General features: G+C 36.8%; 1 long non-coding RNA gene across 1 annotated transcript; it reads left to right on the top strand.

The window, feature by feature from the left end:
* The first annotated feature begins 1,225 nt into the window (after positions 1 to 1,225).
* On the top strand, positions 1,226 to 44,337 carry LOC136028634 (uncharacterized). The gene is made up of 3 exons (XR_010617853.1): positions 1,226 to 1,327; positions 3,239 to 3,312; positions 44,242 to 44,337. It is a non-coding gene; the product is annotated as an uncharacterized LOC136028634 (long non-coding RNA).
* The last annotated feature ends 22,062 nt before the right edge of the window (positions 44,338 to 66,399 follow it).

Raw genomic sequence — 66,399 nt, forward strand, 5'->3', positions numbered from 1 at the left:
TTCTTTTCCATTCGGGTGGTCCCCCTCTGGAATAGCCTATCCGAGTCTACCATCCAAGCTGAGACACCCCACTCCTTCAAGGCTGGAGTCAACAGGGACTGGGAGAGGGCCAAGTGGAGGCTGGACTGGGAAGCTAAGCCAACATAATTACATCACTCACCACCAGCAAGAACTACAGGAGGATCTACCACCTTATCTTGCTGGCAAATGCAATTTAAGGTAAATCTCAATATTTGGTCTACACCCTTAAAAATGATTGTGTTATAAAAGTGAAACCCTTGCAAAATAAATTTTCTACTTAAATGACAAGAAAAAAAGCATTTTTAGTGTCATAACTTTGTTCAATTCCAAATTATGAAGTTTCCAAGATTTGGAAACTTCCAGGAAATACATTTCCTAAATTCAAATATGAAACACTGATAGCCTATGGCTTAAGATTCTACTCAAGTAACAAGAATTGCATTTTCAGAGCTAAAACCAGAGAAATAGAAACTGCTAGCTGAAAATTAAGGTAAGATGTTGTTTTGCCAAAATTTTAATAGTTACAGACCAGTCAAGTATGCAAAATTCTAAGACTTAAAAATCAGAAGAGGGTTATCACATAAGCTTAGTAATAGCTTCTCAGAGCATATTTTTAGCTATGGATTAATCACTGAAAGTTTCATTCTCCTAACACAACTCCTTTCAAAGATAGCAAAAAGTAGCTAAACTGGAATTTCACTGGAAATTTAATCTATAGCCTGGTATTAGAATTCCAAATTCAAAACAAAAAAAAAGTCAAACTAGAATTTTACCCTCTGTATAGGGTAGCTCAACAAAGCCAAAATCTTATCATTTAGGACTTTTTATAGATGATTTTGCTTTTAAAGTATGAATAAAACATTTTCCAAGATATATTTCTTCAAATATACCAGAGAGTATGATAGACTCAACTCACTCTGACCTCAAATTAATGTGAAATATGTAAAATCCGGAGGAAATTGAGCCAGCGCCAAATCATTTAATTATGATAGAATGCCACTCTTAACAAAAAAAGTTACGACATTGAATAACTATGCTTATAAGTATTAACTTAAACCTTTCAACGTTATCTTAAATTTGAATAGTCTGCTTAGTCTGTCGCTTCTTCACGTTTTTCTTAGCACTGCCAACTGATGTACGCTATGATACTCTCCGCTGCAAGAAAAACGACTTTTTGGAGATCCGCAATAGGTCAGTCATCCGTGCGGACTTCAAGAGAAACAGCTCAAGTGTAACTTACCAACAAAGAAAATAAACTACAACAGATAGAAATTTACAAGTGGAAAGTTGTTTTTCTGCAGAAGAGGTTGTATCCAAAGAGGTTTCACAGCAAAGTCAATGAATTTAGTGTTTCTGGGACAATGTTGTTAGTTAGTTGGTTTACAGAATTGTTTGTGGGGCAACAGCTTTTTCCAGCTAGTTGGAAAAGGAAATGTTTTCTGGGGCGAAGTTTTTCATCAGCTAGCTGGTTAATAAACATTTTTCTGGGGAAAAGTTACTTGGAAGTGTTTCTGGGGTAATGTTTGTTTCTAGCTAGTTGGAAATAAAGTATTGCCTGGAAGAAATTACTTGCCAACTAGTTGGAAAGAAAAAGTGTTGCCTGGGAGAAATTACTCACCAACTAGTTGGAAAGTGAATAGTTTTCTGGGGCAAATTTTTTTTGTCAACTAGTTGAAAAATTTGATTATTGTTACAGGGATTATAGGCCTATAGCAAAGCTAATTATTAAGGCTATAACTTTAAACTAGGCTTGTTAAAATTTTAAATGATGGTCTTTTCTCCCTCTTGAAAAGCAGTTGAGCTTACTAAATTACTTTTTTAGGGATGGATCTAGGGTTCAACAGTGGCATCAATTGAGAGGGAATTCCCCTAGAATTTGAAAAATACTTTAGGGTTTTTTCATTGGAATATATCTATTTTGGGACATGCATCAAAGAAACAAAAACAACCCCCTAGATTTTAAAACTGCACTAAGCAATGGGTAAAATATATTGTGGTCACTAAAACTTTAACAATTTTACATATTCTACCACTATTAATTTGAAAAAAAAAAGGTGATCTAGACATTTAACATTCAATTCACCACAAAAAAAAATTTCATTTAGACCCACTAAAGGTTAGATAGTAATGAAAAAGCTTCAATTACAATTTAAAAAAAGTAAGCCTCATAGCTTCTAGAAATTTAACCCTACCTTTGGAACCAGGGATCCTGAAGCAGGGCAAAATCTTGAAAATGACCTTCTAGTATAGGTCATTTGTAAAAAAAAAAAAAGAGTATCAAAACTGAGACAAAAACATTCTTACATATAGAAAAGAAACAAGACAGATGAATAAAGGAACATATAGTATTTATGCTAATAAAATGCAAGATAAAAAAGATCAAAACTTCAATTATGCACCTGTTTTCTTTAAACAGATGGGAGGAATAAACCTCCAAGCTTTAAAAAATTCAATCTCACTCTTGGGAACAGGTAAGTAACTTGCAAACCAGATGGTTAACAGAAGAGTTTCTGTGGCATTGTTGTTTGCAAACTAGATGGTTAACATAATTATTTCTGAGGCAACAACTTTTTCCAGCTAGTTGGAAAAGAAAATATTTTTTGGGGCAAAGTTTTTCATCAGCTAGGTGGTTAATAAAAATTATCTGAGGAAAAGTTACTTGCCAACTAGATGGTTAATAAAAGTGTTTCTGTGGCAATGTTTGTCTCTAGCTAGTTGGAAAGAAAGTGTTGCTGGGGAGAAATTACTTGTCAACTAGTTGGAAAAGAAATAGTTTTCTGGGGTGAATTTTCTTGTGAACAAGTTGACAAATTTGAGTATTGCTATAGAGATTGCCAAATTATGCAACTAGATGGCAAAAATATTTGCAAAGAATAGTAGGAATGTGGAAAAACATTTTAGTGCTTTAGTTGAGCCTGTGCATGTGCAGACACAGTTATTGGGTATTGATGTTCCTGATATTGTTGATAGGCTGGATAGTAGCATTCAAGCTGATATTTTTGCGATCTGTGATCAGTGAAGGAAAAACAAAGATAAAAAACAACTGAATATTTTACTATTATCTTGAAGTCGTTTAAAAGAAAAATCTCAATTTTTGAAAAATCAACAGACACTTAGCACTAATCATCCCGTTGATAATTTCCACCCTAGGGTTACCCCGTGCACTGACATTTTCTGTGTGAGAATAACTTCTCATTTAGTATAGCTTTTATTTCAGGTCGAAGTTGTGGAACCATCTCTGAGTCCTACAGCCTCTACCAAGTTGATGTGATGTGAAATGACATTTGTGAAGTAAGTGCCCTCGCTTAATCTAGGCGGGTTTGTATTGTGACGATTCTCAGTCTTGAAGACGGGAATGTTTTCTCCTTTCCTTTTTTTTTCTGTGCATTGTTGTTTATGTAGAAAGGATTGTTTCGTTCTTTCCAGTGTCTTTTTGTTTTTGTTTCTATTGCAGTGTTAGTACCATGGCTTTCAGCATGAAAGTGCCCTGTTTTGCTAAGCCCAGATCAAGTCTGGACGTACCAAAAGAATTGTTGATCGACTCCGTTCCACCTTCAGAAATAGTAATTGGGGGTGGGAGGGCTTGTGAGGTTTCTGTGGGTCATTTTGGCGGACAAAAAGTAGCCTTAAAAAAATATATAGGAATCCGCGGTAATGCCAAATACGAGTCAGTTATTTTAAAGGAAGCTGCTGCCATTTATAAAACACGCCATGAAAACGTTGTTGGGATTAGGTTTGTCTGTTTGAAGGAGATGACCCTCGGCCTCGAATACTGCGAGAAAGTTTTGACGGATGAAGATGGGAATCCACATTCTTTTAACAATGCCAGGCAAATTCTTGGTTTCCTGTCCGTCTTGAGTAGTGAAGTAAGCAGGGAAATCGCTCCTGTCTTATTTAGTTCAATGGCTTGTCAGGTTTCAGAGGGCTTAAGGTATCTTCACTCAATAAAGATCATCGATGCTGACCTCAAATCGGCTAACGTTTTGGCCACTGAAAAAAGGGGACACGACGATTCTTGACTCTTTAAATTAGCAGATTTTGGAGAAAGCCGATTATCACTTGTGGCATCAGTCGTTACTTCAACTACTCAAGATCAGTCTCAGCAAAATCGGGGTGGGACAATATGTTTTATGAGCCCAGAAAGATGCGAGAGCAAACGTCCTACCTTTGCTTGTGACCTGTTTTCTTTTGGAATGTTTCTATATGAGCTACATGATTTTACGATCAAGTTTCCCTTCGAAAAGGATGGTTTTCATGTTGACGTGATAGTCAATAAAATTATGACTGGGGTGTTGCCCTGTCATGAAGATATGTCAAGTCCCCTAAAAGAAGTTTTTCTGAAATGTTGCGCGTTTGAGCCGAAAGCTCGTCCCACTGTCTTCGAACTTTGCAAAATGTTGACTGAACTTGCCCCTGAAGCTTTCATGCAGCCAGATCGTGCTCTCAATTCCACAATTCAATTTCCAATACTCAATTCCAATAATGATTCCTATCAAGAGAATTTTTCTGTGTCAGATCTACCATTGACTGACCTTAGTCAACCTGTTTCTCACACCGAATTTTCCAGTTCCTGTCTACCTGACTCTCATCTATTGGTTTCAGAAGTTATGGTGCCTGCTACGGAACCGTCTCAAATGATCTTGGATGCTGTCGCTGGCTGTGCACTTCGAAATTTTGGCATCACGCAGCTGAAAGATTTTCAGATTCGTAGTATTACTAACATTCTAAAAAAAGAAGATGCTTTAGTTGTTTCAGGCACTGGAAGTGGAAAGTCGATTTGCTATCAAATTCCATCTGTTATGGAATCAGGTATTACTCTTTTGGTTGTTCGAACCATAGCACTGCGCAAGGATCAAAATGATTTTTTACTTTCACGTGGTATTGATTCCTTTGTTGTTGGTGAAAAAATTGCTCCTGTCGAATACGACCAACAAGTGACCGCCATTTCAGATTTGTCTGAAAATAAACCTGTGATTTTAGTAGGTACTCCAGAAAGTTTTATGGGCCGGGAAGGATCGTTAGGGTTCGTTCGGAGGCAAAGATCTCTTTTAGACAGACGGTTGAAATTTGTAGTCTTTGACGAGTGCCATCTACTCTACGACTGGTGTGGCTTTAGAAGTTCCTTTTTGGAACTGAAGAGCTTGAGAAGTTTTTTCCCTCGCACAACTTTCCTTGCATTGACAGCAACTCTGCTGCCCAAAGACGAAAAACTGATTATAGAGGAGTTTCTTCACAACCCTTGTGTAGTTCGAATGTCTGTTGATAGGCCAAATGTAAGGCTGGAGATTTCGCATTACAGCCCACCTTCAGGTTTGGAAGGTAGTGTGGATTGGGTTGAAAGTTGGTCTGAAGCTGCCAAGAGGATCATTGGAACAGTTAATGGACAGCTAGCCATAGTATATTTCTCGTATGCGCGGGAGGCCAATGCTGCATGTTCGGCCATTTCCAGTTTAGGAGTCAAGGCTGCGGCGTTCACTGGAGAGTGCTCATCACTGGATAAAAATCACATTCATGCTGCAATGAGAAATGGGGAGATTGAGATACTCTGCGCCACTACTGCGTATGGCTGTCACTTGAATCTTCCAGACGTTCGTTGTGTTGTTCGTTTTGGCTTGCCAAAAAACATGTCGTCTTGGATGCAGGAGCAAGGTAGAGCAGGACGCGACTGAAAACCTGCTAGGGCCGTAAAAAAGTATGATATTAATCGCTGCGTATTCTGGCTTGACGGATCATCTGATGGAGACAAAAAATCAATGTTAACCAACTTTGTGGATGTTCTGAAATACACCTATTCTGGCTTCTCTGGCCTTTGTCTCCGTAAATTTCAGGTCGAATATTTCGGCGAAAGCTTGCCCCAGGGCGACGCTCAAAACTGCTGCCAGAGTTGTGATGACCAGAGTTTTCAGGATGCTTCCGGTGAAATTCGTAAAGTTGTAGACTGTTTGAAGCTGTTTTATGATAGGGGAATTTCATCCGTTTCGGAAACGCATATAACATCTTTTCTCATGGGCAGATCGGAGAAGTGGCTGCGGTAACATCTGGTTGATGCAGATTACACAGCCTATCCTTTCCATAGTTTCGTTGGTGTTAAAGGCCAGCATGTACTCTCAGGTCTGATTCGTCAAGCGTCGTCGCTAGGTATCGTAACGATTCACTTGCGTGAAATGTTTTTTGGTGGTAGGAGGGAGGTCAGGAAATTTTTTTCGCTTGGAATGTCTTTGCCAGAAGTGGTCAAGCTCCCACCAGTACTGTATTCAAAGAGCGCTTTTTCTGTCTGCACCTCACTCACGCCTTCTAGAAAGCCGAGACCAGGCGTCGTTGACAAAGTTTTGGCAGCACTACTCTCTGGATCTTGGAAAAATGCAACGCTTGGCATGCTCAAATATCCAGGGTATACTGAAAACTCGGGTGTTTCCGAGGTTCTCTTTATTGACGACGTGAAAATAATTTATGACGGAGATGACGACTATGTTTACCTGATGGGTAATATACAACTGACTAGGAAGGGAGGCATGCCAAAATTTGAGAAAGTGGTCATGCTTCCGAATGACGAGTCTCAGATTAGCGTTTTAGTCCGTGTCAATGAATGCGCTGGGGTCAAACAGTGCACAGCAGCAGGCTGTGAGTTTTCTCTTCAGAACTGTTTCAGCAGAAACATTTACCTCGAACATCCAGATGAGCCGCTCAAAAACAAGTGTTGTGGTTGTCGAATAGCTTTCGTTTGTCCTGTCAAAAAGAAAGATCGTCGACGGTGGGTCATTTCCTTTAGCAATGATGATGGACGACTCCACTCTCACGCCCAGCCACCGGAAAACCGTCTAGTCTCTAGGGTTCGTTCTGACATTGTAGGGGCTGTAGCACGTGACCCAACATTGGCAGTTTCTGAGATTCATAAAGGGGTTGGTGTTGGTTATATTTTGGGCGAAAGGAATTTAGCTGCGGTTAATTTGGACCGCGTCAGAAAGTTTGTTGATGCAGTGTGGAAGGGGCCTGATTCTCTTCCTCGATTCCTTGAAACCTTTAACGAGGCTATGCTTAAGGAAATACCATTGTTTCAAAACGATGACGAACAGATCAACCTCGAAATGCAGCAGGCCACCCTAAAGTACCTATGTTTTTTCTCTTTGGATCAAGGCAATTCTCTTTGTCTTTTAATGTTCGACATTCACATCGATGTCCTGGCAACAGCTGATTTTTACAGCTAACTTTTACAGTTAGGCCCTCTATATACTGAATATTTACGTGCTTGACATTTCGATGCTGTTTCCCCCTTTGTCAAAAATAAGTCGAATTTTCTCAGGCCCGTAGCTTTTGATGAATAAATTTGTTTTTTTTTAATTTCCATTACTCTTGGGCTGAGTCCCTCTTTACACACAGACCACTACCATGAAATGCGTGATATTTTCCTTATGGATTACACAAATTTTGGAGATGAATATTCAACTGAACCACTAATGCATCCTGAAATTTAAATGTTCTATAAGTTTTCGATAGTTTTAAATTTATTGTATATTTAAAAATACCCTCGATAACAGTTTGGACCTAAATTTTATCCAAAATTTATATTTTTTGCAGAAGTAAATAGGGCAAAAAATGACAAATTTGTTAAGACACTTTGTTATTTAAAAATGACTATATCTTAAGATTCTGCTGAAATAAGCTCCATCTTGATATCTTAAAACAAATACTACTGTTATGATCACAAGAAGAAACAGCTAAAAAACGGTTGCATATCCCTAAGCATCCTTTTTGGGAAGAATCTACAATTTGTATCTTAAATGTGTATTATATTTAAGACCTTTTTGAAAAATAGATTGTTTATCAACATAAAATACGATTTGAAATAGTAAAACATTTACTGGTCCTTTTTTTCAAAGTTATCACAATCAAAATTTTTAGATAGCCATTATAATTACCGTGGGGAGTAAAACTATCCCTCATAGGCTATTGGGGGAGGCCTGTAAGCTATGAATTTTTTCTAATCTGTACGTATAGTATTTGTTATTGGGAAGTATACAGACACTTTCAGGGGTAGGGGATTTTGTGCTTGGGTGTGGTTTCTTTGGTAGAATTTTTCATGGAGAGGGAAATTTCTGGGGGGGGGGGGGTTCCATGGGAACTTGTACCTAGGGCGATTTGAAAGAATTACTGTCCGAGATTCTTTTTAATTGTCATACTTTCCATTTGCCATGTCAGTTTTGAAGTGAAGATGATTCCGAAAGAATTATACTGGGGCTATTTTCAGTATATTTGGATTTCTAGGATATACATTTTACGGAAAGAGACGATTTCCGAAGTGATTGAGGAAATAATTGAAACTTAGTCTTTTTTAAATGAAAGCAAACCAAGGAGAATTTTCACGCTAAATCGACGGCAAAAATATTTATGGGGGTGGGGTTTTTACTGTCTTGAGGGGGGTTTACTGGAATTAGTAAGCGTAGGAAAAATTTCCATGCATGATTTTCCCGCGAGAGGAGAAAAGGGAATATATAATGGAGGGTTAGCCAAATTTACGGACGTTATTTGAAAAATGATCAGATTAAGAGAATATGATTTTTTAACTGAAAATAAAGATCATTAAAACTCAAATGAACAGAATTTATTATGTATATAAAGGGACTGCCCCCTCCTCAAAACTTTGCTATTTACGCTTAAGTCTGACTTCTAAAAATGTCTAAATCTTAAGGTTCTGCTGGAATGAGCTCCATCTTGATATCCTAAAATAAATATTACCATTACGATCAATCAAAGAAACAGTAAAAAAAACGTTTGCATATCCCTAAGCATCTTTGTTGGGAAAAATACACATTTTGTATCTTAAATACGGATTATATTTAAGGCTTCTAAGATGACTGTAAGCTATGAAATTTGTCCAATCTGTACGTATAGTATTTATTATTAGGAATTATATAGACGCTTTAGAAGGGGAGAATTTGGTACTTGGGGTGTTTTTTTTTGGTATAATTTATCATGGAGAGTGAAATTTCTGGGGGGGGGGGGATTTTGCATGGGAAATTCTATCTGGGGTGATTTGAAAGAATTAGTGTACCAAATTCTTTTTAATTGTCATACTTTCTCTTTGCCAAGTCAGTTTTGTAGTGAAGATGGTCCCAGAAGAATTATTCTGGGGCTATTTTCAGCATATATGGATTCAAGGAAAAAATTTTACTGAAAGAGAGGATTTCCGAAGTGATTGAGGAAAGGATTGGAAATTAGTCTTTTTCAAATGAAAGCATTCTAAGCAGAATTGTTCAGGCCGACCGCAAGAAAATTTACGGTGGATGGCTTTTTTACTCTCTGGAGGGGGCTTTACGGGAAGTAGTTTACGTGGGATAAATTTATATGCAAGAGTTTCCTGTGAGAGGGGAGAAGGGAATATTTAATTGAGGGTGAGTCAAATTTATGGTTGTTATTTGAAAAATGATCAGAATGAAAGAATGAACAGATTTTGATCAGAATAAACATATTTTATTACTAAATAACATCTTAACGAAACATCTAAACTGCACGAAACATGCAGTCTACAATTGCTGCTCCTATGATGATTCCGCCTAAAAAAAAAATAACTGTAATAATTTTTTTTCCAATTCACGAAAAAATTGCACCATCTATAACAACAAATGAGTCCCAAGGTCAAGCAGATTACTCTTTTTAACTTCCAGATAACACTTCCAGATAAGCTAGACACTTCTAGCTTAAAGATAAGCTCCAGACACTTCCTAGATAACTTCCTAGATAAGCTCCAGACACTTCCAGATAAGCTAGGAAGATGAAAGTTGGCAGGCGTATCAGGGACCAGATGAGATTAAATTAGAAATAGTCCCTTCCTCGATTCAACCATCTAGGGGGGGGGGTTGAACAATCAAGATAGTTGAGAACAATTTTATTTGCCGATAAAGCTAATGATTGTTCTTCTTTAACCTGGCTTGTGATCTAGGAATATGGTTCTTGCTTAGGGTGCGAGAGGTCTCAGGTTTGAATCCAAGATCACCCCAAGTTTCACATGGAGAAGAACCGAAACTAGATACGTGATCTGTGGGAGGTGAATATGCCCAATATCCCTAAAGATTCTGGATCCTTCTACTATGCTGAACAAAATAGCTGTATCAAAGTAGTAGTTGAAGCAATGGTAATAGTAGTGGCATAGCTAGTAAATGTTGCTGCAGTAGTAGTAATAGTAGTAGTGCGTACATATTCCCTTTTGTTCAATTGATCTTCCCCCTTAAGTATTCTACGAGAGTTCCAACTTAATACCCAAATCAATTCTTGAGATAAGTACTTTTGACGATTCATGTTTAAATCGTCAAATTAAAATAGTAAATTAAAATAGTAAAATAGTAAATTTCAATCAGATGCGTTTGGTGAGAAGAGTAGCGGTTGGGGGCTGGGGCTAGTTGACCTCCATCACTTTTGACTCTTAACAGGGAACTAGAACTTCTAATTTCAACCAAACGAGCCACCTCTAAAGTTTATACAACCATTCCTTCCATAGGAACCTTAAATGCCCCATGAGCATAACTTAAAACCGTCACCCTTAGGTTCTGGTTGTTTGTATTAACCCTGAAAGCATTTTTATATGATAAAAATTTATATTGGATACATCTCGGGATAACACGACGTGTTTGTGGAGGGGGGGGGGTAGCTGCACTTTAATCACTTTGACTTTTTAAAAAGGCACCAGAACTTTTTATTACCAATCCAATGAGTCCCTTCAAAAGCATATATGACATCACTTTCAATAGGTACCTTATATGCCCCCAGGACATAACTTACAACCCCCGCCCTGAAAGCTGTACAACCCCTTCCCTCAAATGCATAATTTTTTTCAAATTTCGATATAAGACGTTAAAGGAAATGATGAGCCTGGAGGGGGGGGGGGGCTAGTTGCTCTCAAATTACTTTTGATTCTTAAAATGGGCAGAATAACTTCTAATTTCAAAGTAAATGAGCCCCATTTGAAGTCTATACGGCCGCCCATTCGATCAATATTTTATAAGCCTTAATGGCAATTTATAGCCCTATCTCTAAGCCGCAGGGGGATGTGTAAAACCTAGAGGAATTATCATATGTTCTTTGGACTATTTTGAACAACATTGCTATCTCATAATTTCAATTAGATGGTGTTGGTGAAAAAACATTGGTTGTTGGAGAGGGGGTGGGGCTAAATGCTCTCTGTTACTTTTAACTCTTAAAAAGGAACTAGAATTTCCAATTTTCAACCAAATGAGTCTCTTCTAAATTTAATTAACCATCCCTTCCATAAAAACCTTAAGGCCGTGATTAAGTGAACTTGAAAACATCGAGCATCAAAATTGAAGTTAGGTTAGTCTTCTGTCTTTTAATTCTCTAGAGACCGTCGAATGTCAAAACTTCAAATAGTACCAATTATCAAGTCTTGTGAGAGGTTTTGATAGACAGCTTCCTTTGGTGAGATGCTTCAGCCGAGGAATAGTAATATATTTGGCTGGGTCTTGCAAAGCTTGGTTACTGACCAAGGGAGAAGAGAAAATGAGCAAAAGAGCACTATCATTCTCAAATACAAAATGCCCATGTATATAAAACTGGGACGGCAAGCACAGAGTGCTTTTGAAAATTTATTGTTTTTTCCACTTTTTTTCCTAGGAATAGGCTAATTAAAATACTTTAGTTGATTAATTCGAAACTAAACACCAAACTTAGTTGAAAGCTTTCTTCGAGGATTCTCTGAAAACCAAAGTTTTCTTACGAATTGAATTGAAAAAAAAACAAACTGAAAGTAAGGAGTGACATTAAAACTTAAAACGAACAGAAATTACTTCGTATATGAAAGGGACTGCTTCCTCGTGAACGCCCCACTCTTTACGCTAAATTTTTTACTGTTTTAAAAATAGAGTTAAGAGAAAGAGTCGGACTTTAGCGTGAAGAGCGGGGCGCTGATGAGGACGCAGCCCCTTTCATTTTGAAGTAATTTCTGTTCGTTTTATGTTTTAATGTTACTCCTTACTTTAAGTTAAAAAACACTTGTTTTTATTTAATTTAATTTCTGAACGTTTTCGAATCAATGCATGTTTTGATTTATGCTCTCCGCAGATGAATAATTAAAACGAAATTTGTGTATTTATTTTTTTTTGGCTAAATGGTTTTCTCATAGTTTTGATCGAATGATCTTGAGGAAAAAAAAGAAGCGCGGATGGAGGTCTAGTTGCCCTCCGATTTTTTGGTTACTTAAAAAGGCAACTAGAACTTTTATTTTTTTATGAATGTTTTTATTAGTAAAATTATTAGTAAAAATAAATTTTATTAGTTAAAGATATACGCAACTTAAAAATTAGCTTACGTAAAGAAACTTCTGTATTCTCATATTTTTATTACATATATGAGGGGGTTCACCCCCTCGTCAGTACCTCACTCTTCACGCTAAAGCTTAAATTTTGTCCCAGTTTCTTAAGAATGACCCCTGAATAACAAAAGCCGTAGAATAAATAGTTGAAATTTCTAAAAATACTTTAGCGTAAAGAGCGAGGTATTAGGAGGAAGAGAGCCCCTCATATGCGTAATAATTTCTGTTCCTTTTAACAGAAATTATTCTGGAATATTTACAGGAATTAATATTTACAGGAAAATAATAACAGGAATATTCTGTTCCTTTCAGTTGAAAAACTTTGTCATATTTATTTTTTCATTGTTTTTTTAAATAATGCTAGAAAATCCTGCGCTCCCTTCATGGAAATTTTCTTCCCCCATGACAAATTCATCCATGAAAAGTTCCACCGACATATCCCCCTCTTCTCAACCCCTGCCCCCAACCAAATGAAAACGCCCCAGAAAACGTCTGTACACTTCCCAATAACCATTACTATATGTAAGCACTGGTCAGTGTTAGTAACTTGTAGGCCCTCCCACGGGGACTGTGGGGGGGTAGGTCATCCCAAAAGGCATAGTTGTAAAGATTTTCAACTACGCTGAATAAAATGGCTATCTCACAATTTTGATCCGGTGACTTTGGGAAAATAATTAGCGTGCGACGGGGGCCAAGGTGCCCTCCGATTTTTTGGTCAATTAAAAAGGGCACTAGAACTTTTCATTTCCGTTAGAATGAACCCTCTCGCAATATTCTAGGACCTCTGGGTCGATACGATCACCCCTGAAAAAAAACAAACAAATAAACACGCATCCGTGATCTGCCTTCTGACAAAAAACACAAAATTCCACATTTTTAAACAGTTCGTGGTAACAAGCTGTAGTAAGGAGCGACCAGGCTCAATAGTAACCAAAACTAAAAAAAAAATGGAATTTTGATACCAATAGTTATATCAAAAGAATGGCATTTTAATGCTGATTTTAAATATATAAGTTTCATCAAGATTAGTCTTACCCATCAAAAGTTACGAGCCTGAAAAAATTTGCCTCATTTTAGAAAATAGGGGGAAACACCCCCTAAAAGTCATACGATCTTAACAAAAATCACACATCAGATTCAGCGTATCAGAGAACCTTGTTGTGGAAGTTTCAAGCCCAATCTATAAAAACGTGGAATTTCGCATTTTTTGCCAGAAGACAAATCACGGATGCGTGTTTATTTGTTTTTTTTCCCAGGGGTGATCGTATCGATTCAGTGGTCCCATAATGTCGCGAAAGGGCTCATTCTAACGGAAATGATAATTTCTAATACCCTGTTCAAGTGACCAAATTGGAGGGCACCTAGGCCCCCTCCCACGGTCATTTTCCCCCAAATTCACCGGATCAAAATTCTGAGATAGCCATTTTATTCACCACAGTCGAAAAACCCAATAACTATGTCTTTGGGGACGACTTATTCCCCCGCAGTCCCCGTGGGAGGGGCTGCAAGTTACAGTCTTTGACCTGTGTGTACATATAGTAATGGATACTAAGAAGTGTACAGACGTTTTCAGGGGGATTTTTTTTTGGTTTGGGGGGATATTTGAGGGGGAGGGCTACCGGGGAGGATTTTTCCATGGACGAACTTCTCATGGGGGAAGAGACTTTCAATGGAGGGGGCGAAGGATTTTCTAGCATTGTTTAAAAAAAAAACAATGAAAAAAGAAACATGAAAAGTTTTTTTTTCTACTGAAAGTAAGAAGCAGCATTAAAACTTAAAACGAACAGAAATTATTACGCATCTGAGGGGTCTACCTCCTCGTAATACCTCGCTCTTTACGCTAAAGCATTTTTAGTAATTTCAACTATTTATTCTACGGCCTTTGTGATTCAGGGGTCATTCTTAAGGAATTGGGACAAAATTTAAGCTTTAATATCAAGGGCGAGGTATCGACGATGGGTGAGCCCCCTCATATACGCAATAAAAACATACGAATATTGAAGTTCGCTACGTAATTTAATTCGTAAGTTACGTATATTTTTTACTTATGAAAACGTTCGTATAAAGTTAAAAGTTATAGTTGCCTTTTTAAGTAATCAAAAAATAGGAGGGCAACTAGGTCTCCTCCCTCGCTCCTTTTTTCTCAAAATCTTCCGATTAAAACTGTGAAAAAGCCATTTAGCCCCAAAAAATTAATATGCAAGTTTCGTTTTAATTATTTATGTATTAATTATTTATGCAAACCATGCATTAATTCAAAGACGTCCAGAAATTAAACAAAAAAACGAGTTTTTTTAAATGAAAGTAAGGAGCGACATTAAAACTTAAAACAAACAGAAATTATTCCGTATATGAAAGGGGCTTTTCCTCCACAACGCCCCGCTCTTTACGCTAAAGTTTGACTCTTTCTCTTAACTCTACATTTTAAAACAGTAAAAACCCCTAGCGTAAAGAGCGGGGCGTTGAGGAGAAAAAGCCCCTTTCATATACGGAGTAATTTCTGATCGTTTTAAGTTTTAATGTCGCTCCTTACTTTCACTTAAAAAAACTTTTTTTTTGTTTAATTGTAGATAGGAGCTTGAAACTACAGTAGGATTCTCTGATACGCTGAATCTGGTGGTGTAAATTTCGTTAAGGTTCTATGATTTTTACGGGTTGTTTCCTCCTCACCTGTGCTTCCAAACTTAAGTCTCTAGCCGGCAATCCTTCAATTCGTCACAATCCAAGTTTCTACCACCAGTCACGACCCAGTAGGGCAACGGAGAGGAAGCTACGGGGTTCTGCTCCGCCTCAAGGTTTGTCGCTTGACCTAAATCTCTTGACTTGTCTAGTTCTTCACCGTACCGCATTATTAGGTATTTTGGATATTTACATCTACCAAGCTCCACATACTTTTTACAAAGGCGCTGTCTATGTGTGGTAACACTTTTAAGATGTATACCTCGCTTTGATTTAATTTTCCCCATGATTTCGGCTTTGTGTGCACAACTTTACTCCAGGGTTCCTGACTATTTCTCATTTCTAGGTTTCTTCATTGCATTGAAATAATTTATGAAAATTTCACACTCTATTAACAAGCAGCTGATTATACCAGCTTGTCATTTTGGTCTCTGGGGGGTATTATCGGCGATCTGAAAAGATTCTTTCTGGCAACCGACTTGTAAAAATTTCAGGTAGCTGAAAATATTCTAGGGGACTGTTAGAAAACAGGAAAATAAATCGAAAAATGGTTCCAATCATCTTACAGGTTATTGTCTTCCGCTCATGATAGTACCAATTTTGTTCTAAAAGCAATATCCTTTATCGAGTACACTTGTGAAAAAGACCTAGACATTTTCTAAGATATCTGAGCAATTAGAGGAAATAGAGCAAAATCCTTTCAAACATTTTGTAGCATCTTCAAGAAGCTATGGCCTGATATTAAAAGCGGCATTTTCCGCCAATGAATACTCGAGTACTTTTTAAACATAAATTTTCAATTTAACATGGGATTTTCGAGTTCCATCAGTTCACTTAATCACGGCCTTAAAGGCTCCCGCTGCGTAACTAATATCCCTCGCCTCCAGGCTCTGTTGGTTTGTATCAACCCCAAAAGTCTTGTTATATTTGGACTATTTTGAATAAAAAGACTCTCAAAATTTATATGAGATGCATTTTAAGACAATACAACTTGTGCGTGTGGATGAGGGGGTAACTACCTTACGATCACTTTGACTCTTAAAAAGCGCACTAGAGCTTTGATTAGCAGTCCAATGAGCCCCCTTTGAAGTTTATATGACCATGCTTTCTATAAAAAACCTTATATGCCCCCAGAGTGTAACTTACAACCCTTGCCTTGGTACTGTGGGGGGTTGTCATCCTCAAAGACACAATTTCCCGGGCCTTTCAGATACGTTGAACAAAAGACTATATCAAAATTTCTATCCGCAGTGTTTGGAAAATATATAGATGTAGGGGGGGGGGGTATTTACCCTCCTCTCTCTCTCTCTCTCTCTTTCTATTTACCTGCAAACGTTGGAAGATGAAGACCAAGGAAGTTGGAAGATGAAGATGGCACGGTGTGGGCAGTGGGAGGATCTTCTTCTCCTCCCTCTTTTTCTTCTCGTTCTTCTGCTCCTACATCTTCTTCTTCTCCAGTTCCTAAATCCTGAAAAAGTGATCCTTTTAGAAAGCTTAAGTCACAGCTTCACATACAAATTTTAGGACGGTTCTGGTTTTAGCTAATACCGGTATCATGTTCAGGGAATTTAGAAGTAGAGTTTTCGAATAAGGAGCCATGTCTTTTCTCCAGAAGGAGGCATGAGAGTCTCCAATGGCTTGAGTGCAGCTTTTGCCTAAATTTGGACGAGTATGTCGAAAAAAAAATCAAGCAGTAGAATGAACGGAAGCGCTATTACGAAAATGACAAGCAGCTTTTCGCCACCTTTGAACGCTTTAAGAACGTTATTATGTAACGTTATAAGTTTGACCCTTTCTCTTAACTCTACTTTTTAAAACAGTAAAAAACTTTAGCGTAAAGAGCGGGGCGTTGATGAGGAAGCAGCCCCTTTCATATATGAAGTAATTTCTGTTCGTTTTAAGTTTTAATGTCGCTCCCTACTTTCAGTTAAAAAAACTTGTTTTTTTAATTTAATTTTCGAACGTTTTAGAATCAATGCGTGTTTTGATTTTTGCTTTCCACCGAGGAATAATTAAAACGACATTTGCATTTTTTTTTGCTAAATGGCTTTTTCATAATTTTGATCGAATGATTTTGAGAAAAAAAAGAGCGGAGGAGGAAGCCTAGTTGCCCTCCGATTTTTTGGTTAATTAAAAAGGCAACTAGAACTTATAATTTTTTACGAATCTTTTTATTAGCAAAAGATATATGTAACTTATAAATTAGCTTACGAAAAGAACTTTTGTATTCTCATGTTTTTAATACATATGTGAGGGGGTTCGTCCCCTCGTCAGTACCTGGCTCTTTACACTAAAGCTTAAATTTTGTCCCAATTCATTAAGAATGACCACTGAATCACAAAAACCGTAGAATAAATAGTTGAAATTATTAAAAATACTTTAGCGTAAAGAGCGAGGTATTAGGAGGAGGTGAGCCCCTCATATGGGTAATAATTTCTGTTTGTTTTAAGTTTTAATACTGCTCCTTACTTCCAGCTGAAAAAAACTTTTTCATATTTATTTTTTCATTGTTTTTTTTTTTTAATAATGCTAGTAAATCCTGCGCTCCCTTCATGGAAATTTTCTTCCCCGATGGTAAATTCCTCGATGGTAAGTTCCCCCAGCATATCCCCCTCTTCTCAACCCCTCCCCCAAACCAAACAATCCTCCTGAAAACGCCTGTACACTTCCCAATAACCATTACTATATGTAAGCACTGGTCAAAGTTTGTAACTTGTAGCCCCTCCCACGGGGACTGTGGGGGAGTAAGTCGTCCCCAAAGACATAGTTACAAGGTTTTTCGACTACGTTGAATAAAATGGCTATCTCAGAATTTTGATCTGGTGACTTTGGGAAAATAATTAGCGTGGGAGGGAGCCTAGGTTCCCTCCATTTTTCGGTCACTTAAAAAGGGCACTAGAACTTTTCATTTCCGTTAGAATGAGCCCTCTTGCAACATTCTAGGACAACTGGGTCGATACGATCACCCCTGGGAAAAAAAAACAAAAAACAAAAACAAACAAACAAATAAATAAACACGCATCCGTGATCTGCCTTCTGGCAAAAAATACAAAATTCCTCATTTTTGTTGATAGGAACTTACAACTTCTACAGTAGGGTTCTCTGATACGCTGAATCTGATAGTGTGATCTGTGTTAACATTCTATGACTTTTAGGGGGTGTTTTCCCCCTATTTTCGAAAAGAACACAAATTTTCTCAGGCTCGTAACTTTTGATGGGTAAGACTAAATTTGATGAAATTTATATATTTATATATAAACTTATATATTTAAAATCAGCATTAAAATGCGATTCTTTTGATGTAGCTATTGGTATCAAAATTCCATTCTTTAGAGTTTTGGTTACTATTGAGCCGGGTCGCTCCGTACTACAGTTTGTTACCAGGAACTGTTCGATTTAATCATTTTTGGTTTGTTTCAAACCAAGGCACTTTGCATCGAAGGATTTGTCGTAGAAACTTCGAAAGGGCTTATTCGATTGAACATTTCAAGGACTAGTGCACTTTTTAATAGTCAAAAGTGATTGTAGGGCAATTAAGACCCCTTCCACGCCCTCTAATTCCCCAAATACATACAATCAAAACTTTGAGATAGATTGATTTTAAGATGAGGATGAAAACTAACCACAGCTCCCACGGCAAGGGTTGAAGTTATGCCCTGGGAGCATATAGGTTTTTTTTGTTGAGAGTTTTTTCGTAGAAAGTTCAAAAATGGCTCATTCAATTGGAAATTGAAAGAACTAGTACCCTTTCTAATGATCGATAGTGATATATTGATATATTGATATATGATATAGTGGAAATTGTGTCTTTTTGAGAATCCTCAAAGTCCTCAGGATAAGGGTTTTAAGCTAGGCAACTCAATCATTGTTTACGCATAGTAATTGCTATTTAGAAAGGTATCCATACTATTTACACTACTTCTAACAACTCACGTGAACACCAAGCTGCCTGAGACCAATAGAACTACCCACGCTCCTCCTCCATCCCCATCTATTCAAAGCTTCCCTGCTAACACCCTCCCAGGAAGTTCCCATTTCCTTTAAATGTTTCTTTATGAAATCCTCCTATCCCAACCACGGACGACCTGCTTTCCCTTTAGCCCTAGACTGTTTGCTAAAAATGACAATATTCGGTAATCTGTCATCCTTTATCCGCCAAACTGGCACTAGCCATTTTAGCCTTTCTTCATTGAAGCCCAAGAAAGCGGGACTGAACAGCATTTTTTGTTCAGCCTACTGTTTAAACATCGGTCAGTCATCTTGGTAACCAGAACAATCTGTAGGCAATTTCTCTGGAAAACATCTAGCAAATCTTCACCTGCTTTTTGGAGCGTCCATGCTTTATTAGACGTTTAACTTCCAAAATTCTAATCTTAGTTTAAAACTTGGTTTAAAACATTCCAAACTTTATTTTTAATGTGAAAAAGCACCCTGAGTCTTGACTATTCTATTTTTAACATCTTCACTTCTCCCACAGTCTTTACTAATTATTAATATGAAAAACTCATCGCAAGACAATTTTATTTAAGAAATTTCAAGAGTTCTATTAAGCAAAAAATGAGCAGGAATGGATTCAAATAATATTCAAAGCGTTAAACTACCTTAAATCACTATCAATAAATAAATGAAACTCAAAACGAATAGAAATTATAATAAATAGTTGAGTCAAACTTAAAACAAGCAAAAATTAACAGATGCCTTAATGGCAACCATAAGCACAATGCCTTTTTGTTGAGTTTAAAGTAACGTTTAGTTTTAAAACATAATGGTCCAATTACATAATTGTGGGGGGTGAATATGCCCAATATCCCTAAAGATTCTGGATCCTTCTACTATGCTGAACAAAATAGCTGTATCAAAGTAGTAGTTGAAGCAATGGTAATAGTAGTGGCATAGCTAGTAAATGTTGCTGCAGTAGTAGTGCGTACATATTCCCTTTTGTTCAATTGATCTTCCCCCTTAAGTATTCTACGAGAGTTCCAACTTAATACCCAAATCAATTCTTGAGATATGTCCTTTTGACGATTTATGTCGACATAGTGTGTTTTGATTTAGTTCAAGTTCCCCCTCAGTATTCTTTCAAATTTTCACCTTCATACATGTAGCTTTGATTGTACAAGTATCTAGTAGTAGTAGGATACGCCCGCATGATGCTGATACCCCCATATCAGCAATCTGTATACACATAATAAGTTTTGAATTAATTCAACTTTCCCCTCAACGTTTTCTTAGATATTTTTTTTAATATCCTCAGCCTTAGTATTGCTCTCTAGAGAAGTAGTAGTTAGGTAGTAGTAATTGTACTTCTGGTAGCAGTAGAAACAGCAGTAGTTGTTGTAGTAGTAGTAGCCTGCAAATATTGCCTTTTTGATCAATTGATCATCTCCCATATCATTTTCTGAAATTCCAAATTAATATACTGTCCTCCCTGAGTTACACCTTTTTTACAACCCCCAGACACATAACATGACTCTTAAAAAGAGCACTTTAATTTTCAATTTAATAACAAATGAGACCCATCTGAATTTAATTCGACCACTGAGTTTTAAAAACCCTATATGCTCCCGGGGTTCAACTTAAAACCCTAGCCTGGGGATCTTGGGGGTTGTATCAACTCTGGAGACATTGTTATATTTTCACTGGACTATTTCGAACAAAATTAAAATAGTAAATTTCAATCAGATGCGTTTGGTGAGAAGAGTAGCAGTTGGGGGCTGGGGCTAGTTGACCTCCATCACTTTTGACTCTTAAAAGGGAACTAGAACTCCTAATTTCAACCAAACGAGCCGCCTCTAAAGCTTATACAACCATTCCTTCCATAAGAACCTTAAATGCCCGATGAGCATAACTTACAACCGTCACCCTTAGGCTCTGGTGGTTTGTATTAACCCTGAAAGCATTTTTATATGATAAAAATTTACATAAGATACATCTCGGGATAACACGACGTGTTTGTGGATGGGGGGGGGGTGCTGCACTTTGATCACTTTGACTTTTAAAAAGGGCACCAGAACTTCTTATCCAATGAGTCCTTTCAAAAGCATATACGACATCACTTTCAATAGCTACCTTATATGCCCCCAGGACATAACTTACAACCCCTGCCCTGAAAGCTGTACAACCCCTGCCCTCAAATGTATAATTTTTTTCAAATTTTGATAAGAGACGTTAAAGGAAATGATGTGCATGGAGGGGGGGGGGGCTAGTTGCTCTCAAATTACTTTTGATTATTAAAATGGGCAGAATAACTTCTAATTTTAAAGTAAATGAGCCCATTTGAAGTCTATACGGCCGCCCATTTGATCAATATTTTATAAGCCTTAATGGCAAAACTTATAGGCCTATCTCTAAGCCGCAGGGGGTTGTGTCAACCCTAGAGGAATTATCATATGTTCTTTGGACTATTTTGAACAACATTACTATCTCATAATTTCAATTAGATGGTGTTGGTGAAATAACATTGGTTGTTGGAGAGGGGGTGGGGCTAAATGCTCTATGTTACTTTTAACTCTTAAAAAGGAACTAGAATTTCCAATTTTCAACCAAATGAGTCTCTTCTAAATTTAAACAACCATCCCTCCCATAAAAACCTCAAAGGCTCCCACTGCGTAACTAACAACCCACGCCTCCAGGCTCTGTTGGTTTGTATCAACCCCAAAAGTCTTGTTATATTATCTTTGGACTATTTTGAATAAAAAGACTCAAAATTTCTATGAGATGCATTTTAAGACAATACAACTTGTGCAAGTGGATGAGGGGGTAAATACCCTACGATCACTTTAACTCTTAAATAGCGCACTAGAGCTTTGATTAACAGTCCAATGAGCCCCTTTGAAGTTTATATGCCCATGCTTTCTATAAAAAACCTTATATTCCCCCAAGGTGTAACTTACAACCCTTGCCTTGGTACTCTGGGGGGTTGTCATCCTCAAAGACACAATTTCCCAGGCCTTTCAGATACGTTGAACAAACAACTATCTCAAAATTTCTATCCGTAGTGTTTGTAGAATATATAGATGTGGGGGGGGGGGCTATTTTCCCTCCTCTCACTATCGATCATTAGAAAGGGTACTAGTCCTTTCAATTTTCAATTGAATGAGCCATCTTTGAAGTTTCTACGAAAAAACTCTCAACAAAAAAACCTATATGCTCCCAGGGCATAACTTCAACCCTTGCCGTGGGAGCTGTGGCTAGTTTTCATCCTCATCTTAAAATCAATCTATCTCAAAGTTTTGATTGTATGTATTTGGGGAATTAGAGGGCGTGGAAGGGGTCTTAATTGCCCTACAATCACTTTTGACTATTAAAAAGTGCACTAGTCCTTGAAATGTTCAATCGAATAAGCCCTTTCGAAGTTTCTACGACAAATCCTTCGATGCAAAGTGCCTTGGTTTGAAACAAACCAAAAATGATTAAATCGAACAGTTCCTGGTAACAAACTGTAGTACGGAGCGACCCGGCTCAATAGTAACCAAAACTCTAAAGAATGGAATTTTGATACCAATAGCTACATCAAAAGAATCGCATTTTAATGCTGATTTTAAATATATAAGTTTATATATAAATATATAAATTTCATCAAATTTAGTCTTACCCATCAAAAGTTACGAGCCTGAGAAAATTTGTGTTCTTTTCGAAAATAGGGGGAAAACACCCCCTAAAAGTCATAGAATGTTAACACAGATCACACTATCAGATTCAGCGTATCAGAGAACCCTACTGTAGAAGTTGTAAGTTCCTATCAACAAAAATGTGGAATTTTGTATTTTTTTGCCAGAAGGCAGATCACGGATGCGTGTTTATTTATTTGTTTGTTTGTTTGTTTGTTGTTTTGTTTTTTTCCCAGGGGTGATCGTTTCGACCCAGTGGTCCAGGAATGTTGCAAGAGGTCTCATTCTAATGGAAAAGGAAAGTTCTAGTTCCCTTTTTAAGTGACTGAAAAAATTGGAGGGAACCTAGGCCCCCTCCCACGCTAATTATTTTCCCAAAGTCACCAGATCAAAATTCTGAGATAGCCATTTTATTCAGCGTAGTCGAAAAACCTTGTAACTATGTCTTTGGGGACGACTTACTCCCCCACAGTCCCCGTGGGAGGGGCTACAAGTTACAAACTTTGACCAGTGTTTACATATAGTAATGGTTATTGGGAAGTGTACAGGCGTTTTCAGGCGGATTTTTTGGTTTGGGGGAGGGGTTGAGAAGAGGGGGATATGCTGGGGGAACTAACCATCGAGTAATTTACCATCGGGGAAGAAAATTTCCATGAAGGGAGCGCAGGATTTACTAGCATTATTAAAAAAAAAAAACAATGAAAAAATAAATATGAAAAAGTTTTTTTCAGCTGGAAGTAAGGAGCAGTATTAAAACTTAAAACAAACAGAAATTATTACCCATATGAGGGGCTCACCTCCTCCTAATACCTCGCTCTTTACGCTGAAGTATTTTTAATAATTTCAACTATTTATTCTACGGTTTTTGTGATTCAGTGGTCATTCTTAATGAATTGGGACAAAATTTAAGCTTTAGTGTAAAGAGCCAGGTACTGACGAGGGGACGAACCCCCTCACATATGTATTAAAAACATGAGAATACAAAAGTTCTTTTCGTAAGCTAATTTATAAGTTACATATATCTTTTACTAATAAAAAGATTCGTAAAAAATTATAAGTTCTAGTTGCCTTTTTAATTAACCAAAAAATCGGAGGGCAACTAGGCTTCCTCCTCCGCTCTTTTTTTTTCTCAAAATCATTCGATCAAAATTATGAAAAAGCCATTTAGCAAAAAAAAAATGCAAATGTCGTTTTAATTATTCCTCGGTGGAAAGCAAAAATCAAAACACGCATTGATTCTAAAACGTTCGAAAATTAAATTAAAAAAACAAGTTTTTTTAACTGAAAGTAGGGAGCGACATTAAAACTTAAAACGAACAGAAATTACTTCATATATGAAAGGGGCTGCTTCCTCATCAACGCCCCGCTCTTTACGCTAAAGTTTTTTACTGTTTTAAAAAGTAGAGTTAAGAGAAAGGGTCAAACTTATAACGTTACATAATAACGTTCTTAAAGCGTTCAAAGGTGGCGAAAAGCTGCTTGTCATTTTCGTAATAGCGCTTCCGTTCATTCTACTGCTTGATTTTTTTTTCGACATACTCGTCCAAATTTAGGCAAAAGCTGCACTCAAGCCATTGGAGACTCTCATGCCTCCTTCTGGAGAAAAGACATGGCTCCTTATTCGAAAACTCTACTTCTAAATTCCCTGAACATGATACCGGTATTAGCTGAAACCAGAACCGTCCTAAAATTTGTATGTGAAGCTATGACTTAAGCTTTCTAAAAGGATCACTTTTTCAGGATTTAGGAACTGGAGAAGAAGAAGATGTAGGAGCAGAAGAACGAGAAGAAAAAGAGGGAGGAGAAGAAGATCCTCCCACTGCCCACACCGTGCCATCTTCATCTTCCAACTTCCTTGGTCTTCATCTTCCAACGTTCGTAGGTAAATAGAAAAGAGAGAGAGAGAGAGAGGAGGGTAAATACCCCCCCCCCTACATCTATATATTTTCCAAACACTGCGGATAGAAATTTTGATATAGTATTTTGTTCAACGTATCTGAAAGGCCCGGGAAATTGTGTCTTTGAGGATGACAACCCCCCACAGTACCAAGGCAAGGGTTGTAAGTTACACTCTGGGGGCATATAAGGTTTTTTATAGAAAGCATGGTCATATAAACTTCAAAGGGGGCTCATTGGACTGCTAATCAAAGCTCTAGTGCGCTTTTTAAGAGTCAAAGTGATCGTAAGGTAGTTACCCCCTCATCCACACGCACAAGTTGTATTGTCTTAAAATGCATCTCATATAAATTTTGAGAGTCTTTTTATTCAAAATAGTCCAAATATAACAAGACTTTTGGGGTTGATACAAACCAACAGAGCCTGGAGGCGAGGGATATTAGTTACGCAGCGGGAGCCTTTAAGGCCGTGATTAAGTGAACTGATGGAACTCGAAAATCCCATGTTAAATTGAAAATTTATGTTTAAAAAGTACTCGAGTATTCATTGGCGGAAAATGCCGCTTTTAATATCAGGCCATAGCTTCTTGAAGATGCTACAAAATGTTTGAAAGGATTTTGCTCTATTTCCTCTAATTGCTCAGATATCTTAGAAAATGTCTAGGTCTTTTTCACAAGTGTACTCGATAAAGGATATTGCTTTTAGAACAAAATCGGTACTATCATGAGCGGAAGACAATAACCTGTAAGATGATTGGAACCATTTTTCGATTTATTTTCCTGTTTTGTAACAGTCCCCTAGAATATTTTCAGCTACCTGAAATTTTTACAAGTCGGTTGCCAGAAAGAATCTTTTCAGATCGCCGATAATACCCCCCAGAGACCAAAATGACAAGCTGGTATAATCAGCTGCTTGTTAATAGAGTGTGAAATTTTCATAAATTATTTCAATGCAATGAAGAAACCTAGAAATGAGAAATAGTCAGGAACCCTGGAGTAAAGTTGTGCACAAAGCCGAAATCATGGGGAAAATTAAATCAAAGCGAGGTATACATCTTAAAAGTGTTACCACACATAGACAGCGCCTTTGTAAAAAGTATTTGGAGCTTGGTAGATGTAAATATCCAAAATACCTAATAATGCGGTACGGTGAAGAACTAGACAAGTCAAGAGATTTAGGTCAAGCGACAAACCTTGAGGCGGAGCAGAACCCCGTAGCTTCCTCTCCGTTGCCCTACTGGGTCGTGACTGGTGGTAGAAACTTGGATTGTGACGAATTGAAGGATTGCCGGCTAGAGACTTAAGTTTGGAAGCACAGGTGAGGAGGAAACAACCCGTAAAAATCATAGAACCTTAACGAAATTTACACCACCAGATTCAGCGTATCAGAGAATCCTACTGTAGTTTCAAGCTCCTATCTACAATTAAACAAAAAAAAAGTTTTTTTAAGTGAAAGTAAGGAGCGACATTAAAACTTAAAACGATCAGAAATTACTCCGTATATGAAAGGGGCTTTTTCTCCTCAACGCCCCGCTCTTTACGCTAGGGGTTTTTACTGTTTTAAAATGTAGAGTTAAGAGAAAGAGTCAAACTTTAGCGTAAAGAGCGGGGCGTTGTGGAGGAAAAGCCCCTTTCATATACGGAATAATTTCTGTTTGTTTTAAGTTTTAATGTCGCTCCTTACTTTCATTTAAAAAAACTCGTTTTTTTGTTTAATTTCTGGACGTCTTTGAATTAATGCATGGTTTGCATAAATAATTAATACATAAATAATTAAAACGAAACTTGCATATTAATTTTTTGGGGCTAAATGGCTTTTTCACAGTTTTAATCGGAAGATTTTGAGAAAAAAGGAGCGAGGGAGGAGACCTAGTTGCCCTCCTATTTTTTGATTACTTAAAAAGGCAACTATAACTTTTAACTTTATACGAACGTTTTCATAAGTAAAAAATATACGTAACTTACGAATTAAATTACGTAGCGAACTTCAATATTCGTATGTTTTTATTGCGTATATGAGGGGGCTCACCCATCGTCGATACCTCGCCCTTGATATTAAAGCTTAAATTTTGTCCCAATTCCTTAAGAATGACCCCTGAATCACAAAGGCCGTAGAATAAATAGTTGAAATTACTAAAAATGCTTTAGCGTAAAGAGCGAGGTATTACGAGGAGGTAGACCCCTCAGATGCGTAATAATTTCTGTTCGTTTTAAGTTTTAATGCTGCTTCTTACTTTCAGTAGAAAAAAAAACTTTTCATGTTTCTTTTTTCATTGTTTTTTTTTAAACAATGCTAGAAAATCCTTCGCCCCCTCCATTGAAAGTCTCTTCCCCCATGAGAAGTTCGTCCATGGAAAAATCCTCTCCGGTAGCCCTCCCCCTCAAATATCCCCCCAAACCAAAAAAAATCCCCCTGAAAACGTCTGTACACTTCTTAGTAACCATTACTATATGTACACACAGGTCAAAGACTGTAACTTGCAGCCCCTCCCACGGGGACTGCGGGGGAATAAGTCGTCCCCAAAGACATAGTTATTGGGTTTTACGACTGTGGTGAATAAAATGGCTATCTCAGAATTTTGATCCGGTGAATTTGGGGGAAAATGACCGTGGGAGGGGGCCTAGGTGCCCTCCAATTTGGTCACTTAAACAGGGTATTAGAAATTATCATTTCCGTTAGAATGAGCCCTTTCGCGACATTATGGGACCACTGAATCGATACGATCACCCCTGGGAAAAAAAACAAATAAACACGCATCCGTGATTTGTCTTCTGGCAAAAAATGCGAAATTCCACGTTTTTATAGATTGGGCTTGAAACTTCCACAACAAGGTTCTCTGATACGCTGAATCTAATGTGTGATTTTTGTTAAGATCGTATGACTTTTAGGGGGTGTTTCCCCCTATTTTCTAAATTGAGGCAAATTTTCTCAGGCTCGTAACTTTTGATGGGTAAGACTATTCTTGATGAAACTTATATATTTAAAATCAGCATTAAAATGCCATTCTTTTGATATAACTATTGGTATCAAAATTTCATTTTTTTTTTAGTTTTGGTTACTATTGAGCCTGGTCGCTCCTTACTACAGCTTGTTACCACGAACTGTTTAAAAATGTGGAATTTTGTGTTTTTTGTCAGAAGGCAGATCACGGATGCGTGTTTATTTGTTTGTTTTTTTTCAGGGGTGATCGTATCGACCCAGAGGTCCTAGAATATTGCGAGAGGGTTCATTCTAACGGAAATGAAAAGTTCTAGTGCCCTTTTTAATTGACCAAAAAATCGGAGGGCACCTTGGCCCCCGTCGCACGCTAATTATTTTCCCAAAGTCACCGGATCAAAATTGTGAGATAGCCATTTTATTCAGCGTAGTTGAAAATCTTTACAACTATGCCTTTTGGGATGACCTACTCCCCCACAGTCCCCGTGGGAGGGGCTACAAGTTACTAACACTGACCAGTGCTTACATATAGTAATGGTTATTGGGAAGTGTACAGACGTTTTCTGGGGCGTTTTCATTTGGTTGGGGGCAGGGGTTGAGAAGAGGGGGATATGTCGGGGGAACTTTTCATGGATGAATTTGTCATGGGGGAAGAAAATTTCCATGAAGGGAGCGCAGGATTTTCTAGCATTATTTAAAAAAACAATGAAAAAATAAATATGACAAAGTTTTTCAACTGAAAGGAACAGAATATTCCTGTTATTATTTTCCTGTAAATATTAATTCCTGTAAATATTCCAGAATAATTTCTGTTAAAAGGAACAGAAATTATTACGCATATGAGGGGCTCTCTTCCTCCTAATACCTCGCTCTTTACGCTAAAGTATTTTTAGAAATTTCAACTATTTATTCTACGGCTTTTGTTATTCAGGGGTCATTCTTAAGAAACTGGGACAAAATTTAAGCTTTAGCGTGAAGAGTGAGGTACTGACGAGGGGGTGAACCCCCTCATATATGTAATAAAAATATGAGAATACAGAAGTTTCTTTACGTAAGCTAATTTTTAAGTTGCGTATATCTTTAACTAATAAAATTTATTTTTACTAATAATTTTACTAATAAAAACATTCATAAAAAATAAAAGTTCTAGTTGCCTTTTTAAGTAACCAAAAAATCGGAGGGCAACTAGACCTCCATCCGCGCTTCTTTTTTTTCCTCAAGATCATTCGATCAAAACTATGAGAAAACCATTTAGCCAAAAAAAAATAAATACGCAAATTTCGTTTTAATTATTCATCTGCGGAGAGCATAAATCAAAACATGCATTGATTCGAAAACGTTCAGAAATTAAATTAAATAAAAACAAGTGTTTTTTAACTTAAAGTAAGGAGTAACATTAAAACATAAAACGAACAGAAATTACTTCAAAATGAAAGGGGCTGCGTCCTCATCAGCGCCCCGCTCTTCACGCTAAAGTCCGACTCTTTCTCTTAACTCTATTTTTAAAACAGTAAAAAATTTAGCGTAAAGAGTGGGGCGTTCACGAGGAAGCAGTCCCTTTCATATACGAAGTAATTTCTGTTCGTTTTAAGTTTTAATGTCACTCCTTACTTTCAGTTTTTTTTTTTTCAATTCAATTCGTAAGAAAACTTTGGTTTTCAGAGAATCCTCGAAGAAAGCTTTCAACTAAGTTTGGTGTTTAGTTTCGAATTAATCAACTAAAGTATTTTAATTAGCCTATTCCTAGGAAAAAAAGTGGAAAAAACAATAAATTTTCAAAAGCACTCTGTGCTTGCCGTCCCAGTTTTATATACATGGGCATTTTGTATTTGAGAATGATAGTGCTCTTTTGCTCATTTTCTCTTCTCCCTTGGTCAGTAACCAAGCTTTGCAAGACCCAGCCAAATATATTACTATTCCTCGGCTGAAGCATCTCACCAAAGGAAGCTGTCTATCAAAACCTCTCACAAGACTTGATAATTGGTACTATTTGAAGTTTTGACATTCGACGGTCTCTAGAGAATTAAAAGACAGAAGACTAACCTAACTTCAATTTTGATGCTCGATGTTTTCAAGTTCACTTAATCACGGCCTTAAGGTTTTTATGGAAGGGATGGTTATTTAAATTTAGAAGAGACTCATTTGGTTGAAAATTGGAAATTCTAGTTCCTTTTTAAGAGTTAAAAGTAACAGAGAGCATTTAGCCCCACCCCCTCTCCAACAACCAATGTTTTTTCACCAACACCATCTAATTGAAATTATGAGATAGCAATGTTGTTCAAAATAGTCCAAAGAACATATGATAATTCCTCTAGGTTTTACACATCCCCCTGCGGCTTAGAGATAGGGCTATAAATTGCCATTAAGGCTTATAAAATATTGATCGAATGGGCGGCTGTATAGACTTCAAATGGGGCTCATTTACTTTGAAATTAGAAGTTATTCTGCCCATTTTAAGAATCAAAAGTAATTTGAGAGCAACTAGCCCCCCCCCCCCTCCAGGCTCATCATTTCCTTTAACGTCTTATATCGAAATTTGAAAAAAATTATGCATTTGAGGGAAGGGGTTGTACAGCTTTCAGGGCGGGGGTTGTAAGTTATGTCCTGGGGGCATATAAGGTACCTATTGAAAGTGATGTCATATATGCTTTTGAAGGGACTCATTGGATTGGTAATAAAAAGTTCTGGTGCCTTTTTAAAAAGTCAAAGTGATTAAAGTGCAGCTACCCCCCCCCCCCTCCACAAACACGTCGTGTTATCCCGAGATGTATCCAATATAAATTTTTATCATATAAAAATGCTTTCAGGGTTAATACAAACAACCAGAACCTAAGGGTGACGGTTTTAAGTTATGCTCATGGGGCATTTAAGGTTCCTATGGAAGGAATGGTTGTATAAACTTTAGAGGTGGCTCGTTTGGTTGAAATTAGAAGTTCTAGTTCCCTGTTAAGAGTCAAAAGTGATGGAGGTCAACTAGCCCCAGCCCCCAACCGCTACTCTTCTCACCAAACGCATCTGATTGAAATTTACTATTTTAATTTTGATATTTACTATTTTACTATTTTAATTTACTATTTTAATTTGACGATTTAAACATGAATCGTCAAAAGTACGTATCTCAAGAATTGATTTGGGTATTAAGTTGGAACTCTCGTAGAATACTTAAGGGGGAAGATCAATTGAACAAAAGGGAATATGTACGCACTACTACTATTACTACTACTGCTGCAACATTTACTAGCTATGCCACTACTATTACCATTGCTTCAACTACTACTTTGATACAGCTATTTTGTTCAGCATAGTAGAAGGATCCAGAATCTTTAGGGATATTGGGCATATTCACCTCCCACAGATCACGTATCTAGTTTCGGTTCTTCTCCATGTGAAACTTGGGGTGATCTTGGATTCAAACCTGAGACCTCTCGCACCCTAAGCAAGAACCATATTCCTAGATCACAAGCCAGGTTAAAGAAGAACAATCATTAGCTTTATCGGCAAATAAAATTGTTCTCAACTATCTTGATTGTTCAACCCCCCCCCCCCTAGATGGTTGAATCGAGGAAGGGACTATTTCTAATTTAATCTCATCTGGTCCCTGATACGCCTGCCAACTTTCATCTTCCTAGCTTATCTGGAAGTGTCTGGAGCTTATCTAGGAAGTTATCTAGGAAGTGTCTGGAGCTTATCTTTAAGCTAGAAGTGTCTAGTTTATCTGGAAGTGTTATCTGGAAGTTAAAAAGAATAATCTGCTTGACCTTGGGACCCATTTGTTGTTATAGATGGTGCAATTTTTTCGTGAATTGGAAAAAAAATTATTACAGTTATTTTTTTTTTAGGCGGAATCATCATAGGAGCAGCAATTGTAGACTGCATGTTTCGTGCAGTTTAGATGTTTCGTTAAGATGTTATTTAGTAATAAAATATGTTTATTCTGATCAAAATCTGTTCATTCTTTCATTCTGATCATTTTTCAAATAACAACCATAAATTTGACTCACCCTCAATTAAATATTCCCTTCTCCCCTCTCACAGGAAACTCTTGCATATAAATTTATCCCACGTAAACTACTTCCCGTAAAGCCCCCTCCAGAGAGTAAAAAAGCCATCCACCGTAAATTTTCTTGCGGTCGGCCTGAACAATTCTGCTTAGAATGCTTTCATTTGAAAAAGACTAATTTCCAATCCTTTCCTCAATCACTTCGGAAATCCTCTCTTTCAGTAAAATTTTTTCCTTGAATCCATATATGCTGAAAATAGCCCCAGAATAATTCTTCTGGGACCATCTTCACTACAAAACTGACTTGGCAAAGAGAAAGTATGACAATTAAAAAGAATTTGGTACACTAATTCTTTCAAATCACCCCAGATAGAATTTCCCATGCAAAATCCCCCCCCCCCCAGAAATTTCACTCTCCATGATAAATTATACCAAAAAAAACACCCCAAGTACCAAATTCTCCCCTTCTAAAGCGTCTATATAATTCCTAATAATAAATACTATACGTACAGATTGGACAAATTTCATAGCTTACAGTCATCTTAGAAGCCTTAAATATAATCCGTATTTAAGATACAAAATGTGTATTTTTCCCAACAAAGATGCTTAGGGATATGCAAACGTTTTTTTTACTGTTTCTTTGAGTGATCGTAATGGTAATATTTATTTTAGGATATCAAGATGGAGCTCATTCCAGCAGAACCTTAAGATTTAGACATTTTTAGAAGTCAGACTTAAGCGTAAATAGCAAAGTTTTGAGGAGGGGGCAGTCCCTTTATATACATAATAAATTCTGTTCATTTGAGTTTTAATGATCTTTATTTTCAGTTAAAAAATCATATTCTCTTAATCTGATCATTTTTCAAATAACGTCCGTAAATTTGGCTAACCCTCCATTATATATTCCCTTTTCTCCTCTCGCGGGAAAATCATGCATGGAAATTTTTCCTACGCTTACTAATTCCAGTAAACCCCCCTCAAGACAGTAAAAACCCCACCCCCATAAATATTTTTGCCGTCGATTTAGCGTGAAAATTCTCCTTGGTTTGCTTTCATTTAAAAAAGACTAAGTTTCAATTATTTCCTCAATCACTTCGGAAATCGTCTCTTTCCGTAAAATGTATATCCTAGAAATCCAAATATACTGAAAATAGCCCCAGTATAATTCTTTCGGAATCATCTTCACTTCAAAACTGACATGGCAAATGGAAAGTATGACAATTAAAAAGAATCTCGGACAGTAATTCTTTCAAATCGCCCTAGGTACAAGTTCCCATGGAACCCCCCCCCCCCAGAAATTTCCCTCTCCATGAAAAATTCTACCAAAGAAACCACACCCAAGCACAAAATCCCCTACCCCTGAAAGTGTCTGTATACTTCCCAATAACAAATACTATACGTACAGATTAGAAAAAATTCATAGCTTACAGGCCTCCCCCAATAGCCTATGAGGGATAGTTTTACTCCCCACGGTAATTATAATGGCTATCTAAAAATTTTGATTGTGATAACTTTGAAAAAAAGGACCAGTAAATGTTTTACTATTTCAAATCGTATTTTATGTTGATAAACAATCTATTTTTCAAAAAGGTCTTAAATATAATACACATTTAAGATACAAATTGTAGATTCTTCCCAAAAAGGATGCTTAGGGATATGCAACCGTTTTTTAGCTGTTTCTTCTTGTGATCATAACAGTAGTATTTGTTTTAAGATATCAAGATGGAGCTTATTTCAGCAGAATCTTAAGATATAGTCATTTTTAAATAACAAAGTGTCTTAACAAATTTGTCATTTTTTGCCCTATTTACTTCTGCAAAAAATATAAATTTTGGATAAAATTTAGGTCCAAACTGTTATCGAGGGTATTTTTAAATATACAATAAATTTAAAACTATCGAAAACTTATAGAACATTTAAATTTCAGGATGCATTAGTGGTTCAGTTGAATATTCATCTCCAAAATTTGTGTAATCCATAAGGAAAATATCACGCATTTCATGGTAGTGGTCTGTGTGTAAAGAGGGACTCAGCCCAAGAGTAATGGAAATTAAAAAAAAATAAATTTATTCATCAAAAGCTACGGGCCTGAGGAAATTCGACTTATTTTTGACAAAGGGGGAAACAGCATCGAAATGTCAAGCACGTAAATATTCAGTATATAGAGGGCCTAACTGTAAAAGTTAGCTGTAAAAATCAGCTGTTGCCAGGACATCGATGTGAATGTCGAACATTAAAAGACAAAGAGAATTGCCTTGATCCAAAGAGAAAAAACATAGGTACTTTAGGGTGGCCTGCTGCATTTCGAGGTTGATCTGTTCGTCATCGTTTTGAAACAATGGTATTTCCTTAAGCATAGCCTCGTTAAAGGTTTCAAGGAATCGAGGAAGAGAATCAGGCCCCTTCCACACTGCATCAACAAACTTTCTGACGCGGTCCAAATTAACCGCAGCTAAATTCCTTTCGCCCAAAATATAACCAACACCAGCCCCTTTATGAATCTCAGAAACTGTCAATGTTGGGTCACGTGCTACAGCCCCTACAATGTCAGAACGAACCCTAGAGACTAGACGGTTCCGGTGGCTGGGCGTGAGAGTGGAGTCGTCCATCATCATTGCTAAAGGAAATGACCCACCGTCGACGATCTTTCTTTTTGACAGGACAAACGAAAGCTATTCGACAACCACAACACTTGTTTTTGAGCGGCTCATCTGGATGTTCGAGGTAAATGTTTCTGCTGAAACAGTTCTGAAGAGAAAACTCACAGCCTGCTGCTGTGCACTGTTTGACCCCAGCGCATTCATTGACACGGACTAAAACGCTAATCTGAGACTCGTCATTCGGAAGCATGACCACTTTCTCAAATTTTGGCATGCCTCCCTTCCTAGTCAGTTGCATATTACCCATCAGGTAAACATAGTCGTCATCTCCGTCATAAATTATTTTCACGTCGTCAATAAAGAGAACCTCGGAAACACCCGAGTTTTCAGTATACCCTGGATATTTGAGCATGCCAAGCGTTGCATTTTTCCAAGATCCAGAGAGTAGTGCTGCCAAAACTTTGTCAACGACGCCTGGTCTCGGCTTTCTAGAAGGCGTGAGTGAGGTGCAGACAGAAAAAGCGCTCTTTGAATACAGTACTGGTGGGAGCTTGACCACTTCTGGCAAAGACATTCCAAGCGAAAAAAATTTCCTGACCTCCCTCCTACCACCAAAAAACATTTCACGCAAGTGAATCGTTACGATACCTAGCGACGACGCTTGACGAATCAGACCTGAGAATACATGCTGGCCTTTAACACCAACGAAACTATGGAAAGGATAGGCTGTGTAATCTGCATCAACCAGATGTTACCGCAGCCACTTCTCCGATCTGCCCATGAGAAAAGATGTTATATGCGTTTCCGAAACGGATGAAATTCCCCTATCATAAAACAGCTTCAAACAGTCTGCAACTTTACGAATTTCACCGGAAGCATCCTGAAAACTCTGGTCATCCATTTTTATAATTTTTCAAAATTAACCCCCCCCCCCCACAACTATCCCAAAGAGAATGGATCCGTTCCGGTTATGTCAATTATGTATCTAGGACTTGTGCTTATTTTTCCCACCAAGTTTTATCCCGATCCCTCCGCTCTAAGTGTTATCCAAGTTTTGGGTTTCCCCCTCCCAGCTCCCCTCAATGTCACCAGATCCGGTCGAGATTTTAAATATGAGCTCTGAGGCAAAATATATTTCTAAATATCAAATTTCATTGAGATCCGGTAACCCGTTCATAAGTTAAAAATACCTCAATTTTTCTAATTTTTCAGAATTACCCCCCCCCCCCCCCCAACTATCCCAAAGAGAACGGATCCGTTCTGGTTATGTCACCATGTGTCTAGGACTTGTGCTTATTTTTCCCACCAAGTTTCATCCCGATCCCTCCACTCTAAGTGTTTAACAAGTTTTAGGTCTCCGCCTCCCACACCCCCCCCCCTGTCACCAGATCTGTTCGGGATTTAAAGTAAGAGCTCTGAAAAACAATATCTTTCTAAATATCAAATTTTATTGAGATCCAATCACCCGTTCGTAAGTTAAAAACACCGCATTTTTTCAAATTTTTCAGAACATGTAAGTGGCTACATGTAGTAATGGTTATTTGGAAGTGTACAGACGTTTTCAGGGGGATTTTTAGGTTGTGGGGGCGTTTAATAAGAGGGGGATATGTTGAGGGAACTATCCTTGAAGGAATTTGTCATGAGGGAAGAAAATTTCCATGGAGGAAGCGCAGGATTTTCTAGTTTATTTAAAAAAAAACAATGAAAAAGTTTTTTCAACTGAAAGTAAGGAGCAGCATTAAAACTTAAAACGAACAGAAATTATTATGCTTATGATGGGCTCACCTCCTTCTAATACCTTGCTCTTTACGCTAAAGTATTTTTAGTAGTTTCAACTATTTATTCCACGGCTTTTGTGATTCATCGGTCATTCTTAAGAAATTGGGATACAATTTGAGCTTTAGTGTAAAGAGTGAGGTACTGACGGGGGGGGGTTGAACCCTTTCATATACGTAATAAAAACATGAGAATACAGAAGTTCGTTACGTAAGCTAATTTGTAAGTTACGTATATCTTTTACTAATAAAAACATTCGTAAAAATTTAAAAGCTCTAGTTGCCATTTTAAGTTACCGAAAAATCGGAGGGCGACTAGACCCCCCCCCGCTCCTTTTTTCTCAAAATCATTCGATGAAAACTATGAGAAAGCCATTTAACCAAAAAAATATAAATATGCAAATTTCGTTTCAATTATTCATTTGTGGAGAGCTGAAATCAAAAAATGCATTGATTCATAAACATCCAGAAATTAAATTTAAAAAAATAAGTTTTTTTTAACGGAAAGGAGCAACATCAAAACTTAAAACGAACAGAAATTACTTCGTATATGAAAGGGGCTGCTTCTCATCAACGCCCCGCTCTTCACGCTGAAGTTTTTTACTGTTTTAAAAAATAGAGTTACTGTTTTAAAAAAGTTTTTTACTGTTTTAAAAGGTAGAGTTAAGAGAAAGAGTCAAACTTTAGCGTAAAGAGCGGGGCGTTGGTGAGGAAGCAGCCCCTTTCATGTTGGTGTACATGTGTATAAGATTGATTAAACACTTACCGGATGGTGCATCAAATGGTTGTTAAAGGAATATTCCAAGGAATAGAACGACTTCAAACGTTTTTGTATTTCGCGATCGCTTCCTGATTGAAAGCAAAAACACTGGGACTTGTTCCTCTCAACAAACAAATCACGAATTGCATTATCATTTGACGCTTCTGCTTCTTCATATTCTTTCTTAGATAGTACCATAGTCACTTACAGTCACAACTTTTTTCCTTTCGCATCAATCACTTATTTAATACTAATAACTGGCTTGTTTTCTCAAGAATCTCTTCATTTCTGTGACTACTCCGGAGATCAAAGAAATTTTATTAAGAACTCTCTTTATTAACTACTAATTACAAAAACTATAAATACACACAACCGCCCTGGGGAAGGCTCAAAGAGCCTGATATTGGACGGCTGCAATCTTCTGATTCTCAACCTAATTTAATAAGAAAAAAAAAAAAAAACAGAAACTAAAAAAAACGGAAACTAAAGAAGGACAAAACACTCTCACTCAATTACTCCTTAATACCAGAATATAAATAAATAAAAGCTAACAATAATAAAAAAAAGAAGAAAAAGAAAAAAAAGAATCATCTCCCCATTTCCAATAAATGTTTTTTAAAATTTACTTTAAACAACCCAATATGTTCCGCCTCCCTAATGCCAGCTGGGATATCATTCCAAATAGCCGGAGCTAAATACCTAATTCCGAAAGCTGCACGTGTGGTGTCTCGGTACTCAACAATAAAATTATCTGCCTCTCTAGTCTCATACCCATGGAGTGAACGATTTACTCGAAAAAAAACTGGTAAAAACTGGACGACATACATCATTGTAACATCGATACGCAAAAACAGCAGCTTGATAATCTCGAATCTGAGCAATGTTTAGCACTCGTAATTTCTTAAAACATGACGCGGTATCATTCACATTTTCTACATAATTACCAAGAAGACGTACTGTTTTATTTTGTAGGATCTGCACTCTTTTAAAATTTGCATAGAAATTACTAGACCAAAGGACACAACCATAAGAAATATAAGGCGCAACAATGGTGTGGTATAATAATAAAAGAACTGGTAATGGTAAAACATGCTTTAATCGACGCAAAATTCCCAAACCTCTAGCAACTTTAGCTGCAACAAGATCACTATGGTTCTTCCAAGATAGATTACAATCAAGCTGGAACCCCAAATAACGCACTTCATGCAGTTGTGACAGAGGCCTGCCGTTAAAAAATATCTTTTTATCAACACATGGAGGCTTACCAACTCTCCTATAAATCATAAAATTAGTTTTATTAACGTTTACTGACAAAAGGCTCAAACCTGTAAATACAAAAAATGCCTTTAATACCCTATTAACTTTCAACAACAAATCATCGACAGATTGACTAGACATAGTTAAAGCTGTATCATCCGCAAAAGTCGTAATACAACACTCAGGTAAGTAGAAACGCATTGAATCAACATACACAAGGTACAGAAGTGGTCCCAAAACATAAAATTAAAATTATTTCTTTCTAAAATTAAAAAAGAAATAAAAATTATTTCTGTTTTTGCATAAATTATTGAGTTGAATGTATTCAACATTGAGGAAATACATATTTCTTATATAGGCAAAAATAAATAAAACAAGTTTTTTGAAATGAAAGTAAGGAGCGACATTAAAACTGAAAACGAACAGAAATTACTCCGTATATGAAAGGGACTTTTCCTCCTCGACATCCCGCTCCTTACGCTAAAGTTTTTTATTGTTTTAAAAAGTAGAGTTGCGAGAAAGAATCAAACTTTAGCGCAAGGAGCGGGGTGTAGAGGAGGAAAAGCCCCTTTCATATACGGAGTAATTTCTGTTCGTTTTCAGTTTTAATGTCGCTCCTTACTTTCATTTCAAAAGACTTGTTTTTTTTATTTACTTTCTGAAAGTTTTTGAATTAATGAGCGACCGACCCGCCTCAATAGTAACCGAAACTCTAAAAAACGGAATTTTGACACCAATATTTACATTTTGTTTTGTTTTTCCAGGGGTGATCGTGTTGTGTCAGTGGTCCTAGAATGTCATAAGAGGGCTCATTCTAACGAAAATTAAAAGTTCTAGTGGCCTTTTTAAGTGAAAGAAAAAAATTGGAGGACATCTAGGCCCCCTCCAACCCACATTTTTCCCCAAAGTCAGCGGATCAAAATTTTGAACCATTCTGTTCAGCTTAGTTGAAAATCTAATAACTATATCTTTGGGAACGAATTAATCCCAATTCGGGAGGGGCTGCAATTTAAAAACTTTTACGTCGCGAGATTCATCTAAAAGTAGCCAAGAATGGTAAAGGCTTGCAAGTCATCTCCCATTCAGTCACTTAATTGAGGTTAGTAATGAACCATCTGATAATTCGATCAACTTGATACGTATATTGTGTAAAATGTAATCCGTTTTTCCCCTAGTTTTCTGAGAAAATTTTTGAGAAAAAAATTTGAGAAAATATTTTCTACGTTTTCGTCCATTTTGAAAACGAGTTTAAAAATCCAATTATATTTGTTGTTTCTATCGTTTGATAACTGAGGTTTTTCTCCATCCATCTGCCTAATTATGTTTATGCAATTTACTTTGCATTTTTTTTTTAACCGAAACTACTCTAAAAATAGGCGAGAAACTTGTCAAGATACGAAGCTTGCATATTTATAAAGTAAATTTAGATCGTGCTCTAGAACAAATTCATAAGTAATATATTCATTTTCGCCCACTGAATGGATGAGTCTAAAACAAACAAAATCAATGATATAAACATCTTGTCCTTTGGGTATAAGTTTAAAGCTGTAGCTTTGTCCCAAAATTGTATTTTTTTTTTACAAGGAACACTGACCTTAATAGGAGTTGGAAACTATAAATATCACTGAATCCGCGCGGCGTTACCCATAAGAACTGGGAACATCCGAAGCAAGCTCAAAAATAATTTGCTGAAATTTGGGCTTCAGTTAAAATTCCAATTTCATTTGGATCCAGCCTTAACATAAAAAATTTTTTGTGGTCTAAACTTTTTTCATTTTTTATATGTAGCATTTTTATATAAAGTCAGTTAGCAAAAAATGGCATAATCCAAAAAATTTATGCAGGTATTAAATACATAAGTAAGTTAAATAAAAATAATATAGTAACATTTATAAAATATTTTATGCACCGTAAAAATAGTAAGAATAAATTAAATAAATCAATATAATATACTACATATGGCATATTGGTTCTTTTATCTTTGGTCCAATAAAAAGCACAAGTAAAAAAAAAAAAAAAAAAAAAACCTAAGTTCTTAGTCGAGGTTGATTTAATGTTTGTTTTTGGTAATGCTAGATGGTGTTACTAATTTCTATTTCTCAGAGACGAACTTGAGTTTCCCTGTTCATCAGTTGCTTATACTAATTGCCTTCTACTTCGTTTTTTCCTCTAGTAAGTTACGCAGAGGATGAAGTACTGCTATTGTGATACATTTACTTATAAATTTTTTTGGTGCTTGTTATAGTTAGCGAAAGGTTAGAAGGACATCGCTGTTCAGTCTTATTTATCGGCAATTTTGCCATTCATCCCATAGCGGTTTTGTCACTTGTCTCATCGCGGTATCGTCATTGATGCCATAGTGGTTTTGACTTTTATACCGCAATGGTCTTCTATTTAGTAGTTATATGTCCGTGGGTTTTTTATTGGGGAAGGACCTTATGGAATGTTACATTTCAAAATATGAAACACAAGAACTACATTTCTGTATTTCTACCCAAACATTATAATTGTTTTTGAAATACCATTGCCTATCAGAAATTCGATATAATTTTATATCGAAAAATTTAGCCACCCAGTGCAGTGGACGACTATATCAAACAGTTCGTGGTAACGAACTGTAGTAAGGAGCGACCCGGCTTAATAGTAACCAAAACTGAAAAAAAAAATGGAATTTTGATACCAATACCTATATCAAAAGAATCGCATTTAATGCTGATTTTAAACTTATAAGTTTCATCAAGTTTAGTCTAACCCATCAAAAGTTACGAGCCTGAGAAAATTTGCCTTATTTTAGAAAATAGGGGGAAACAGCCCCAAAAGTCATAGAATCTTAACGAAAATCACACCATCAGATTCAGCGTATCAGAGAACCCTCTTGCACAGTTTCAAACTCCTATCTACAAAAATGTGGAATTTTGTATTTTTTGCCAGAAGGCAGATCACGGATGCGTGTTTATTTGTTTTTTTTGTTTTTTTTTTCCCCAGGGTGATCGTATCGACCCAGTGGTCCTAGAATGTTGCGAGAGGGCTCATTCTAACGGAAATGAAAAGTTCTAGTTCACTTTTTAAGTGACCAAAAAATTGGAGGGCACCTAGGTCCCCTCCCACGCTTAATCAGATCTTAATGAAATTTGATGTTTGGAAGGATATTGTGTCTTAGAGCTGTTATTTAAAATCCTGACCGGTTCTGTTGACATTGGGGGGGGGGGGGAGTTTGGAGGGGAAAGCTACAATCTTGGAAAACACCTAGAGTGGAGGGATCGGGATGAAACTTGGTGGAAAAATAAGCACAAGTCCTAGATACAAGATCAGACAGTTCGTGGTAACGAACTGTAGTAAGGAGCGACCCGGCTCAATAGCAACCTAAACTCTAAAAATGGAATTTTGATACCAATAGTTACATCAAAAGCATAACATTTTAATGCTGATTTTAAATATATAAGTTTCATCAAGATTAGTCTGACTCATCAAAACTTACGAGCCTGAGAAAATTTGCCTCATTTTAGAAAATACGAAGAAACACCCCCTAAAAGTCATACGATCTTAACGAAAATCACACCATCAGGTTCAGCGTATCAGAGCACCTGATCGTAGATGTTTCAATCCCCTATTTACAAAAATGTGGAATTTCGCATCTTTTGCCAGAAGACAAATCACGGATGCATGTTTATTTTTTTTGTTTTTTTGTTTTTTTTTTCCCAGGGGTGATCGTATCGACTCAGTGGTCCTAGAATGTCGCGAAAAGGCTCGTTCTAACGGAAATTAAAAGTTATAGTGCCATTTTTAAGTGACCAAAAAATTGGGGGGCATCTAGGCCCCCTCCCACGTTCATTTCCCCCCAAATCACTGGATAAAAATTCTGAGATAGCCATTTTATTCATCATAGTCAAAAAACCTAATAAATATGTCTTTGGGGACGACTTACTCCCCCGCAGTCCCCATGGGAGGGGCTGCAAGTTACAAACTTTATCCAGTGTTTACATATAGTAATGGTTACTGGGAAGTGTACAGACGTTTTCAGGGGGACTTTTTGGTTTGGGGGGAAGAGCTGAGGGGGGAGGGTTACCGGGGAGGATCTTTCCATGGAGGAACTTCTCATGGGGGAAGAGACTTTCAATGGAGGGGGCGCAGGATTTTCTAGCATTATTTAAAAAAACAATGAAAAAATAAATACGAAAAGTTTTTTCTACTGAAAGTGAGAAGCAGCATTAAAACTTAAAACGAACAGAAATTATTACGCATATGAGGGGTTTACCTCCTCGTAATACCTCGCTCTTTACGCTAAAGTATTTTTAGTAATTTCAACTATTTATTCTACGGCCTTTGTGATTCAGGGGTCATTCTTAGGGAATTGGGACAAAATTTAAGCTTTAATGTAAAGAGCGAGGTATTGACGAGGGGTGAGCCCCCTCATATTTGCAATAAAAATATACGAATATTGAAAGTTCGCTACAAAATTTAATTTGTAAGTTACATATATTTTTTACTCATGAAAACGTTCGTACAAAATAATTAGTTATAGTTGCCTTTTTAAGCAATCCAAAAATTGGAGGGCAACTAGGCCTCCTCCCTTGCTCCTTCTTTCTCTAAATCTTCTGATTAAAACTATGAAAAAGCCATTTAGCCCCAAAAAATTACTATGCAAATTTTCTTTTAATTATTTATGTGCGGAGAACTAAGATCAAAACATACATTAATTCAAAAACGTCCAGAAATTAAACAAAAAAAAAAGTTTTTTTAAATAAAAGTAAGGAGCGACATTAAAACTAAAAACGAACAGAAATTACTCCGTATATGAAGGGGGCTTTTCCTCCTCAACGCCCCACTCTTTACGCGAAAGTTTTTTGCTGTTTTAAAATGTAGAGTTAAGAGAAAGAGTTGAAGAGGAAAAACCCCTTTCATATACGGAGTAAATTCTATTCGTTTTAAGTTTTAATGTCGCTCCTTACTTTCATTTCAAAAAAATGTTTTGTTTTGTTTAATTGACATAACTGGAACGGATCCACTCTCTTGGGGGTATTTTTTTGGGGGGGGGATTAATTCTGAAAAATTAGACAAAATGAGGTATTTTTAACTTACGAACGGGTGACCGGGTCTCAATGAAATTTGATATCTAGAAGGATATTGTGTCTCAAAGGTCTTATTTTAAATCTCGACCGGATCTGGTGACATTGGGGGGAGTTTAGGGTGGGGGAAACCTAAAATCTCGGAAAACGCTTAGATTGGATGGATCGGGATGGAGCTTGGTGGAAAAAATAATTAGAAGTATTAGATACGTGATTTACGTAATTGGGACGGATCCTCTTTATGGGGGGGGGGTAATTCTGTTGATGTGTGCCACCGTTGCTGTAACAACGAGCCCACCGCCACCATTATTGAATCGAGAAAACTGCGCTGGTTCGGCCATGTCTTAATAGATGACCATGTCATCTATTAAGAGCTTCTAGCTGCTCCTTCGCCAGATTGGCGTAGACGACCCTGTGGGCAATTGAAGAAATGGTGAAAACCTGTCAAAGACGACTCTAACCCGTTAGTGAATTTCAAAATTTTGGCTGAAAGTGGTAGAGCTGCTGGCAGGGTTTTCTGAAGGTTTGAAAGGCTGATTGCTGAAGGTTTGCTGAAGAACTGGGACAAGATTGCGGGACATCTTGTCCCAGTATACTTTACGCAGTATCAGTATGCTGCGTAAAGTATACTGAGCCTTCTGTAGACCGAGGGAGGCATCCTTATCTGGTCCCGCACCAAATACAGTAAAACAAATGGAATTCAACTTTTACGGGGGATTCCAACTTTTTAACTTCCTAGCTCTTTTTCTTTATTATAAGGAATTACTATATAATTCTATAGACGCTTCTAGAATGTCATTGCGTCAGTAAAACTTTCTCCCAGAAATAGCTTAGCCTTTAGAGTCACCTTAACAGTCACTTTAATCTCTAAAAAACAACAAAAAATAATGAGATCCTTTTAGGTCTTTTTTATCCTTTATGGATTAAATGATATTCATCTTCATTGTCCCAATAAAGAAAAGGAAAAGAAAATATAAAAAAAGACAATAAAGAAAACAGAGTAAATAAAATAGGGGGGAAAAAATGTATGTAAGGTTGGCACAATAGGATTTTGAGTACCTCTAACAAGTGTTGTAACGTATCTAGTATTACAGAGGAAATTATAGTTTCCCAACAGAAAATATTCCTACACAAAAGTTTTTGGAAACTTACATTCAACACATGAGATGAATCACTAAAGCAAATGATAAACTGCAAGGGAATCAAACCCTTTGGATTCTGCCGAATCCAGTCTGTGCAGACTGGGTCGGACAGGCAGAAGGCATCGCCGCTTCTTTTGCTTTTTATGGACAGCTACTTTTATCAAATTATTTATTTTTAGGAAAAATATTTTTTGCAAGGTCCAGATGGAGGACCAGGAAGCATCCCTGTGAAGAAAATCAATCCAGATTTTGCAAAAGAGTGGATAAGACATCAAGGACTGGTAAATATTGCCACAATAGTAATAATAGTGGTAGTGCGTACATATTCCCTTTTGTTCAATTGATCTTCCCCCTTAAGTATTCTATGAGAGTTCCAACTTAATGCCCAAATTAATTCTTGAGATACGTCCTTTTGACGATTTATGTCGACCTAGTATCTTTTGATTTCGTTCAAGTTACCCCTCAATATTCTGTCAAATTTTCACCTTCATGCATATAGCTTTGATTGTACAAGTATCATAGTAGTAGTAGTAGGATACGCCCGCATGATGCTGATACTCCCGTGTCAGCAACCTGTATACTTATGATAAGTTTTGAATTAATTCGACTTTCCCCTCAACGTTTTCTTAGATATTTTTTCAATATCCTCAGCCTTAGTAGTGCTCTCTAGAGAAGTAGTAGTTAGGTAGTAGTAATTGTACTTCTGGTAGCAGTAGAAACAGCAGTAGTTGTTGTTGCAGTAGTAGCGTGCAAATATTACCTTTTTGATCAATTGATCATCTCCCATATCATTTACTGCAATTCAAAATTAATATACTGAGTCCTCCCCGAGTTACACCCTTTTTGCACCCCCCAGACACATAACATGACTCTTAAAAAGAGCGCTTTAATTTTCAATCTAATAACAAATGAGACCATTCTGAATTTAATTCGACCGCTGAGTTTCAAAAACCCTACATGCTCCCGAGATTCCACTTAAGACCCTAGCCTGGGAATCTTGGGGGTTGTTTCAACTCAGGAGACATTGTTATATTTTCACTGGACTTTTTTAAACAAAATTACAATGGTAAATTTCAATCAGATGCGTTTGATGAAAAGAGTGGTGGTTGAGGTTGGGGCTAGTTGACCTCCATTACTTTTGACTCTTAAAAGGTAACTAGAACTTTTAATTTCAACCAAACGAGCCACCTCTAAAGGTTATACGACCATTCCTTCCATAAGAACCTTAAATACCCCATGAGCATAACTTACAACCGTCACCCTTAGGCTCTGGTGGTTTTTATTAACCCCGAAAGCATTTTTATATGATAAAAACTAATATTAGATGCATCTTGGGATAACACGATGTGTATGTGGAGGGGGGGGGGAGTAGCTGTGCTTTGATCACTTTGACTTTTAAAAAGAGCACCAGAACTTCTTATTACCAATCCAATGAGTCCCCTCAAAAGCATATATGGCATCAATTTTTTATAGCTACCTTATATGGCCCCAGGACATAACTTACAACGCCTGCCCCGAAAGCTGTAGGGGGGGGGGTGTCTTCCTCAAATACATAATTTTTTTCAAATTTTGATAGCAGACGTTAAAGGAAATGATGGGCATGGAGGGAGGGGGGGCTAGTTGATCTCAAATTACTTTTGATTCTTAAAATGGGCACAATAGCTTCTAATTTCAAAGTAAATGAGTCCCATTTGAAGTCTATACGGCCGTCCATTCGATCAAAATCTTATAAGCCTTAATGCCAAAACTTGTAACCCTATCTCTAAACCGCAGGGGGCTGTGTTAACCCTAGAGGCATTATCATATGTAATTTGGACTATTTTGAACAATATTGCTATCTCATAATTTCAATCAGATGGTTTCAGTGAAAAAACTTGGGTTGTCGGAGAAGGGGGTGCTGCTAAATGCCCTCTGTAACTTTTTACTCTTAAAAAGCAACTAGAACTTCCAAGTTTCAACCAAATGAGTCTTCTAAACTTAAACAACCATCCCTCCCATAAAAACCTTAAACGCTCCCACTGCATAACTAACAACCATCGCCCCCATGCTCTCTTGGTTTGTATCAACCACAAAAGTCTTGTTATATTATCTTTGAAGTGCTTTGAATAAAAAGACTTTCAAAATTTATATGAGATGCATTTTAAGATAATACAACTTGTGCGTGTGGATGAGGGGGTAACTACCCTACGATCACTTTGACACTTAAAAAGCGCACTAGAGTTCTGATCAACAGTCCAATGAGCCCCCTTCGAAGTTTATATGACCATGCTTTCTATAAAAAAAACCTTATATGCCCCCAGGATGTAACTTGCAACCCTTTCCTTGGGACTGTGGGGGGTTGTCATCCTCAAAGACATAATTTCCTGGACCTTTCAAATACGTTGAACAAACGACCGTCTCAAAATTTCTATCGGCAGTGTTTGGGGAATATATAGATGTGGGTGGGGAGAGGTTATTTACCCTCCTCTCACCATCGACCATTAAAAAGGGTACTAGTCCTTTCAATTTCCAATTGAAAGAGCCCTTTTTGAAGTTTCTACGAAAAAAATTTCAACATAAAAACGTATATGCCCTCAGGATATAACTTACAACCCTTGCTGTGGGACCTGTGGTCAGTTTTCATCCTCATTTCAAAATCAATCTATCTCAAAATTTTGATTGTATGTATTTGGGAATTGGTGGGCGTGGTAGGGGGCTTAATTGCCCTACAATCACTTTTGACTATTAAAAAGTGAATTAGTCCTTGAAATTTTCAATCGAATGAGCCCTTTTGAAGTTTCTTCGACAACTTCTTCGATGCAAAGTGCATCGAAGTGAAGTTATCCACCTGATCAATCTTATCATTACCCAACATCTCCTTTTCATCTTCAATTATTCCTAGCCTAAGTAACTTAGTCTTTTAAATATAAATTTTTAAACCTATTCTAGCACCCTGAACTTGTAAAACCTCTAAAAGTTCATTCGTTTTGCTGATACTTTCATCTAGGATGCTTAATTCGTCAGCATAATCTACGTCCAGGAGAGTTTCTAAATATTGAAACTCATAACCAAGGAAGTACACTTGAGGTGTTGTTACTCAACAACAAAATGAACTTTTCTTGGTGATTTTCAGTTTGGTTTCTAATATTTGATGGGATAAGCCTTGTATAGTTATAAAATGGTGATTAAACGTATTTGGATTGTATATCAGGTACTTTTAGAGGTTTTAGCCTGATCTAGTTTCTTATAAATTGTTTGTTGCTAGTTCCCATCTTGTTTTTACCTTATATAAGAATATGTGTCTCGTAACTTTTTGCTGGGTCTTTTCTTGTAACACTTAGCTGTTGCATACTATAAATTTATGTGAGCCGTGGTTGATAATAATACCAGGTTTGGTCCCTGGCTGTGGAATATTTTTTTCGGGGGGGGGGGGGGTAAAAGATTATCGAATTGGTGTTTTTGGAATGAGGTAAAGAATGACTTCGAGCAACTTGTTATACCCCTTCCCTTCCCGAAGCAAAATCCTCAAAAGCAAGTGTAAAGCGAATTCCTGTAAGTGAAAAGCGTAAACCGAAAAATACTTCGAGCAATTTGTTATCCCTCCCTCCCTTCCTGAAGCAATATCCTCAAAAGGAAGCGTAAAGGGAATTCCTAGCAGAATACGATGAATTAGTCTCTTATTCACTTAGTTGCTTACATTCAGAGTTGTATGTAATTGACGTAGCGTTCACGCATTTCTCAAGCACGACACATGTATTATCGCTTTCAGTTAAAAATGCATTTTACATCTCTGATCTAGCATATTAAAAAAAGATTAAAATCCCGTAATAGCTTTGAATAATAACTACTCTTAATGTATATTTTTAGGGAAATACTAAAGATGTTTAAGGAAATTTTAAACAGGGGAGAAAAGTTCGTTTTTGCAGTAAATCTGTTGGGGGAGGAGGGTAAAATAGTCTTTAAAACAGATATGATGGAACTTAAACGCGTAATCCCCTAGTTCCACGCCTGAAAGGTGTTAATTTTTTTGTTTATTCTAAGCAAACAAAAGAGAAGCAGAGCGTTCAATAATGCCAAAGATGGTGAAAACCTGCTTGTCTTTTTCATACTAACGCTTCCGCTCATTCTACTGCTTGATTTTTTTTCGACATACTCGTCCAAATTTAAGCAAAAGCTGCACTCAAGCCACTGGAGACTCTCATGCCTCCTGCTAGAGAAAAGACATGGCTCATTATTCGAAAACTCTACTGCTAAAATCCCTGGACATGATAAGTGAAATCAAACAGTTTGCGATAACGAGCGACCCGGCTCAATAGTAACCGAAATTCTAAAAAAAGGAATTTTGATACCTATAGTTACATCAAGGAATTACATTTTAATGCTGATTTTAAATATATAAGTTTCATCAAGATCAGTTATACCCATCTTAAGTAACTACCCTGAGAAAATTTGCTTCATTTTAGAAAATAGGAGGGAAACCCCCTAAAAGTCATGCAATCTTAACGAAAATCACATTTTCAGATTCAGCGTATCAGAAAACCTAGTTGTAAAAGTTTCAAGCTGCTATCTACAAAAATGTGGAATTCTGCTTTTTTGCCAGAAGACAGATCACGGATGCGTGAATTTTTTTTTTTTTTTTTTTTTTTTGTTTTTTTTTTTTTTTGTTTTCCCAGGGGTGATCGTATAGACTCAGTGGTCCTAGAATGTTGCGAGAGGGCGCATTCTAACGCAAATTAAAAGTTCTAGTGCTCTTTTTAAGTGACCAAATAAATTGGAGGGCCCCTAGGCCCCCTCCCACGTTTATTTTTTCCCAAAGTCACCGGATCAAAATTCTGAGATAGCCATTTTATTCACCGTAGTCGAAAAACCTAGTAACTATGTCTTTGGGGACGATTTACTCCCCAGCAGTCCTCGTGGGAGGGGCTGCAAGTTACAAACTTTGACCTGTGTTTACAGATAGTAATGGTTACTGGAAAGTGTACAGACGTTTTCAGGGGATTTTTTTTGGTTTAGGGGGGAGATTTGGGCGGGGTTAAGAGAGAGGATATTCCATAGAGAAACTTCTTATGGGGGAAGAGAATTTCAATGAAGGGGGTGCAGGATTTTCTAGCATTATTTGAAAAAGCAATGAAAAAAAAATATGAAAAGTTCTTTCAACTGAAAGTAAGGAGCAGCCTTAAAACTTAAAACGAACAAAATTATTACGCATATGAGGGGTTTACCTCCTCGTAATACCTCGCTCTTTACGCTAAAGTATTTTTAGTAATTTCAACTATTTACTCTACGGCCTTCGTGATTCAGAGGTCATTCTTAAGGAATTGGGACAAAATTTAAGCTTTAGTGTGAAGAGCGAGGTATTGATGAGGGTTGAACCCCCTCATATACGCAATAAAAACTTACGAATATAGAAGTTCGTTACGTAAGTTAATTCGTAAGTTATGTATATTTTTTACCAATGAAAACGTTTGTAAGAAATTAAAAGTTCTAGTTGCTTTTTTAAGCAATCAAAAAATTGGAGGGTAACTAGGCCTCCTCCCTCACTCATTTTTCTCAAAATCTTCCGATTAATTGCAATGAATTAATATTCTAAGGTTAATGCATGCATTGATTCAAAAACGTCCAGAAATTAAATAAAAAAAACAAGCAACATTAAAACTTAAAACGAACAGAAATTACTCCGTATATGAAAGGGACTTTTCCACCTCGACACCCCGCTCTTTACGATAAAGTTTCTTACTGTTTTAAAAATAGAGTTAAGAGAAAGAGTTAAACTTTAGCGTAAAGACTGGGGCATTGAGGAGGAAAAGCCCCTTTCATATACGGAGTATGTGAGTATAACTAAAACCAGAGCCGTCCTAAAGTTCGTATGTGAAGCTGTAACTTAGGCTTTCTAATGAAAGACTTTTTTCTAGACAGAAGAAGTAGAAGAAGAAAATGAAAAAGATCAAGAAGAAGATGTAGAGACTCCCACTGCATGGGCGATCCCACTTGCTCTTCGGGATCCAATCTCTGTTGGTAAATAGTCCCATGCTTATTCATTGTTCAATTTTACATTTGTTGAATGTGACAGGTATAAATACACTAGTAATATAAATATGGTTCAAGGCTCAATCAGCCTTAGGTCTTCCACTAAATTTGGTGCATAACTATCTTAGTAGGAAAGTGAAATTCTTGCAGAATTATTTTAAACCGTGGAAATACAAAACGGGATGAATTACCCCATAGTAAAAATGTATCCAGTTCAAGCTACCTAAGGGTAGCAAGTAAAGGGCTGGGGGTGTATCATTTTTACAGTCCTAAAGCTCAAACTAGAGGAGGGAAGTTGTAAAAAGCTGGTATTTAACCAGCTAAAGATCCAAGCGATGGCTAAGAGCCCAAGCTGTTGACCTTAGTGCGTGAATTGAGGGAGTATGAGGCTGCATTTTGAGAGGTAAATGTTCGTGCAAGAATGTAATTATTTTTTGGCTGCAAGTCTGTTCTTTGGTCTTTACAAAGGCCCCATTGCTTCAGGGAAGATTGGTCTCACTTTGTCTGAGGAACATTTTTAACTTTTGAGTCTGGCTGTTCCTAGTCCACCTCTCAGTTCACAGATGTTAGAAATGAATTGAAGAAAAGCACATTTTTTTTTAAAAATGAGTATTTTGTACGGCAACAGCTCATCTCAGCAGAAAATCCCAGCGTGTTTTGAATTAAAAGGTGGTTTTTGCTTGTAGCAAGCGTGTACTTAACTGTTATCAATTCTGCTTTTCAGAGTAGAATAGTAGCCCATCAAATAATTGTTACTCACTCATTGTTTTTCTTTTTCTTTTCAAAGGGTAAGTGGTGAATAAGGTACGGTTTTACACTGTTTCTTCGTAAATCTTGTTATCATTAATTCTCTTATCTTAGTTAAACCAAGGAGGATAAGAAACTTATCTTAGTAACCCGTGCACACATAAATACGCTTGGTATGAATAAAGTAATAAGAATATTTCCTTCACTTTTGACTGTTAAAAGGAAACTAGAACTTTCAATCTCCAATCGAATGAGCCTCCTCTAAAGCTTATGTGACGACTTCTATCATAAAAAGCCTTATATGGTCCCGGGGCACAACTTACAACCATTGCCCCGTGGCTCTGGCGAGGTGTTTCAACTCACAAGGCCTTATTACATGGTATTTGGAGAATTTTGAACAAAATGGCTAACTCAAAGTTTCTTTTGTATACATTTAGGGAAAAGAGTAGGTGTTAATCGCCCTCCGATGACTTTTGGCTCTGAAAAAGGGACTTAGAACTTCTGGTTTCCGTTGACTGAACCCACTCTGAAGTTTCAAGACACCACGCCTTCCATAAAAACCTCATGTGTGAATATTGGACAACTTGTATAACTTATAGCTTCGAGTATAACTTGAGCATTCTATTAGAATTTTGGCTCTATCAAACCGAAAATGAAAGCAAAACAGGGATAATACAAGACAAATATAAAAGAAGGGGATCACCAACCAAATGATCAGAGTTTATCAATACGTGAGAAGACTAAAAACTAATAGGCTCAAATTGTACTTAATAAAAATCTTTACGGCCATTAGTACTACTATTACGATAATTACAACTGGCACCACTAAAACTAAAAGTATAACAGTGAAACTTGCAGGGAATGTTGAAGAGGATAATGAACCAAATTGAAAGTCGCTATGCGAATGCAGGCTAATAAAAGACAGTAACAGCTATGTCTTGGGAATAGCCTAGAATGTGAAGTTGAAGTTGTCAGTGTATGTTAATGGGGATGTTAAACCAACCAAAGGGTACAACATGTTTACTACCCATACTACTACTAATGCTAAAATTCAGGCTTAGGGTATTAAGAAGATATGTTCGCAAAATGTTAGGGGGGGGGGATCTTTTTTTAAATTAAAACATGTTATAGTATGTAAGCTGTCACATGGGTGTATCAAAATTAACTCAAGAACAGCTTATAGGATTCGTTTGAAACTTTTAAAGCCTGTGGGGGGGGGGGTATACTAGAGCATATAGGTTACCAACTGGACGTATCAGAAATATCTCAGAAATGACTTAAGGGATTAATTTGAAACTATCTGGGCATGAGGAGGGTAGGTTGTACTAAACGCAAAAAAGCGCAATGTAAGTACCATTACTTTTCACTTCTGATACAACCACTGTTATTAGTAATACTACTTTTATTGCTACTGCTCTTACTTCTGCTAGGATAACAAGAGTGTAGGTATACCCAGCATGCAAAAAGTTAAGTATCCTGGTAGCCATGCTACTTAGCAGTTTCGAAATTTGTCAACAGATTTTGTCAGAAAATGTTTACACTATATAGGGCTGTAAGGAAACTTGGGCGTAACTTTGCTATTGAGTTGATTGTGTAAATAACAGCGCCTTTTGTGCTACTGTATATTTAGATCTACTTAATATTCATCTGAGCGACAGTTGTCATAAAAGAACTAATAGGGGGGAAAGATTAAAAATTGATATGAGGCTATTCAAAATGAAAATTTGGCTTTATTATTGACTTGATTTTCCATTGGCTTTATTGTTGACTTCCTCCTCCCTGGAAGGGGGAGCTTATTAGTTTTTTTTAAGAGTTTTTCCCCAAAGAAGTCCCTATGAAAACCGTGGAACTGATTACCCTAAAATTTCAGGGCGTGTACTACTTCACAATTGGTGTACTACTGTGCTATTAAATTTTAGTGTGAACTTCGTTAATACAAAGCAAACTCTAAAAAACGAAGATTTAATTATAATATATACGACAGAAATTTATAACCTATTCTGATTCTAAATCTAAAAAGTTAAGTAGCTTTAAATCTGATCATCATGAGCAACTAACACGCTAAAGTGAGCATAAATTTGAATAAAAAATGTTATCCCCCCCCCCAAAAAAAATAGGCGTGCAACCATGATTTCTACATCGAACTAGTTCTCTGATGTCATTTATAAGGATTTTCTTTTGGAAAATTCCTGCAAATTGGTTTCCCAAATAACATTTCACTATTAACATCGAGGAAAATAATCATTAAATTTAGTCTATTAGCTACAAATTACATTTTTTGCCACTAAATAGTTTTGTTTAGAAACATGAGAGAGAGAGAGAGAGGGGGGGGGGGGTAATTTGTATTGTTGTTTATTTTCCTTGCTTGTTTGTTACTTATTCATATTTTTGTGCATATGGCCCTTGGGCTTTTGAAATACACTTATCTATATCTATCTATCTATAATCTTTGGACTAAATTGAAAAAAAAACTGTCTAAAAACTTCTATTGGATGTATTTGGGGGAAAACCTGACGTTTGAGGGGGAGATTATCTACCTTCTGATCACTTTGACTCTTAAAAAGAGCACTAGAAATTCTGACTACCAATCCAATGAGTACCCTTCGAAGTATATATGACCACCCTTTCTATACAAACCGTATATGTCCCCCGGGGTATAACCTACAACCCTTGCCCTGAGAGCTGTGGAAACTGGGGTGTTTTCCTCAAATAAATTGTTTCCGGGCCCTTCAACTGCAAAGATCAAAATTTCTATCTCCAAATTTTCATTGGATTTTTTAGAGAAAATGATGAGCTTATGGGGGGGGGTTGTGTTTTCAAATCACTTTTAGTTTTAAAAAAGGACCCTATGATTTCCGATTTCTAATCAAATGAGCCTGATCTGAATTTTATACGACCACCTATTCCATAAAAAGGAAAGGCTTACAGCCCTGTCCTAAGGGCACTAGGGGGCTCAGTCAACTCTACAGGTATTGTTATATGTTCTTTGGACTATATTGAGCAAAACTGCTATCTCACAATTTCAATCAGATTCGTTTGATGAAAAGAGGGATAGTCCATAAGAGACTCTAACTGTCCTCCATCACTTTTGATTCATGAAAAGGAACTAGAATTTCCAGTTTTCAACCGAGTAAGCCTCCTCTAAAGCTCATACATACATCCCTTCATTAAAAACTTTAAACACCCTCCGGAACTTAAAACCCTTGTCCCCTGGCTTTGAGGGTTTCTTTCAATCCTAAAAACATTGTTATACGGTAGGGCTATTTTAAATAGAAATACTATCTCAAAATTTCTTTTAGATGCATCCCTGAACAATAGGATGTGTGTGTGGGGGGGATAGCTGCCCCCAATTACTTTGATTCTTAAAAAGGGCACTTGAGCTCTTATTACTAATCGAACAAGCCCCCTCAAAAGTTTATCTGACTAAGCTTTTAATGAAAAACTTACATGCCCCCAAGGCAGGGAACTGTATGGGCTGTTATCCTCAAAAACATAATTTCTGGACTTTTTAACTACGTTGAGTAAAATGGTTATCTGACAATTTTGATCAGATGTGCTTTGGGACATGGTAGGCTTTGAGGGTAGCATTTGACATTTTTACAAAGGGGACAAACATACCGCCTGTCAGGACCAACTATTATTTTTTTTGTCGGGCATTTTTTGCCTGTTCTGGATTGGAAGAAAATTCACCCTAAGCTGAATCCAACGACGTAAAGTCATAGCCGGTAAATTAAATTTAAATAAACCTCCTCTCCAAAACTGTTTTGCCTGATTACAATGTTGTAGAGTTATAGAATCTGAAACCTGGCTATCTACATATGTTGGTATATCAACAGAACAAACACCATTATTCCATAAGTAAGGCATTCCTATTTTTTCTAGTAATGATTTAATTTGGGATGGCCACGAAGTTTTAAACCACATTTCAACATCTAATCATAAGCCGCTCTTACTAGTCTATCGTCATTACTCTTAGTTGACTTCAACCAGAATCTAAGCATTAAAATATCCCTACATAGCTTTAAAGAAACAGGCCCAAATCACCTTTTCGAATCTGTGAATGAGTTGTCTGATGTAGATCAAACACTGTCTTATAATACTGGAGCTGAAGGGACTCCAGTTGCTGCACCATTTCTCCCCCCCCCCCCATATCTCTGCTCCGTATTTTATCACGGGAAAAATTTTTGTATTAAATATTCTTTTATACATTATGAGGGTTTTAATTGCCTTTATCGTCGAGTTTCTAAAAATTGCAGACATGGACACTCAAACTCTCTTAATTATTTCATCAACATGACTCTTTAGTCTTCCATTTTCCGATAAGACAAAGCCTAAATAATTTATTCTTTCACTTATAATTAGTTCATTTTTAAATTTAAATCTATACTATTCTTCGCCACCTACCAGGGCTTCCACTTTTAGGGAGATTACCATATTTTGGGGAGAAATCACTTCTTTTGAGGACTCTTATTTTGAATATAGGACAAAGGGAAATCCGGGGCTAAGTAAGGATTTTCAGGGAAATCTCGGGTAAAGTAAGGATTTTCAGTGACAGTTTGATTTTTTTTTTAAAAGGCTGAAAAAATTCATCATTTTAATATTTTTTAATGAGAAAGATCTAAAACTTCGTGTTGAAGCATTGGACATAGTTAAGTGTAGTGATGGATCAACTGAGGGTCTGACTAACTGCATCAAACAGGTCATTGAAAAAAAAATATTCCCTGGCAAAATATTGTTGGATTTGGTGCAGATACTACTAACGCCATGTTTGGAGCCAATAGATCTGCTTCAACGCTAATGAAAGCCATGGTGCCTCATATCTTGAATGAGAAAGGGTCGTGCCATCTTATTCACTAATTTTCATCCTGTGCATGCTTGACTTCCCAAAACACTAGAAGACTTGGCACGAAATATCTATGCCCACTTTTCCAGGAGTGCTTTCAGGTGAGACAAGTATGCCGAATTTCGGATGGTCTTTGAATGCAAAGCACTCCCAATTCTTGCACCAGGAAAGACCCTTTGGTTGTCCCTTCAGGCCTGCATAAAGAGGCTTATTAAGAGCCGGGTTGCTCTTACTCATTATTTCATAGAAACCCTGTTTGATGGCCCAACTACAACCAACGACCTTATCTTGTCAACATTACAAAGCAAGTTAATATAGCCATACCTTGTTTCTATAGACTACTCTCTTGGCCTCTCTAATGGATTCAACACAGTTCTTCAAACTGAGCCTCCACTTTTTCATTCCCTAAAGGCAAGTGTCAGAAAACTTGTGAATGATGTTGTGTCTAGCTTCATGGAACTAAACTATATTCGTAGTGTTGGTTTGTTTACCAAACCGAATCCTTACCTTTCAAGTGAGTTTGAAAGTCACGAACCAGACATTTGTGAGAATAGCTGCAATCGATTCAATGCAAGAACTCGTAGATGCTTAAGAGCCAAGTGATAATATTGATCTCTTTCGCCAGTCTTGTTAAAACTATTATATAGTCCTAATCAAGCAGATTCAATACCGTTTTAAGTTTGAAGACGAAATTTATAACATTTTGGTATTGGTTAAACCAAGGAATGCAAGAAGTTTGAAGCCAAAATCTCTAAGGCCACTATTTGCGAGAATTCCTGTTCTAATAGAAAAGTGTTGTGTCCAAAAAAACAGACGTAGAATGGAGATCTCAGGCAACGAGCGATGTCAATAAGCTTTATTTGGGAGATGCCCAAGTTGAAAAACTGTCAGTTGAGCAGTAGTGGATGAAGATACTTAGTCTGAAGACTTGCAGTGGTGAAGTCAAGTACCCAGAATTGTGGATGTGCATATCACTGATCTTTTTGTTACCCTTTAGTAATGTACCAATTGAGTGTTTGTTTATTCTCCTGACATTAATCGAAACAGACATCCGAAATAGTTTCGAGAACATCACACTAGTCTCACTTATTCGAGTCTGTTACTGGTTGGAAAACGAATATAAAACTTCATCAACTGTCAGCATACCAAAAGCTCCTGCTGGCTTCAAGCCGAAAGACAACACTACGTGCGATGAAGTGCTGGAGTTGAAACTTACTCGAACTTTTATATGTGCTCTCGATAGTGTAAAATATTTTATTTATATTATTATATGAAGTAAAAAAAACAACACTTTGATTCTACGTTACGTTTTCCGTGTAGATTGTATGGAAATCTAAGGCAAAATATCTCTTTTTTCTAAGGAGAAAAATAGAGAGAAATCAGATCTAAAGGTAAGGAATTTTAAGAAAATGATTTAAAAATAGGGAATACTGAAACCGAACAGTGGAAGCCCTGCCACATACACTCCTTTTTTTTAAATAACAACTTCGTTCTTTTCACTATTCAGGCTTAATTTTTTTTATCTGCAAATAATTGTTTTATCTGTAAATATTCTTCTATGAAATTCAAAAGTGTTTGTAGATTTTGCGGTTTATTAGCCACCAAGGCAATATCATCTGCAAATAAAAAAAGAAATAGTTTTTGAGTCCCTAGGGTAATTTTCGGAGCCCATCTATTCTCTAGAAAGTTTCAACATCATTTATAAAAATATTAAATAACTTAGGGGAAAGGGTGCTGCTCTGTTTTACTCCCAGATTAATATTCAAAAGCTTCAAAAACCTATTACCAACTTGTACGATTCCACTCGCGCAAGTATACATGATCACTATCAAACTAACAAATAAATGGAGAAGGCCAATTCTTAGCATGGTATCTTTAAACTAAGTCTGTCGACACTGTCGAAAGCCTTATAGAAATCCGGAAATCCCTCATAAAGATTAGTTTTTCCCATTCCATATTTGTCTATTAATGCCTTTAAAATAAACACACTATCTGTCGTTCCATACCCTGTCCTGAAGCCTACTTGTTCTTCATGTATTAAATTATTCTTATTTAACCAATTGGAAAGCCTGATATCTAATATTTTCTCTAATACCTTGCTTAAAGGTGGGACAAGCGCAATCAAACGATAATTCTCATGAGCCTTCGGGGTTCTTATCTTAAAAAGTGGTATAACAATGATATCTTCAAGTGCTTGGCCATTGCCCTGACGTTAACACCTTATTACAAAGAAGAATAATTATCGGCATTAAAATGGAAAGAAAATTTTTAAATAACTTTATTGGTATACCATCAACACCCGCTGCAGTACCACCTTTTAAATTCTTAATTACCAGCTTAATCTCTTAGTCATCCGCATCACCCACTAGATCATAATCATGTTCCCTCATAGGATAAATAACCCCCTGTGGCATGTGCTACCTTCTCAAGATCTACACAATCACTTCCAAATTTTTTTAGTTAGTCAGGGCATGAATCGGCTTCCAGAATAATCTGGGTATTAACTTTCCCCTTTCCACTATCATTTCTTATATAGCACCAAAGCTTCTTAAAATCTTGAATTTCTACAATCATCGGCAATGTCCAATTTCTTCTTATTCTCATAATCTTTTCTTCCTTTTCATTAAAGTTTTATATTCTCTTCTTTTATCTTTATATTTACCCAATTTCAAACTTTGATCTTACACGCTTTCATATTCATTCAAACGATTTAATAAATATTTAACTTCTTCTTTCATTAACTTGCAATCCAAATCAAAATACCGCTCATTCTTTCTTTATTTTTTGTCCGGCCGCACAATTCTGCGCAACTGCCCAGTATTTCATTAAACTGCATAATTACACCATGTGCATCATTTTCATTTTCTTCTAACTCTTTCAACTTATTTTTTACTTGCGAATCCAAGAGCTCCCTTTTAAATGCCTCAGTATCTTTATCTCTTAAATCATTTCTAGTTCGTTTTTCTAAACCTATTTTTCTATGCTCCACATTGCAGAAATTTCAAACTCGTGGACCGCGGTCCAGAAACTGGCCAACCTTCACTTCAAGCTAAATAGCTCTATAATCAGATCCAACTAAATCTAATACTCCCGTATTAATTGATTCAGGTACAAAATGCGTATTAATTAGCACGTAATCTACAACACTTGGGGTTGGACCCGAAAGGCAAGTAAATATGCCCCTACCCTTATCATTCTCAAACCTACCTTTCGCAATCATTAGACCATGGTCCCCCCAAAGCAGCAGGAGATTTCTTCCCCATACATTTATTTTTCTTTTTTATCCTTGTTGCTTCGTGGTATTCTACAACTAATTGGGACAAAATCACCTAAATCTAGGACCAACACATCTGGGATTTTAGCCTCCATGCCGGTACAACCATTAAATTCGCCCATCAACACGCACTCCAGATCTCTATAACTTTCTTATATTAACGATAATTCTTCTTCTAAAATTTCCCAAGTATTTTATCGACTATACGAACTATTCTGTGGAGATATATACACTACACTCAAAATTAATTGCTTCCCACATTTAAAATAAAAATGCTGCCAAAGCAAATTACCTTCAATAGCAGATACTTTAACCAAAACCAAAATGTCTCCATAATTTCTATTATTTCTTGATACATTACGCACGATCTGTTCTACAACATACCCGGTAAGAGGTGATATAGGTGAGTAATCATTCCATGTTTCAATAAGCGGAATCACATCAAATGAAAATAAATTGTCATATAAATAGGTCAACATATCACGTAATCCTTGTATGTTCCATGACAGTAGACTCAGTATATGGCCCTCTATTTTCTATATATATACGCCTTTTGTCAGCACGTTAACATCACTATGTTTCAGAGGTGAAACACCTCGATGTCTTTCGTTAAACTTCTTTCTTGACGAATGGCTTCCTTTGGGCTCTACATTACGAGTACCTTAGTCGATGCAGGTCACTAGGGCTGACAATAGCGCTAGCAGATTTTTTAGCTGTCGATACTGGTTGATGGTACCAATGTCTCAGTATCAATATCACTGGCATCACTATCTAGCCTCATTGGAATATTATTGGGATCATTTGGGAGCCTAGCACTAAGGCGTGGATATTTTACTGGCTTCAAATTACGCTTAATCTCGACAATGGAGTTTCCATCGTAGCTAAATATTCAACCTTGGATAAACAATTAGTCACCTCGTAACTTTGCATCACGGGCGTCATTTTGCGAAAGAGTCAACAACTTTCCTTTAAGTGTTTACGGGCCTTTCTTGGTACAGCTGTGTAATCTGGAGCCACCAAACGAACTAAAACGAGGGTTTATTGGAGACAAGAGGGGGGCTAAATACCCTCCATCACTTTTGACTCTTAAAAAGGAACTAGAATTACCAATTTTCAACCAAATGAGCCTCTTCTAGAGTTAAACAACCATCCCTTGCATAAAAATACTAAATGTCCCCGTAGCATAACTTACCACCCTCGGTACCAGGCTCTGTTGGTTTGTATCCAACCCAAAAGCCTTGTGATATAATCAACAAGGCTTTTGGGGTTGACACAATCCAACAGAGGCTGGGGGCAAGGGTTGTAATTTATGCTGTGGGGGCATTTAAGGTTTTTGTAGAAGGAATATTTCTTTAACTTTAGAAGAGGCTCATTTGGTTTAAAATTGCCCTTTTTAAGAGTCAGAGTGATCAGAGCGCAGCTCCCCCCCCCCAACACACACACGTTGTGTTTTCCTGAGATGCATCCAATTGAAATTTTGAGACAGCTATTTTATTTGAAGTAGTCCAAAGATCATATAACAAGGCTTTTGGGGTTGATGCAAAGTCCCAGAGCCTGAGGACAAGAGTTTTAAGTTAGTTTTTTAGATGTCTTTAGACATCCTTTTCATTCAAAATAGTCCAAAGATTATAGGACAAAGTTTTTGGGATTGACACAAATCAACAGAGACTGGGGGTAAGGGTTGTAAATTATGCTGCGGGGGCATTTTAGAAGAGGCTCATTTTGTTGCTATCTAATTATTTAAATCAGATACGTTTGGTGAAAAGAGGGGTTGTCGGGAATGGTGGGGGATAAATGCCCCTCATCACTTAAAAAGGAACTATAACTTCTAAATTTCAACCAAATGAGCCTCTTCTAGAGTTAAACAGGCTTTGGGGTTGACACAATCCAACAGAGGCTGGTGGCAAGGGTTGTAATTTATGCTGCAGGGGCATTTAAGGTTTTTGTAGAAGGAATGTTTGCTTAACTTTAGAAGTTTGTTAACTTTAGAATTTTTTAACTTTAGATTGAAAATTGCCCTTTTTAAGAGTCAAAATTATCAGAGCGTAGCTGCCGCCCCCACACGCGTCGTGTTTTCTGAGATGCATCCAATAGAAATTTTTAGACAGTTGTTTTTGTTCAAAATAGTCCAAAGATCATATAACAAGGATTTTGGGGTTGTTACAAAGTTCCATGGGCTGAGGATAAGGGCTGTAAGCTATGCCCCTAAGATATTTAAGGTTCTTCTGAAAAGAATGGTTGCATAAACTTTAGAGGTGGCTCATATGGCTGTAATTAGAAGTTGCAGTTCCCTTTTAAGATTCAAAAGTGATAATGGTCAACTAGCCCCCCTCCCTCCCTAGCTACCTCTCTTTTCACAAAACGCATCTGATTGAAATTGGGTGATGATAATTTTGTTTAAAATAGTCTAAAGAACATAAAACTATGCTTCTAGGAATGAAACAACCCACTAGAGCCCAAGGGCAAGAACTTTAAGCTATACCCTGGGGGCTTATAGGGTTTTTTATAGAATGGGTGTTCGTATAAAATTCATATGGATCCCATTTCACTTTAAATTGGAAAACACAGTACAATTTTTAAGGGTCAACGTGATTTGAGAGCAGTCATCCCTCACTCTCATCATTACCCAAAACAAACACCCAACAATATTTTGATACATAAATTTATTCAGTATTTTTGAAAGGTTCAGTAATTATTTGTTTGGGGTTGTGACCCCTCCTTCCATCCGCGAGGCATCAGGACAAGTGTTGTAAGCTGTGCAATTTGCTTATTGTTTAAATATACAGTAAATGTTATTCAGAAAAGGTATGCATGTTTAGCTTTTACTTTCCCAAAATACGAAGACCATTAAGATGAGTCTTTCAGTTAATGCTGAGGAGAGTGTTGAACTAAATCAAAACATGTTATGTGTATATGGATTGTCAAAAGGGTGCAACTCAGGAATGACTCAGTACATCAATATCGAATTTTCAGAAAATGATAAGGGAGATGATCAATTAACCAAATATGCGATATTTGCTGGCTATTACTACCACTACTATCACTAAAACTACTACTTCTGTAGCGAGTACTACTAAGGCTTAGGATATTAGAAAAAATATCTGAGGAAAGGTTGAGGGGAAAGTTCAACTAAATCCATACATATTATTTGTATACAGATTGCTAGTACGGGTGTATCAGCAATATTTTTAGAAAGGCTTATCAAGAAGAAACTTCAGGGGCATCATGAGTAGGGTGTCCAGTTGACCAAAAAGCAAGATGTACCTGCTACTACTGCTATTAATAACACTGATACTACTTTTACTACTCCTAATAACACACTATTACTGCTATTACTATTCCTACTACTGCTGTTGCTACTTTGATGCTAGAACAGCTGAGGCTACACGAATGAAGGTGAAAATTTAAGAGAATATTGAGGGGGAATAAGAACTAAATCAAAACACACTATGTTCATTTAGATTGTCAAAAGGGTTTATCTCAATGTGGGTAATAAGTTTGAACTCTCAAAGAATGCTTAAAGGGGAAGCTCAATTGACCAAAAGGCATTATGTACACACTGCTACTGATACTACTACTACTGCAATATTCACCAGTTTTACCACTATTATTACTAATGCTCTAACTACTACTTTGATGCAGCCATTTTGATCAGTATAGTAGAAGGGTCTAGTGACTATGTCCTTAGGGATATTGGGCATGTCCACCCACCATAATTATGTAATTGAACTATTTTGTTTTAAAAGGAAATTTTGCTTGAAACTAAATGAAAAGGTTGTCAACTAGAAACCTCAGCAATATATTGAGGACGACTGAGTGTATTAAGTTGAAATTTTTGGCGCTATTAGTATTACTACTTCTCCTCTTGCAATTTAAAACAAACAAAAATAGTGTTAGTGTATGTAGGTTGTCAAAGAGGATAGATAGAATATTTTGGTAAAATATTAGTTTTTTTTTCAGGTCAACTTAATGAGTTATAGAATGAATTTAGAAAATGCTGTTTGTATCAGGATTAAAAACGATTGAGAAAGTTTCTCCAACACACAAATAACAACCCAAACTGTAGATTCTTATAGAGAACAAGAACCAAGAGCTCATATGGCACTTGTGACGAGATCAGGGGAGCCAAGAGGTTTCTCCCACCGAGTTTCATTATGATCTCTCCACTCTAAGTGTTTTCCAAGATTTCCGGTTTCCCCGTCCAACTCCCCCCAATGTCACTGGATTTGGTAGGAATTACAAAATAAGAGCTCTGAGACACGAGGTCGGTCTAAATATCAAATTTCATTAAGATTCGACAACCCGCTCGTAAGTTAAATATACCCCATTTTTTCTAATTTTTCCGAACTATCCATCCTTCCACTCCCTCCAGGGTGGTCGAATCGGGGAAGCGACTATTTCTAATTTAATCTTGTCGGGTCTCTCATCTGCGATCGCTATATTGATCGCAACTTTCAGCGATCGCTATATTGATCACGTATCTAGTTTCGGTTCTTCTTCATGTGAAATTTGGGGTGGTCTGGGATTCAAACCTGAGACCTCTCGCACCCTAAGCAAGAACCATATCCCTAGATCACAAGCCAGGTTAAAGAAGAACAATCATTAGCTTTATCGGAAAATAAGATTGTTCTCAACCTTCTTGTTTTTTTTTCACTTCCCCCCTCTAGATGGTTGAATCGAAGAAGGGACTATTACTAATTTAATCTCATCTGGTCCCTGATACGCCTGCCGACTTTCATCTTCCTAGCTTATCTGGAAGTGTCCAAATTAGCAAAAGCTGGACCGACAGACAGACAGACCGACAGAAACTGTCATCACTATATTTCACTTGATAAATATCAAGTGCCATAAAAACCAAAAAGATGTAAAACCTTTAAAAATATGCAAAAAACTGTGCAGTCAATAAAAAACAAACAGAAATTAATTCTAAAAAGTTTTTCCACATAATAAGTTTTTTTAAAGAAAAGGAAAGGGCTACATTAAGCCAAAAATGAGCAAAAATAGAGTCAAATAATCTTCCGACCGTATAAACTATCTCAAATCACTATCAATAAGTAAAAGAAACTCAAAATGAACAGAAATTATAATAAATGGCCGAGTCAAAATCAAAATCATCAAAAATTAAAATGAGTAGGGCTGATAACCCCATGCCTTCTCAAGACCTGAACATAACTTACGCTATACTGAAACTAATATACGTTTTAGATATTTTCACTTGTTTTTACTTTCATAAATAAAAAAATTATCAAAAATTTTAGGAATAAATATCAGTATATGTCAATTCAACTTATAATCCATGGTCATTTTTTTTTTCAGTAAAAAGGATATCCTTCAGATAAATACATAATTAGTTCGAAGGGGGAGCGAGGGAGGCTGTATAGTGAAAAAATCTGGAACAAGCTTATAAAACAAAATTGGAGAAAATTGAAGACTTACTTTTGTTATTTTTCTTATGTGTATTTGCCGTTTGTAAATAATTACAAATTTTATTTATGCAATTACAAATAGACATTATCTTTTGATTAGAAAAATAAGCTGGTTGATTTATTTCGGTTTTATTAAAAGAACATCTTTCTTTCTGTTCACAGTCACCCTTGTTTTACCTGTAATTGCAATAGTTGAAGTTGAGTTAAAAGAATAATCTGCTTGACCCTGGGACTCATTTATTTAATAAAATAATAATAATCTTTAGTGCTGTTACAGATGGTGCCATTTCTTCGTGAATTTGAACAAAATTTTTACAGTTCTGTTTTTTTTTAGGTGGATTTGGTATAGGCCTGGGCCTCGTTATGATCGGAGTGGTGTTGAGTAAAAGGAGATAAGAAGAGTTTAACAGGGAATTTGTTAAATTGAGGTTGAAATATATGCGCATCTTGCAACCTCGATTGGTATTTAAGTCATTTACAGTTTTCAATTTATTTTTTTTAAGAATAAATTGACTAGGACAAACAATCTTTTAAGATCAAGAGCAAATCCGAAGCAGTATTGCCATGTGGAACAAATTTATGCCGTTTGGGGCACTTGTCCAAACAATCTGTCGATGAAAAATATACATTAGTGGTTCAGTTGAATATTCACTTCCAAAATTTTTGTAATCCATAAAGAAAATATCACGCATTTCGTGGTAGTGGTCACTGTGTAAAGAGTGACTCAGCCCAAGAGTAATCGAAATTTAAAGATGAAATTTATTCATCAAAAGCTACGGGCCTGAGGAAATTCAACTGATTTTTGACAAAGGAGGAAACAGCATCAAAATGTCAAGCTCGTCAATATTCAGTATATAGAGGGCCCAACTTTAGAAGTTTCCAACTTCAATTCTCTATCTAGAATGTAGGATTTTCTACTTTTTGCTAGAAGAGATACTGGTTTATATGTTCTTCCTCAGGCACAATCACATCAAACAAAAGCTGAGAGATTAAAAGAGTGCTTTTATGATCAGGAATAACAAATTTTATTTATGTTTGAGGGTAACCAAAAAGATTATAGGGTGGTTAGTTCTTGTTACACACCTCTTTTTACCCATATAATATGAAAAAAACTTCGTTTAAAGAGTTAAAGAGGCTGCGTCCCAAAGTCGAACCTTAAAACGTACAGGAATTAGAAGAGGCAGTTGGGGGGCTGCCGCCCCCCAAACCCCCAGCTTTTAAAGACTCTTTTGTACAGGTTTTTTGTTTTTTTGCTAACCCCCCGCTCTTGGCTTCGGAAAGGCCCTCTTTTAATTAACAAAAAATTGAAATGAATGAATAATGGAATAACTTCGAAAAATGTTAAACACAAGAGGACAGGAGAACCATTGCGCCGAAACTAGTAATTAGTAACAATGAAGTCCCCCCACAAAAAAAACCTGTACAAAAGAGTCTTTAAAAGCTGGGGGTTTGGGGGGCGGCAGCCCCCCAACTGCCTCTTCTAATTCCTGTACGTTTTAAGGTTCGACTTTGGGACGCAGCCTCTTTAACTTTTTAAGAAAACGAAGTTTTTTTCATATTATTTCTGTACGTTTTTCTACAATCCATGGTGGATGTAATTTAATAATTCCTGTACTCCTCGTACAGGAATTAGGAGAGGAACTTGGGTGGCTGCCGCCCCCCCGCTTTTAAATCATTGTATAAAATAGAAAAAAAAATAGATAGAATGACCGAAATGTTTCTTTTGCTCATAAGAAGCTAATATTCTGTTATCTCTCAATTGATAAGCTGTCCAGGTGCTTAGGACTATAAGAAGACTATTAGGAGAGGCGAACCCCCCGCTTTTAAAGACTCTTTTGTACAGGTTTAATTTTTTTCATATTAATTCTGTACGTTTTTCTACAATCCATGGTGGATGTAATTTAATAATTCCTGTACTCCTCGTACAGGAATTAGGAGAGGAACCCCCCCCCCTTTTAAATCATTGTATAAAATAGAAAAAAAAATAGAAAGAATGACCGAAATGTTTCTTTTGCTCATAAGAAGCTAATATTCTGTTATC

The sequence above is a fragment of the Artemia franciscana genome, chromosome 7 (assembly GCF_032884065.1).
Source record: "Artemia franciscana chromosome 7, ASM3288406v1, whole genome shotgun sequence".
NCBI classification, from domain to species: domain Eukaryota; kingdom Metazoa; phylum Arthropoda; class Branchiopoda; order Anostraca; family Artemiidae; genus Artemia; species Artemia franciscana.